We start from the raw sequence: 72,089 nt of genomic DNA, 5'->3' as shown, positions 1-72,089 counted from the left end.
GGTAACCATACATGACTGCCTTCAGTAATTTAGCTAGTTTACTGTAACCCTAGACATCCTTGACTACGCTGGGTGGTAACCATACGTGACTGGCTTCAGTAAGTTAGCTAGTTTACAGTAACACTAGACATCCTTGACTACGCTGGGTGGTAACCATACATGACTGCCTTCAGTAAGTTCGCTAGTTTACTGTAACCCTAGACATTCTTTACTACGCTGGGTGGTAACCATACATGACTGCCTTCAAAAGGTTAGCTAGTTTACTGTAATTTAGACATCCTTCACTACGCTGGGTGGCAACCATACATGACTGCCTTCAAAAAGTTAGCTAGTTTACTGTAACCCTAGACATGTTTTACTACGCTGGGTGGTAACCATACATGACTGCCTTCAATAAGTTACCTAGTTTACTGTAACCCTAGATATTCCTTACCACGCTGGGTGGTAACCATACATGACTGCCTTCAGTAAGTTACCTAGTTTACTGTAATTTAGACATCCTTTACTACGCTGGGTGGTAACCATACATGACTGCCTTCAATAAGTTAGCTAGTTTACTGTAATCCTAGAAATCCTTTACTACGCTGGGTGGTAACCATACATGACTGCCTTCAATAAGTTAGATAGTTTACTGTAATCCTAGACATCCTTCACTACGCTGGGTGGTAACCATACATGACTGCCATCAATAAGTTAGTTTACTGTAACCCTAGACATCCTTGACTACGCTGGGTGGTAACCATACATGACTGCCTTCATTAAGTTAGCTAGTTTACTGTAACCCTAGACATCCTTGCCTACGCTGGGTGGTAACCATACATGACTGCCTTCAGTAAGTTACCTAGTTTACTGTAACCCTACACATCCTTTACTACGCTGGGTGGTAACCATACATGACTGCCTTCAGTAAGTTACCTAGTTTACTGTAACCCTAGACATCCTTTACTACGCTGGGTGGTAACCATACATGACTGCCTTCAAAAAGTTAGCTAGTTTACTGTAACCTTAGACATCATTTACTACGCTGGGTGGTAACCATACATGACTGCCTTCAATAAGATAGCTAGTTTACTGTAACCCTACACATCCTTTACTAAGCTGGGTGGTAACCATACATGGCTGCCTTCAGTAACTTGGCTAGTTTACTGTAACCCTAGACATCCTTTACTACGCTGGGTGGTAACCATACATGACTGCCTTTAATAAGTTAGATAGTTTACTGTAACCCTAGACATCCTTTACTACGCTGGGTGGTAACCATAACTGACTACATTCAATAAGTTAGCTACTTTACTGTAACCCTAGACATCCTTTACTACGCTGGGTGGTAACCATACATGACTGCCTTCAATAAGTTATTTAGTTTACTGTAACCCTAGACATCCTTTACTACGCTGGGTGGTAACCATACATGACTGCCTTCAGTAAGTTAGGTAGTTTACTGTAACCCTAGACATTCTTGACTACGCTAGGTGGCAACCATACATGACTGCCTTCAAAAGGTTAGCTAGTTTACTGTAATTTAGACATCCTTCACTACGCTGGGTGGCAACCATACATGACTGCCTTCAAAAAGTTAGATAGTTTACTGTAACCTTAGACATCCTTTACTACGCTGGGTGGTAACCATACATGACTGCCTTCAATAAGTTAGCTAGTTTACTGTAACCCTAGACATGCTTTACTATGCTGGGTGGTAACCATACATGACTACCTTCAATAAGTTAGCTAGTTTACTGTAACCCTAGACATTCTTTACTACGCTGGGTGGTAACCATACATGACTGCCTTCAAAAAATTAGCTACTTTACTGTACCCTTAGACATCCTTTACTACGCTGGGTGGTAACCATACATGACTGCCTTCAATAAGATAGCTAGTTTACTGTAACCCTAGACATCCTTTACTACGCTAGGTGGTAACCATACATGACTGCTTTCAATAAGTTATTTAGTTTACTGTAACCCTAGACATCCTTTACTACGCTGGGTGGTAACCATACATGACTGCCTTCAATAAGTTAGCTAGTTTACTGTAACCCCAGACATCCTTGACTACGCTGGGTGGTAACCATACACGACTGCCTTCAGTAAGTTCGAAAGTTTACTGTAACCCTAGACATCCTTGCCTACGCTGGGTGGTAACCATACATGACTGCCTTCAAAAGTTAGCTACTTTACTGTACCCTTAGACATCCTTTACTTCGCTGGGTGGTAACCATACATGACTGCCTTCAATAAGATAGCTAGTTTACTGTAACCCTACACATCCTTTACTAAGCTGGGTGGTAACCATACATGGTTGCCTTCAGTAACTTGGCTACTTTACTGTAACCCTAGACATCCTTTACTACGCTAGGTGGCAACCATACATGACTGCCTTCAAAAGGTTAGCTAGTTTAGTGTAATTTAGACATCCTTTACTAAGTTGGGTGGTAACCATACATGGCTGCCTTCAGTAACTTAGCTAGTTTACTGTAACCCTAGACATCCTTTACTATGCTGGGTGGTAACCATACATGACTGCCTTTAATAAGTTAGATAGTTTACTGTAACCCTAGACATCCTTTACTACGCTGGGTGGTAACCATACATGACTGCCTTTAATAAGTTAGATAGTTTACTATAACCCTAGACATCCTTTACTACGCTGGGTGGTAACCATAACTGACTACATTCAATAAGTTAGCTAGTTTACTATAACCCTAGACATTCTTTACTACGCTGGGTGGTAACCATACATGACTGCCTTCAATAAGTTAGCTAGTTTACTGTAACCCTAGACATCCTTGACTACGCTGGGTGGTAACCATACATGGCTAGTTTACTGTAACCCTAGACATCCTTGACTACGCTGGGTGGTAACCATACATGGCTAGTTTACTGTAACCCTAGACATCCTTGACTACGCTGGGTGGTAACCATACATGACTGCCTTCAGTAAGTTAGCTAGTTTACTGTAACCTTAGACATCATTTACTACGCTGGGTGGTAACCATACATGACTGCCTTCAATAAGATAGCTAGTTTACTGTAACCCTACACATCCTTTACTAAGCTGGGTGGTAACCATACATGGCTTCCTTCAGTAACTTGGCTAGTTTACTGTAACTCTAGAAATCCTTTACTACGCTGGGTGGTAACCATACATGACTGCCTTTAATAAGTTAGATAGTTTACTGTAACCCTAGACATCATTTACTACGCTGGGTGGTAACCATAACTGACTACATTCAATAAGTTAGCTACTTTACTGTAACCCTAGACATCCTTTACTACGCTGGGTGGTAACCATACGTGACTGGCTTCAGTAAGTTAGCTAGTTTACTGTAACACTAGACATCCTTGACTACGCTGGGTGGTAACCATACATGACTGCCTTCAGTAAGTTCGCTAGTTTACTATAACCCTAGACATTCTTTACTACGCTGGGTGGCAACCATACATGACTGCCTTCAAAAGGTTAGCTACTTTACTGTAATTTAGACATCCTTCACTACGCTGGGTGGTAACCATACATGATTGCCTTCAAAAAGTTAGCTAGTTTACTGTAATCCTAGACATGTTTTGCTACGGTGGGTGGTAACCATACATGACTGCCTTCAATAAGTTACCTAGTTTACTGTAACCCTAGATATTCCTTACCACGCTGGGTGGTAACCATACATGACTGCCTTCAAAAAGTTAGCTAGTTTACTGTAACCTTAGACATCCTTTACTAGGCTGGGTGGTAACCATACATGACTGCCTTCAGTAAGTTACCTAGTTTACTGTAATTTAAACATCCTTTACTACGCTGGGTGGTAACCATACATGACTGCCTTCAAAAAGTTAGCTAGCTTACTGTAAACTTTGACATCCATTACTACGCTGGGTGGTAACCATACATGACTGCCTTCAATAAGTTAGATAGTTTACTGTAATCCTAGACATCCTTCACTACGCTGGGTGGTAACCATACATGACTGCCTTCAATAAGTTAGATAGTTTACTGTAACCCTAGACATCCTTTACTACGCTGGGTGGTAACCATACATGACTGCCTTCAATAAGTTAGCTAGTTTACTGTAACCCTAGACATTCTTTACTACGCTGCGTGGTAACTATACATGACTGCCTTCAATGTTAGCTACTTTACTGTAACCCTAGACATGTTTTACTACGCTGGGTGGTAACCATACATGACTGCCTTCAATAAGTTACCTAGTTTACTGTAACCCTACACATTCCTTACCACGCTGGGTGGTAACCATACATGACTACCTTCAAAAAGTTAGCTAGTTTACTGTAACCATAGACATCCTTTACTACGCTGGGTGGTAACCATACATGACTGCCTTCAAAAGGTTAGCTAGTTTAGTGTAATTTAGACATCCTTCACTACGCTGGGTGGTAACCATACATGACTGCCTTCAGTAAGTTAGCTAGTTTACTGTAACCCTAGACATCCTTTACTACGCTGGGTGGTAACCATACATGACTGCCTTCAAAAGGTTAGCTAGTTTACTGTAACCCTAGATATCTTTGACCACGCTGGGTGGCAACCATACGTGACTGCCATCAGTAAGTTAGCTAGTTTACTGTAACCTTAGACATCCTTTACTACGCTGGGTGGTAACCATACATGACTGCCTTCAATAAGTTAGCTAGTTTACTGTAACCTTAGACATCCTTTACTACGCTAGGTGGTAACCATACATGACTGACTTCAATAAGTTAGCTAGTTTACTGTAACCTTAGACATCCTTTACTACGCTGGGTGGTAACCATACATGACTGCCTTCAATAAGTTAGCTAGTTTACTGTAACCCTAGACATCCTTTACTACGCTGGGTGGTAACCATACATGACTCCTGGTGGTTAGTGGGTTAGTATACAGCAACTGGCTGGGGCTGCAGGGGTTTACAGCCAAGGCAAGGTTAGTGGGTTAGTATACAGCAACTGGCTGGGGCTGCAGGGGTTTACAGCCAAGGCAAGGTTAGTGGGTTAGGGTATACCAACTGGCTGGGGCTGCAGGGGTTTACAGCCAAGGTAAGGTTAGTGGGTTAGTATACAGCAACTGGATGGGGCTGCAGGGGTTTACAGCCAAGGTAAAGTTTGTGGGTTAGTATACAGCAACTGGCTGGGGCTGCAGGGGTTTACAGCCAAGGCAAGGTTAGTGGGTTAGTATACAGCAACTGGCTGGGGCTGCAGGGGTTTACAGCCAAGGCAAGGTTAGGGGTTATTGTGTTGTCAATGCCACTCAGGGGCCAGTGAGGTGGGTCAGCCTGGCCTTCAATGTCAGCACTGAGTAGACCAGCCCCCGGGCCCTACGTTCCTGATGGGGCAGCACTGCATGATGGACAGATGACAGGGAGCAACAAGGACGCTGGTGTAGGTGAGGAAGTGTAAGAAAGAGTACAGCGGGGAAGGAAGCTGCCCCAGGCCCTGAACACACTGACGAGGAATGCAGTGGTGAATATCAATAATAATAATAATAATAATAATAACAATAATAATAATAATAATAATAATAATAATAATACTGACTACTGTGCTGGCCATTTTAACATATGGCAGTGAAACCTGGACTCTGCTGGAATGACAAGCCAACAGTGTGAGCAGTGGACACGAGTTGTATGTGGAATTACATGTACACACAGGCAGATATTATTATAAGGAAATAAAGGTGTGTGTGTGTGTGTGTGTGTGTGTGTGTGTGTGTGTGTGTGTGTGTGTGTGTGTGTGTGAGCAGTGGACACGAGTTGTATGTGGAATTACATGTACACACAGGCAGATATTATTATAAGGAAATAAAGGTGTGTGTGTGTGTGTGTGTGTGTGTGTGTGTGTGTGTGTGTGTGTGTGTGTGTGTGTGTGTGTGTGAGCAGTGGACACGAGTTGTATGTGGAATTACATGTACACACAGGCAGATATTATTATAAGGAAATAAAGGTGTGTGTGTGTGTGCGTGTGTGTGTGTGTGTGTGTGTGTGTGTGTGTGTGTGTGTGTGTGTGTGTGTGTGTGTGTGTGTGTGTGTGTGTGTGTGTGTGAGCAGTGGACAAGAGTTATATGTGGAATTACATGTACACACAGACAGACATTATTATAAGGAAATAAAGGAGTGTTGCGGTATTGGTGTGTGTGTGTGTGTGTGTGTGTGTGTGTGTGTGTGTGTGTGTGTGTGTGTGTGTGTGTGAAGTATCCTGATATGGTTGGGCTATGTAGAGAGAATGGAAAACGAGAAATGGACTATAAAGGTATGTACAGTATATGAGTGAGGTGGAGGAAGGGGAGGCCAAGAATGAGATGGAGATGAAAGATGAAATAATGACTATGGCAGTGACAGGTATAGAACAGCCTGCCATGCTGAGTACAATATATAGTCAGTGTGCCTTCACCTGACACAGATCCCTAACCTCTTTCACCTCAGTTGATGGTACAATGTGGTCAGATAGGCGGGTGGATTTGACTGGTAACCAAGGAGATTCATACCTACTTCATTACTAAGGTTGACCATGCAACGACATACTGTTCAAGGTGTGGGAGTGACACAATTCCATCAGATGAAAACAAACTAGCCTATAGTAGAAAGAATGGAGTGTGTGTGTGTATATATATATATATATATATAAACGGATATTGAACTGGACTTTCTGTTATTTTGTTTGTACTTTCTCTGGGGGGGGGGGAACTATCTTGCGGGACTCTGGTCTTTGGTTCCTTCTTCCTTGTATTAAAATTCTTCATCATCATCATCATCATTCGGACATCCTTTCCCACCCTAGGGCAGGGTGAGGAGTAGCAACGTGCAGACAGTCCAAGTTTTCCCAGTCCAATGGGCCACGCTTCCATTCACTCGCCATTCAAGCCCCCAGAATCCTGGCTCTATCTGATACGCCAAAAACTTGCACCAAATTCTGTAGCTTCACATAAACTTTTCCTTGTATTAAAACTCTTCCTTGTATTAAAACTTCCTTGTATTAAAACTTCCTTGTATTAAAACTTCCATGTATTAAAACTTCCTTGTATTAAAACTTCCTTGTATTAAAACTTCCTTGTATTAAAACTTCCATGTATTAAAACTTCCTTGTATTAAAACTTCCTTGTATTAAAACTTCCTTGTATTAAAACTTCCTTGTATTAAAACTTCCTTGTATTAAAACTTCCTTGTATTAAAACTTCCATGTATTAAAACTTCCTTGTATTAAAACTTCCTTGTATTAAAACTTCCTTGTATTAAAACTTCCATGTATTAAAACTCTTCCTTGTATTAAACCTCTTCCTTGTATTAAAACTTCCTTGTATTAAAACTTCCATGTATTAAAACTTCCATGTATTAAAACTTCCATGTATTAAAACTTCCTTGTATTAAAACTTCCATGTATTAAAACTTCCATGTATTAAAACTTCCTTGTATTAAAACTTCCATGTATTAAAACTTCCTTGTATTAAAACTTCCTTGTATTAAAACTTCCTTGTATTAAAACTTCCATGTATTAAAGCTCTTCCTTGTATTAAAACTTCCTTGTATTAAAACTTTTCCTTGTATTAAAACTTTTCCTTGTATTAAAGCTCTTCCTTGTATTAAAACTTCCTTGTATTAAAACTTTTCCTTGTATTAAACCTCTTCCTTGTATTAAAACTTCCATGTATTAAAACTTCCTTGTATTAAAACTTCCTTGTATTAAAACTTCCTTGTATTAAAACTTCCTTGTATTAAAACTTCCTTGTATTAAAACTTCCTTGTATTAAAACTCTTCCTTGTATTAAAACTTCCTTGTATTAAACCTCTTCCTTGTATTAAAACTTCCATGTATTAAAACTTCCTTGTATTAAAACTTCCTTGTATTAAAACTTCCATGTATTAAAACTTCCTTGTATTAAAACTTCCATGTATTAAAACTTCCTTGTATTAAACCTCTTCCTTGTATTAAAACTTCCTTGTATTAAAACTTCCTTGTATTAAAACTTCCTTGTATTAAACCTCTTCCTTGTATTAAAACTCTTCCTTGTATTAAAACTTCCTTGTATTAAAACTTCCTTGTATTAAAACTTTTCCTTGTATTAAAACTTCCATGTATTAAAACTTCCTTGTATTAAAACTTCCATGTATTAAAACTTCCTTGTATTAAAACTTCCTTGTATTAAAACTTCCATGTATTAAAACTTCCTTGTATTAAAACTTTTCCTTGTATTAAAACTTCCTTGTATTAAAACTTCCTTGTATTAAAACTTCCATGTATTAAAACTTCCTTGTATTAAAACTTCCATGTATTAAAACTTCCTTGTATTAAAACTTCCTTGTATTAAAACTTCCTTGTATTAAAACTTCCTTGTATTAAAACTTCCTTGTATTAAAACTTCCTTGTATTAAAACTTCCTTGTATTAAAACTTCCATGTATTAAAACTTCCTTGTATTAAAACTTCCATGTATTAAAACTTCCTTGTATTAAAACTTCCTTGTATTAAAACTTCCTTGTATTAAAACTTCCTTGTATTAAAACTTCCTTGTATTAAAACTTCCATGTATTAAAACTTCCTTGTATTAAACCTCTTCCTTGTATTAAAACTTCCTTGTATTAAAACTTCCTTGTATTAAAACTTCCTTGTATTAAAACTTCCTTGTATTAAAACTTCCTTGTATTAAAACACACACACCAAACGGCAAAACAAACTGCTACACTTTTATACTGGTCAAAAATGATACCAATCCGTTTACAATTATTGCTATATCACACAAAGCTATCTATCAGCCTGTCTATCTTTGACAGACGCATTAATCTAGGAAGGGGTGGCCACCAACACAATCACCATGTCACTCTGTCCTCTGCCATCACGCTGCCCTCCCTCTTACTCACACCATCCATATTTATATATCTCCACCCCGTCCCTCCACCTCATCCTTGGACTCATTCTCCCCCTATATCTCATCAACATACTCTCATTTACTCTGTTAATTTATCTTGTCCTAAAACTGTCACCTCTCCATCATGAATGCCCAGCTGTAACGACTGATTACAACCAGATACACAGTCAGTCATCAGTAAGTGCTGTGAAAAGAATGTACAGCCATTAGCACCTAAACATACCCTACCTCCATCTGGAATGCCCAGTTGTAATAATATGGATCCCCACTGGAGTATGATGCTAGTCACGAAGCAGTGCTACGAAAGGGATGTAGAGCCAATGAGCTACGTAAAATAAGCTACAAAAGAACAATCACCTGGGCTAAGTTAAGGTGAAAGAGTCATGAAGCTAGTCACGAAGAAGTGCTATGAGTGACGTACAGCCACAGCATTGTCTTTTTCTGCCAATCAGCTGTGTGAAATAAGCTGTACAACGACGACAATTTGGGCCATGTTAAGGTGAAAGAACTATAGGCCATGTGTTATTCTCTGTATGTACGTATGTATGTATGTGTATATGTATATATGTATGTATGTATATATGTATAGTCAATGTGTTATTCTGTGCACCAGGCCAACCCATCTCAGAGTACTATAACATAACAGCACAGTAATGTGTATATGTGTATGTATATGTATGTGTATATGTATATGTGTATGTATGTATATATATGTATAGTCAATGTGTTATTCTGTGCACCAGGCCAACCCATCTCACAGTACTATAACATAACAGTATTGACGCAGGAGACAAACTGATTGCATTGCTGCTGAATCATGTATGTATATATGTATATGTGTATGTATGTATGTACAGTATGTATGTGTGTGCATGCATGTATATATGTATGTATGTACAGTATGTATGTATGTATGTACCATATATATACACAGTATATATGTGTGTGCATGTATGTATTATGATGTGTGTATGTACGGCATGTATGTATGTACAGTATGTATATGTGTGCATGTATGTATGTATGTATGTATGTATGTATAAATGTACATGTCCACTATAAGCACTACACCATTTCTTCTTAGTATTATGGTAGTCACACACACAGCCACCTGCTACGTGAAATAAGCTGCAAAAGGACAACATTTTGCACCAAGTTAAGGTGCACCAACTACAGTCATCTTTCACAGAGATCATTTGCCTGTCACCTGAGATACTGGTGTGGATGTGGATGTGACAGAAAGCATTAGGAGAAATACACTGAGGTGGTTTGGCCATGTGGAGAGGATGGGGAGAGAGAGACTAACGAGAAGAGTGTGTGTGAGTGAGGTGGAAGGGGAGGTCAAGGATTATATGAAGGGATGGAGTGGAGAGATATTTGAGAGAGGGGGATGTGAGCTGGAAGCAGGGCAGTGAAATGGCGGGGGACAAGGCGAATTGGAGGCGACTTGTTTGTGGCCACATTGTACGGGATTAAGACGTCTGGCAATAGATAGATAATGATCCCTATACCAGTTCTAACCTGACTGTGATCCCTAACCCATTTCAGTTCGGTTGATAGCCAAGTATAGTCAGTTTGGAGGGCTGATTTGACAGGTGGCGGTGGTGGTGGCGGTAATAATCATCCATCCATCCATCCATCATCCAATCCTACGTTGCCCATGAGGAGCGTAGGGGCCCGGGGCTAGGCAGTTGGTCCCGACATTTAAGATGAGAGTGACCAGCCTCACTCATCCCTGAGTGGCATTACATGAGCAATAAACCCCAACCACCCCTGTCATAAAAGACTTTGTATGTTACCTGTAGAGAAGTTTTATATATTTATTAGACTTGTGGACGAGCGGTTGTTATACCTGAGTAGCTTTGTAAGTAGATAATCTTCTTTCCCATTTGTCGTGCAATGACAAAGAAGAGGTAAAGAATAGTATGGGACTATTTTTATTTGTCTTGGAAATATGAACAAGTCTCTCACACAGAGCGAAGTATAAAGCAGAGTCCCTGTCTCCCTGTCTCGCTCTCTCGCTCTCTCTCCCAAGTTGCTAAGCCCTTCTCCCTGCGACCTGTCTGTTCTATGGCTAGCTTCCTTCTCATCATCCGACCTCCTGCTTCTATCTGTCTCTCTATCTACCTATTTATCTATCTATCTATTATGATTTGTAAATATAATATGGAGTCCTAACACCCCTTGGATATAAACCTTCACCGGCTCAATCCGATTGGAGCGCAATAATTACCCACTAAACCACCAGGCGCCAAAATTTGGTTATATGGTTACCACCCAGCGTAGTAAATAGTTTCCTGGTGTACAGGAAACCATTTGGCTTGTCACTCAGTGTAGAGTCACCCACAGGCAGAAGGAAGAGGAAAGAATGAAGGAATGCAAGACAGAAGAGGAAGTGTAAAGTCACCCGTAGGCAGAAGGACAAGGAAAGAATGAAGGAAAGAAAGACAGAAGAGGATGGAAGGAAAGAAGGATGGAGGAGAGGACACGGCAGACACCCGAGAGCAGCACTACATTGAGTGAGTGGATGGTGAGTGCCCCCACCTACCACTCCAGATAATAAAAATTTCCGTTATTGCTGACAAATATACCTTACAATACTAGATATACGAGTCTGGCCAGTGACAACAACACAATCATGATATATAAACACTAACATGCTCAATTTATCTATGAACTAGTTGCCGTGGTAACAACTGGGCCTGCCATCCTCACTTCTCCATCAACCATATCTCTTAACCATACTGCTGTTTCGTCTTCCACTCTCTCTCTCTCTAACTCACGGGCACTCTCTCTCTCTCTCTCTCTCTCTAAATCATATATCTTAATTATACTGCAGTTTTTTCATCTTCTCTCTCTAACTGATGGCCACTAACACTCTCTCTAAATCATACCTCTTAACCATGCTGCAGTTTCTCTCTCTCTAACCCATGGGCAGCCACTTACATCACTGCAACCCACCCAACCATCATGACTTGCAAGTATTATCAAGATCATGAACAAAAGAAAATATATATATGACAAAATGCAAAGGTTTATATATTTTACCGCTAGTACATAGTGATAAAATCTGTCCAGTATATACAGCTTCCAAAAAATAAAATTAAAAATAAAAGTCTATTACAAAGACAATGCTCACGGTAAGCATCAGGTGGTTGCCATGGTAACGAGTCGTCCATCTGGCCTTCTCCACCAGTCACGTATCGCCACTATTCTGCACCAAACTGCTGCACACAACCACCATGCCACCTGGCCACAAATACCAACAGTTAGAATAAGGTGGATCTGAACTGAATACTGGATTCCCTGCGCCTGTCAAAGACTGTATGGCAGTAATTCACAGCCAAGACACATGATAAGCAAAGGTAATATACTGGAGAAGACAGTGAGAGAATAATTACTAAAGGTTGTTGACTACTTAACTGAATTCAATATTGCATTCCCAGCGCCTGTCAAACACCATATGGCAGTAATTCACAGCAGACACATGATAAGCAAAAGAACAAAACACTGGAGAGAAGACAGTAAGGGAGAGAATAATAACTAAAATAGATGTTGACTAATTACTGGAGGGTCTCATTGTCAGGTAAAGGTTTAAAATAAATAATAAATTTTTCCCTGCAAAGGGGAATGTGGTTAAATCAGGGGAAACTTGGCAGTGCTAGTACAGTAGGCCTAGTGGTAGTGGTGATGGTGATGGTGGTGGTAGTAGTAGTAGTCGTAATATTGTTGTATAGCCATGTTCATCTGTTGCTTTTCTAAGTCCACCATTCTCCTTTCGAGGGGCAGGGCAGTAGCTGGGGGTGTTATTTAACCATGCAGTGTAGCCGCCCAGACATATCAGTGCCACCACATGAAGGCGTCCCTCTCCACCACTAAAGCAAAGTGGCAAACCAGCTGTATAGTTACAAATGGAACTGTATTAGGCTTTTTTCTGTAAACTATTGAAAATATAACCCTTTCAATCTAGTGACATTATCTATCAATCCATCTGCATCTATCTATCTACCAATTACCAAGTGACTTAATCCTGTAAGGGGTAGCCACAGACAAACTGCCTCCACGTTGTTCTGTCCTCTGCCACTTGACTCCCCTCCCTCCAACTCACATCCCCTTCTCTCATATATTTCTCCATTCCATTCCTCCATCTCATTCTTGGTGTCCCCTCCACCTCACTCACATACACTCCTAGTCAGTCTCTCATTCTCCATCCTCTCCACATAGCCAAACATGTGCATCAGATTATTCTTGCTGCCTCTATGTGTTTATATTCAGCTTAAGAGAGACTTCAGACTGGTGAGATTACATACAGTATAACCTTCTTTAGTTCCTTTACTATACCCGGGTGCAGTGGTGGGTGATGGCCACTATCATCCACTCACTTAATGTAGTGCTGTCAACTTCTTCCCTTATTCATCATTCCCATTTTGTGTCTGCCCCACTGTCATCCACTCACTTGATGTAGTGCTGCCTACCTCTTCCTTCAGTCATCATTCCCTTTTGGTGTCTGTCTCACTATCACGCACTCACTTGATGTAGTGCTGCCTACCTCTTCCTTCATTCATCATTCCCATTTTGTGTCTGCCCCACTATCATCCACTCACTTAATGTAGTGCTGCCAACTTCTACCTTCATTCATCATTCCCTTTTGGTGTCTGTCCCACTATCATCCACTCACTTGATGTAGTGCTGCCTACCTCTTCCTTCATTCATCATTCCCTTTTGGTGTCTGTCCCACTATCATCCACTCACTTGATGTAGTGCTGCCTACCTCTTCCTTCATTCATCATTCCCTTTTGGTGTCTGTCCCACTATCATCCACTCACTTGATGTAGTGCTGCCTACCTCTTCCTTCATTCATCATTCCCTTTTGGTGTCTGTCCCACTATCATCCACTCACTTGATGTAGTGCTGCCTACCTCTTCCTTCCCTGTCATTCCCTTTTTGTGTCTGGCCTCTTCCTGTTTTTTCCATCCTTCCTGTTACGTATTATTACTCTTCTTTACACAATGGTCTAAAGATGGCAAGAATACCACTGACAATGGCACTGGATTGAGGGGATTAATGTTAACTTACATAGTGGTGTACAGATGGCAAGAATACCACTGACAATGGCACTGGATTCAACAAGTGTACAGCAAAAAAGACGGAAAAAAGGCCAACCTATAACAAGGAATTAGTGTATTCTTCTCGAGGGCTATCCATGTGACTCAACAATAACACATTTGTTCTAACGTGACCAAGATTCCCAACCCCCTTCAGCTTGGTGATGGCCAGGTGTAGTCTTAGAAGGGTGGATGGACTTAAACTGATACAAACATGGAGAGGCATTTTGTTTGACTATTTTATAAGAATAAAAGTGTTTCATGAAAGACATATTTTGCCCCACAGTAGCTTCATGCGGATGTACCACCGACTTTAAAATGCCCAGCTGCAGGGGTGAAAATCCTCTGAAGCTAATGGAAGTAACAAAATGTAAAATATGAAGTGTGAGGTGGTGTGTGGGGTGATGAGAAGACAAAAGGGGGTGCAAGGAACAGCATGGTGGAATGAAGAGGTGAGACAAACTGTGGCGCAAAAGAAGCATACAGTGAGTGGATGGGAAGCAGAGGCATGGAGGAAATTGAAGGACGGATGGGAGAGTTATATGTAGACAGGAAGAGAAAGGTGAAAAGATTATGTCCTGTGCTTGCCATTCTCAACAGGGTTCAGAAAAAACTCAGCTTAACACACCAAGACACAGCACTTAGGGACATAAATTATCGGTCTAAGTTGAATAAAATGACCTGGAGATGGCAAGAATAAACTAAGACATAATCGGAGTGAAGTGGCAAGGAAAGACGCTGACCTGAACTAAGAACATACCACACTCAGACACTTATTTTCATGTAGGTACCCACTGAATAAAATCACTTGGAGCCTGCCAGACTAAATTAAGGTGTCTGCACTAAGAAGGCTAAAAGACTCGCCTTAATTCGAAAGCCACTACACTGGGGCCACTGGTTCTCTGTAACTTAGGCTGCCACGTACCGCTGCCTGACTCTGTATTCATGTTGCCATCTTGCAAGTAACCCAAGTAACGCACTAGTAACAAGTAACATCGTACCTGCAAGTGAAAGGAACAATTAGTTGCAGGTGGGGGGAGAAAGTGACCAATATTACTCTTGTTATTATCAAAGAAAATACACCACATGTTGAGCCTGTACCCCATGAAGAGTCCAAGAGGGGCCAAAATTGTTGTACAAGGCAGTATGTAAACAGAGCTTCACAAGACACTCACCTGCAATATCTGATGTGTTGAGGGGACAGCTCAGTGTAATGGTGTGTGTGGGTGTGGCAATGGCAGTAGGAAATGAATACCCGGTACATGATACATTGGTGTGTGTGTGTGTGTGTGTGTGTGTGTGTGTGTGTGTGTGTGTGTGTGTGTGTGTGTGTAATTCACCGGGTAATTCACCGGGTCGGTCAGGATCACTTGATGGTCGTGATCGTCAGCTTTTACCCTCCAGGAAGAGAGCTGAGAGCTCATATAGTCCGATCTAAGGGCAAGGCTGTGACCTTCACATACGCACACACCCGTCCCCTTGCTCAAGGGGGACAGTAACCACCCACTTCGTCAGTGAAACTTTTCGCAACCTGAGCGAGGCGCGAACTCCCGTCCACCAGTTGGCAACCGAGAACGTTACCACTGCACCAACGAGCGGTGTGTGTGTGTGTGTGTGTGTGTGTGTGTGTGAGTAGGAAATGAATACACAGTCCATGATACACAACTAACACTGACAACACTGAGCCGTCGTTACAACACACAAGAAATAGCCAGGTGGAGTAGCAGAGCAGCGTTATTAATGCACCACACTATCTTCACACAGGCCACACAACTTATTAGAGTACACAGTCACGTTACCCATACTTTGCACTTTCTGCCCCAACCGAGCAGTGCTGAAAGCAATTTGCCTAACTGTAGTGCAAGATTTTTTGTGAATACCGGTAAGTATTATCCAACTTTAAGCCCACAGCCCCCTTTATGACCTATCCATGTTAATCTAAAAGTACATAGATAAAATCGTCAACAGACAGCGGTAGTAAAAGTGTTCCTGTGTCTCCCTGAACCCGGTGGACTGCAGGATGAAGTTACCTCTCTGCAGTGCCACATCCTGTTTTCATGGGAGAGGGATTGAGGAACGTATATATTGATAGTGGTTCTGGCGTGGTTATATCAGTGCCACCACCTGCAAGCATCCCTCCAACACGTCATCGTCTTGAAGGGGTTATTTACGTGGAATCCTCTTCAAAAAATACCCCAAAACCCACATAATAAAAAAATAATAATAACCAAAAATCGACGGAATTACATTACATACGAACATTGTAAAAATGTCGGGGCAGAATGTTTACAAAATTTCGGCAAGGACACGAAAAACACCGACATCCTTTAAATACCTGCAAACAACAATATTCTCCCACCAAACTCACACATATCTCCATTACCTTGCATAACAACAGTAAGCAGAATTAAGTGGGGAAATTAGATGTTAGTAATATTACGATCCATGGGGAGTATTTAACTGTATCTACCCTATGAAGACCCATGGAAAGCAATAAGAAAAGAGAAGGATCATGAACACTATGCAACTAGACAAACTACAGGGTAGATTGATAATGATTTGGTTGATTATTCATTTAATTTAACAAACTAAACATACAATAATTACAACCCTAAACCTAACTAAACCTAAGAAAAAAACAATATAAATACCTAAAGCCATTCACCATCAGAAGATTAATGAACTAATGCAAGGAGAAAACTGATACTCATGGTTTACAGCAAAAGAAGGCGTTGAAGATGGGTTCCCTATAACACAGGCTTCCAGGTAAAGGTCAGGAGTGGTTCACTAAGATATTCCCAGGGCAGAGGATGAGTGTGAACTGAACTTGCGCGGGAAACCAGATAATCAGGCAACCTCGCTTCACACAGAAAAAGGGAGGGAAAGTCAGGTGACATGTTGGGAAACTAGTAGTATCAAATCCAGTCAACAGATGGAGCGCTGGTAGCGTGAGGTGGACGAGTGCTTGACTTCAGTCAAAAGATGGGAGTTCACGAGGGATGAGGCGGAGGAGTAATAATTATAGCCGTAACACCTCCCCCACAAAGACCTACGCAGTGGAAGCACGAAGGAGGTAGATTACTCTGTAGCCTCGATGGGATGTCTCGACAGGGTATCCGCGAGAATGTTGTCAACACCCCTTATATGCTGAACTTGAAGATTAAATGGCTGAACAAGCAGGGCCCATCGTAGAATCCGTTGATTGGAATTCTTCATAGTCTGGAGAAATACAAGAGGATTGTGGTCCGTAAAGACAGTAGTAGGATGAGGATGGTGGCGAAGATAGCACTCGAACTTCTTGATTGCTAGCACGAGAGCTAGAGCCTCTTTCTCAATTGTGGAGTAGCCCCGTTGATGTCCTTTCAGCTTCGACGAATAGTAGGCAATAGGATGGAGAACACCACTCACTGGGTTGGTTTGCAGCAAAACAGCACCAACCCCAACTCCACTAGCATCGATATGAAGATGGAAAGGTTGCGAGTGGTCAGGAGTTCTGAGGACAGGTCTGCTGGCAAGAAAAGTTTTCAGACGTTGAAAGGCAGTCTCGCAGGCAGAGGTCCACTTGAAGGGGGTTCGAAGTGCGGTGAGATCAGTCAGTGGAGCTGCAACACTGGAGAAGTTCTTACAAAAACGACGATAGAAACCGGCCATCCCCAAAACCTCATGACTTCCTTTCTGGTGGTTGGAGTTGGGAACAGCTAGAACTGCTTCCACATTGGCCTCCTTCGGTAGAACTTGCCCCTGTCCCACAACATGTCCAAGATATGTTACTGTAGAGTCTCCAAAAGTAGATTTAGCTAAGTTGATGGTAAATCCTACTTCTTTTAGTTTGTTGAAGAGGGCATGGAGACGTGTCAGGTGTTCGTCCCACTGGTCAGCCATCACCACAAGGTCATCCAGATAAGCTGAAGTCCCAACCAAATCCTGTGTGATGAAGTTGATGATCCTCTGGAATGTGGCCGGAGCATTAGATAACCCAAATGGCATTACAGTGTACTGATATAACCCAAATGGGGTTATGAAAGCAGATATTAGTTTAGCTCTGTCTGTCATACCTATCTGGTAATAGCCTTTTTGGAGATCTATTGTGCTAATAAATTCGGAGTTTCCTATGCAATCTATTAAGTCCTCTATGAGTGGTAGGGGATAAGAGTCAGAGACAGTGACCTTATTGACTTTACGATAGTCTGTACAGAACCTGTGGCTTCCATCGGGTTTTGGAACTAAAAGGCATGGGGAAGCCCAAGGAGAAAAACTTGGTTCTGCAAGGTGATTAGCAGTTAAGAATTCAACTTCCTTTTTCATTACTTTCATTTTTAAAGGATTAAGACGATATGCTGGCTGTTTAATTGGACTAGTAGCATCGCTAACCAACCGTATGTCATGTTTTAAGAGACCACAAAACCCTGGTAAATCAGCAGTAACTTCAGGATAAGACTTCAATAACAATTCAAGGTCATCCTTTTGTATGTTGGTCAAACTTGATAGGTAATCACATAGAGATTCCATGATCATGCTGTTAGGTAGGTTACCGGACGGTTGGGGTAGGTCCAATTCTGGGTTTGTCAAGTCTGAAGTCTCTGGCTCTGGCTCTGGCTCCGTTCCCACAAACAGTACAGGGTTCATCTCATTTCTCTCTGCATAGTGCTCCTCTGGGCATCTAGTAAAATAAGGTTTCATTAAATTCACATGAACAAGTTGAGAGTCTTTACGTCTATCTGGGGTGTGTACTACATAATTCAACTTTGATAGTTTTTTGGCAACTACATATAGGCCAGTGAATTTACTCTTGAGGGGACTACCTGGAATGGGAAGAAAGAGCAAGACCTTGTCTCCTGGGGAGTAACTGTGTGCAACAGACGATGGATGTTGAAGTCTTTCCATTTTACACTGAGCCTTTAATAAGGTATCTTTAGCAATCGTTCTGACTTCTGATAATCTAGATCTTAAATTATCAATATAGTGAGATACAGATGGACTTTCTTGAGTAGTGCTGTTAAACCACTGATCTTTCAGAAGCTTCAAGGGACCCCTTATTTGTCGTCCATATAATACCTCAAATGGAGAATATCCTAAAGACTCCTGAGGACACTCCCTTATAGCAAAAAGAAGAAAGTCTATGCCTTCATCCCATTCCTTGTGGTTTTCCAAGCAATACTTTTTCAACATTGATTTAAAGGTCTGGTGGAACCTTTCTAAACAGCCCTGGGATTGTGGGTGATAAGCCGAGGAAGTGACATGTTTAACCTCTAGTTCCTCCATAACTTTTTTGAAAAGCCTACTGGTAAAATTCGTCCCTTGATCCGATTGGATTTCTTTAGGGATGCCAAATGCAGTGAACAAATGAAGCAGGGATTTCATTATAGTTTTAGAGGTGATATTTCTGAGGGGATAGACTTCAGGGTATCTTGTTGCAGTATCCATGATAGTAAATAAGTACTGGTTACCTTTCTTTGTCCTAGGTAGAGGTCCCACACAATCAATAACTACCTTTTCAAAAGGTGCTGTCACTACAGGAATTGCATGGAGTGGAGCAGACTTAAGCTGTTCATTAGGTTTACCAGCCACTTGACAAACATGACAAGTTTTTATAAAAGTAGAAACATCCTTTCTAAGACCTGACCAATAGTAATGTTGTAGGATTTTTTTGTAAGTTTTTAAGACCCCTAGGTGACCAGCTATCCCGTCATGAGCCAGTTTAAGGATGGATTGTCTGACAGATTTGGGAATCACAACTTGGTGGATTTCTGACCAGGTATCAAGATGTTTTAGTTCTGGTGGTCTATAAGCTCTCATCAAAACGCCATCATGGAAGTAAAAACAAGGCAATGTATTTAGGTCTTTACCTTCGACTGCAGCATGTCTCAGGGTAGCAAGTGATGGATCAGCCTTCTGAGCTTTAATTAGGTTTTCTTTTGAGATAGTCTGATCCAGCAGATATTCCTTGGGAGCAGGTGGTGGTAATGGATTGATTTTGTTCTTTTTAGCCTTCTGTGACCTAGTTACAACACAGGAGGGAAATAAGTGGGGAGCAACAGTATCTAGAATCTCAGTTGGGCTCTCAGTTAAAGGGTTTTCAACCACTGAAACCATAGGCACAATGAGTTCTCCTGCCAAATCATTTCCCAATAGCAGATGAGATCCCTTGACTGGCAAAGGGTCTTCTCTGACAGCTACTTTAACATTTCCAGATAAAAGGTCACACTGGAGATAAACTTCAGCTAAGGGATAGGAGGGATTAGATGAAAGGTCAGACAAAATCACCTTCTCCCCAGTGAAGGCACTAGATACACAAGGAATAGCATTTCTGACCAAAATTGATTGAGATGCTCCAGTATCTCTCAAGATAGTAATGGGATATGACTCATCATCTTTATTCAGTGAGACTGTACCCTGAAACATAAAAGGAAGGAAGGAATTCTGATGAGGCTTATTTGAATCATAAGTCACTACTGGCTTTTCAATTTCATGAGGAGATTTTTCTTTGGGGTTAAACATGTTTTTTGAAGTTTTACAATTAGGGTGTTTGCAGGACTGGATAGAATGACCTGGCTTTTGCAATAACTACAGGATATATTGGAGATATTTTGAGTCCAAGGCATCAAGTGTGAAGAGCTCTGCTTACCACCCACCATACCGGAGCTTACACCAGAGGAGTACTTAACACCTGAGATGGAACCACTCCTGTTATTTAGAGATCCCATCAATAAATCATAGGCGTCAGCCAACTCCGCTGCTTTCATGAGATCCTTCTGTCCTTGCTCCTCCACATGCTTCAGGATGGTGAATGGCAACTTACTCTTCCACTCTTCCAAAACTATGAGATTAACCAGGTCTGAAAATGTTGAGGTGTTAGTTGTTTCAAGCCATTTCTTAAACTGTCTTAATTTATCATTTGCAAACTCCACATAAGTATGAGAAATTGATTTTACATGTTTTCTGAACTTCTGTCGATATCCATCAGGAGAAATTGAATATGCACGAAGAATACTAGTCTTTAAACCATTATAATCATTTTTATCATCAAAACTATTATAAACTCTCTGAGCTTTTCCGATCAGCTTTGGGACCAAGACTGATATCCAGTGTTGTTCAGGCCACTCATTTTTCTTGGCAATGTGCTCAAATGTGTTTAAAAATCCATCCACATCATTCTCATCAAACTGAGGCAATAAAGCAGCTTCCTTGTGTGGTTTAAACGCAGTTAATTTCTCTCTCAATTCAATTTCCTTTTCCCTAAGGTTTGAATTTGCATTTGCTTCAAGCTCTCTTATTTGTAATTCTTTCATTTTTACTCTCTCTTCTTGAGCTAATTGTTCTGTTCTCATTCTCTCTTCTTGAGCTAATTGTTCTGTTCTCATTCTCTCTTCTTGAGCTAATTGTTCTGTTCTCATTCTTTCTTCTTGAGCTAATTGTTCTGTTCTCATTCTTTCTTCTTGAGCTAATTGTTCTGTTCTCATTCTTTCTTCTTGAGCTAATTGTTCTGTTTTCATTCTCTCTTCTTGAGCTAATTGTTCTGTTCTCATTATCTTTTCTTGAGCTAATTGTTCTATCTTAAGCTGATATTCTAATCTTAATCTTTCCATCTCCACTGGGTCACTGTGTCCTTGTTTAGTATGAGTTGAATAAGGATTATCAACCCTAGTAGGAAAGGAATAACTCATAGGAGTCAAAACATCAATAGCCTCTGTCCCCAGGACTTCCCTTTGAACTAAAGACTCTATAATTGTGTTTTTTAAGACCTCTTTTGTCATACGAGATTCAATTTCTATTTGGAAGTAGGTAGCAATGCTTTTCCACTCATCTTTCTTTAAGTCTTTTAATTGCTCATGGCTAGGATTTTCAACAAATTTTTGAAGGTCAAACATGATTAAAATGTATGAGAAAATTATGGTAAGTTATATTTTAGACACAGATTACAGGAAGAAAACTCTTTGAAGTCCTGGAAACTTCCAGAGCCTTGACCAAAATATTAACTTACGAAAGTCGTTGTCTATGATTAAGAGCAGAGGATGACGGCTTTTAGCATGATCCGGATTACCCCTGATTATAGGATAAGACAAAACAACTTTGATTCTTGAATAATCTGGGACTTGGAAGAGTGAGTATCAAACTAGCCACTTGCCCTATCGCAACTAGCAGATGTAGACCTCACTGGAGCGTGGGATACGGCATTATAAACGATCCGGATATATTCCCCACATTTGATAGAACTTATAACGACCCTGTATTTCGTTAAAAATGAAAGATAAGTTCTATGAAGACTCCTGAACCTATAAACCTATGTGCTGACAAGTTCACACAAATACCAAAATGTTTATTGCATCAAGGATTTTAAATCGAATGGAAACAAGTTTCACACTAATACCAAAATGCTAAATACATCAAGGAAAATTTAAAATCTATGGGAACAAGCAACAGCAACCCCTCAAAACACCATTACTGTAAATGTCTCTAGCTGAAATAGGTCCTGTCACGGTCGCCATTTATTACGATCCATGGGGAGTAATTAACTGTATCTACCCTATGAAGACCCATGGAAAGCAATAAGAAAAGAGAAGGATCATGAACACTATGCAACTAGACAAACTACAGGGTAGATTGATAATGATTTGGTTGATTATTCATTTAATTTAACAAACTAAACATACAATAATTACAACCCTAAACCTAACTAAACCTAAGAAAAAAACAATATAAATACCTAAAGCCATTCACCATCAGAAGATTAATGAACTAATGCAAGGAGAAAACTGATACTCATGGTTTACAGCAAAAGAAGGCGTTGAAGATGGGTTCCCTATAACACAGGCTTCCAGGTAAAGGTCAGGAGTGGTTCACTAAGATATTCCCAGGGCAGAGGATGAGTGTGAACTGAACTTGCGCGGGAAACCAGATAATCAGGCAACCTCGCTTCACACAGAAAAAGGGAGGGAAAGTCAGGTGACATGTTGGGAAACTAGTAGTATCAAATCCAGTCAACAGATGGAGCGCTGGTAGCGTGAGGTGGACGAGTGCTTGACTTCAGTCAAAAGATGGGAGTTCACGAGGGATGAGGCGGAGGAGTAATAATTATAGCCGTAACAGTAAAGAAAATCTGGAGGTAGTGCAGGATACTTACTACGCCAGCCATCTTCGACGTCAAATCTTACAAGAATGCCAAATATCATCTCAATACATCCACTTTCCCTCACACGCGTACACCCAAATAATCTCTATTGCTTATCTAACATTAGTGAGTAGAATTATGTAAGTAGATTAGATGGAAGCTGCCGAAAAACGAATCAGAGCAGGATATTATACGATGCTGGCCTTCTTCGGCGTGTTCTTCCATTTACACCACAATTCCACAACCCATCTCAAAACACGAATATTTCCATCACATACTTATACCCTAGTAATCTCTCTTAACTTATTTAATATTAACAAGTAGATTTATCCACGTAAATCAGATGCTAGTGGTAAAATTATAAACTGGACCAGGATACTCACGACGCCAGCCTTCTTGAGCGTCTGCTCGTACTTTGTCGCCCTTTATTATCACGAAACACGAACACTCACTTGAAATATTCACCTCTAAGTTAGCTCTATTGCCTTATCAAATTTTCCCAAACAGAATAATACAAGTCAATTAACTGTAACAGGTTTAAAATGTGGAATCAAGGCAGCGGGATACTCACCACCACACTTCTAAAAACACGTACTCGCAACGCCAACCTCGAAAGGATTCATAAAAGATCTTAAACCAATTTCCGGGATTTGATATTCCTTCACAGCATTTAAAAAGCGTCAGAAACAGTTTTGCTTGGTTGATTTTTTCCGATTTTACACATATGTATGTATTATTTTAGCTTATTTGCGTGAGAACTGAAAAATAAACAAGCAGTTTTATAGACGTGCCCCGGACGCTCAAAACACTTATAATTTTGGAACCTCGGCTTTGTCGCCGATGTGATGCCCGCGAAGTTCAAATTGGTATCATAGTTTTTATAAATTCGCTAGTTTATATGCTAGCATCGCTGCACTTATGATCGAGTTAGCTGTGCGAAAGATTTTTATATGCTGCATTATTTGCATGAATACTATCCTCTTACGGGATATTTTGGGTTTGTGACGATAAGATGAAGCCGAAGTCAATAACTACGAACAAAATTCCCACATCTGGCACTTTCTAGTTTCAAATTCTCCCTAAAATTAGTTTAAACCTCAGCAGTACTAAATGTTACCTTTTTAGAGACTTAGAAAGGAAATCACGGTACAGTTTTCTTTTGCTTCCCTTAGGCGAATATTATGTACTGTGACAGAGATACCACGAAGCAGTAACAAATGGCATGTGTAGTTAGGTAGCGAGATTTTTTAAGAACACACAAATTATACACCCTTTTCAGAACCATACACACCCTTCCCAACATCTTACACACCCTTCCCAGCACCTTACACACTCTTCCCAGCACCACACCCTTCCCAGCACCTTACATACCCATCCCAGCACCTTACATACCCTTCCCAGCACCTTACACACCCTTCCCAGCACCACACCCTACCCAGCACCTTAGACATCCTTCCCAACACCTTACACACCCTCCTCAGCACCTTCCACACCCTTCCTAGCACCCTACACACCCTCCCCGGTACCCTTCCCATATGGACATACACTGTCACTTGTTCCTTCTTATATAAACTTTTCCTGCAAGTGTATGTTTGTATTTTAATCTGTGTAAAGGTACTGGCCAGCCTGTCCTTGGCACTTATAGCCTGCCTGTAGTTTATATCTTGTTTTGGATGTCTGGTTCAGTCAGGCTTCATTACACTGAGTGGCACATAGTCTAAAATATCGTTTGAACTCTTCCTCATCACCTAAAAGTTCTTGGTCTTTCCACATTTGTCTCATGTACCCATTTTTCATTTTAATTTTATCGGAAATGGCTAAACTAAGCAATAACAGCTCTTCTTCTTCCTCCACCTCCTCACAGGACCACTGGCTACTGTCTTCCATGGCTCCAGTGATACAAATGATCGCTACATCCGCAACGTAACTCGCTGACATCGCTTCCCGTGTGTAAAGTCACATCTTAAGCATCACGAACGGACTGGGGTGTATTGGTGTTGTGATGAGGAGGGGTAGACTGAGATGATTTGGCCATGTGAAGAGGATGGATGATGACAACTGGGTGTGGAGAGTGAGAGTTATGAATGAAGAGTTGAGAGGAAGGATGGGACTGGAGTGTATTGGTGTTGTGATGAGGAGGGGTAGATTGAGATAGTTTGGGAGGAAGGATGGGACTGGAGTGTATTGGTGTTGTGATGAGGAGGGGTAGATTGAGATAGTTTGGGAGGTAGGATGGGACTGGAGTGTATTGGTGTTGTGATGAGGAGGGGTAGATTGAGATAGTTTGGGAGGAAGGATGGGACTGGAGTGTATTGGTGTGGTGATGAGGAGGGGTAGATTGAGATGGTTTGGGAGGAAGGATGGGACTGGAGTGTATTGGTGTTGTGATGAGGAGGGGTAGATTGAGATGGTTTGGGAGGAAGGATGGGACTGGAGTGTATTGGTGTTGTGATGAGGAGGGGTAGATTGAGATAGTTTGGGAGGAAGGATGGGACTGGAGTGTATTGGTGTTGTGATGAGGAGGGGTAGATTGAGATGGTTTGGGAGGAAGGATGGGACTGGAGTGTATTGGTGTTGTGATGAGGAGGGGTAGATTGAGATGGTTTGGGAGGAAGGATGGGACTGGAGTGTATTGGTGTTGTGATGAGGAGGGGTAGATTGAGATAGTTTGGGAGGAAGGATGGGACTGGAGTGTATTGGTGTTGTGATGAGGAGGGGTAGATTGAGATGGTTTGGGAGGAAGGATGGGACTGGAGTGTATTGGTGTTGTGATGAGGAGGGGTAGAGTGTACTGGTGTTGTGATGAGAGGAGGTAGATTGAGTTGGTTTGGGAGGAAGGATGGGACTGGAGTGTATTGGTTTGTGTCATGAGAAGGGGTAGACTGAGATGGTTTGGGCATGTGGAGAGGATGGAGGATGCCAACTGGGTGTGGAGAGGTAGACAGGTGGGTGCGGAAAATAGGAAGTGTAAACGTCGGGGGTAGGGATGTGAGAGGCAGACCGAAAAAGACCTGGGACGAGGGGTAAGGGAATGAATAGGGAGGCTGCCAGAGATCAAGCAGCGTGGAGTGCCGTCATTACGAACTGTCCGTCTCCTCCAAGTTGATGTTGTCCCATGCTAAGGTGGGGACATATATTAACGAATAGTTGGGAAATAAATAATTAAGGAACAGGTGTTAGGGAGACTCCTTACCCGTATGTATGTTTCTTAGCACCGCAACCTCCTGAAAATGATAATCTTTGGTCCGCATTCTCGTCGGGCAAGGCAGATCCCAAGCACCTCTTCCTTAATGATTTATTTTCCAAACTACTCATTAATATCCCCTGGCTGGCTTCTTATCTCTTGTCAGTGTCGACATAGATTGCATGAATTACACACAAGAATATAGTAACGGAGCAGAATTAGAAATAAATTGTTAGGACACTCCCTAACGCCTCTTCTTAACGATTTGCTTTTCAAGCTACTGTACTGATTAAGCAAATAGAAATATCATCCGTAATATGCGAGATTTCGTAGTACCTCCTCCTCGGCAATTTATTTTGCATATTACACATTAATGTTATTATTCATGTAATCTGTGACTTTAATATCGGCGTAGATTCCATTTATAACACACTGGAGGATTTTAAGGTGTATGCGCAAAACAATCGCCCAGGAAGAGACCCTACGGAATCTCCACAGCCTAGCCTATGTGGTACAGTGGTAGAGTCTCACACGCTGGTGGACGCGGGTTCGCCTCCCATCAGAGTTGTTAAAAACTTTGGATTGCAAAGGCAATCCCAAAACTTTACTGGACTGGCCTATATGAGAAATTTAGGCTGAACTATTAATGTCGGTACAATTGCAACTCAGAGTAGCATAGAAGAGAATTTTATGGTGCATGGTGCAAAATAAATCGCTGAAGAAGTGTTGCGAAAATCAATCCGTATTATCGCTGGAACGTGGCCCTCACACCCTTTTTTCCTTAGCGATTTATTTGCAAATTAGGCCCCTCTGTTGGGCTGTATGATATTTATACTTTGCTAATACCGCCATAGCTTTCATCAAGAGGATATTAAGGTCAAGAGTGCAAAATAGTTCGCCGAGAAGGAAATGTTACGAAATATTCTACATGAGAGATTACGGCTTAATTAAAATATCGGCACAGTTGCATCAGTATATAGAATATTAAGGTGTAATGTGCACAATAAATTGCTGAGGAAGAGGTCTTACGAAGCCTCCTAAGTCGGGGTTGAAAATTAAGCCGTTATGTCGTTGAAATGGAAGGATTTTTAGTACTTTTTCCTGATCAATTTATTTGGTATATTACACTTTCTTGTCCTCTCTGTCGTTATCGGTATTTTTTAATACAGTCATAGTTCCTATTAACACCATATTAGGGGATATTAAGGTGTAAAAGGCCAACTAAGTCACCGAGGAAGGGATGTTACAAATTCTCCAAGGCCTGTCTCACCAAATGTCAACAAAGATCAGCTGATCGGCGCGCCAGCATGATTTTCTGATAATAATTTCGTCTATTTCTCTTTGGTGGTGTTTGACATCTTTCTGTATAAGCAGGGAGAGTGAAAACATGGAGATGGCGGAAGTTCTACGATTTCGCCAGGCAACACTGAAAATCCACCTTTTACTCTCAGTCAACCAAAACACTCGTGCACGAGGGTTACCTTGTGTCGGGCACTAGCAGTGGTGTTTTCAAGGCAAGCATCATGCCTCCAATGTGTCGGTCACTAGCAGTGGTGTTTTCAAGGCAAGCATCATGCCTCCAATGTGTCGGTCACTAGCAGTGGTGTTTTCAAGGCAAGCATCATGCCTCCAATGTGTCGGTCACTAGCAGTGGTGTTTTCAAGGCAAGCATCATGCCTCCAATGTGTCGGTCACTAGCAGTGGTGTTTTCAAGGCAAGCATCATGCATCCAATGTGTCGGTCACTAGCAGTGGTGTTTTCAAGGCAAGCATCATGCCTCCACTGTCCAAAAAGCTACAGGACTGTACCTGGTATGTTCTTGGCTAGAGATAGTTGTTGAGAGACGGGAAGGGGTCCACCACTGGCACAGACAAAACCCCGGCAGCGATACTCTGTCCAAAACGCCCCAGCAGTGAGGTTCACAAACCGGAAAAGACCCAGTCTGTGCAACACAGGATGCACAAAACTTCATTCATCCATCATACAGCACTTTATATCAATTACAAACCTATACAATTAAGTCTTGACCTTGATGCTTATTTTCTCAGAACATAGTATTTCTAGCTTCTCTTTGCATCTACTGTAATTCATCTCAGATTTGGATCATTTTGGTGTCATTTTTTCCTAATTTCAATACCTTTGCACCCTGAAATGTTAAGTAGCATATATTCTTTTTTATCACCATGCCATTTTCTGTGAGAATATTTTCCGCATTTTATTGCATTAGGTATAAGATAACAACCATTTTGCACAACAGATAAGCCAGTATGCATTTCCAGGAAGTTTAATTATGATTTGACCAATTTGCAGGAAAAGAAAAATCTGAATATATTCAATAGCTGCAAGTCTGCTATGATGTAGCAGAGGAGTAACTGGAAGAAGAAGGGAACCAAACAGCACATCTGTGGGCATCACACCTTTGTTGCCAGGCATGTGTCCAGGTCAGTTCCAAGCTTGTTTTATCAAAAGCTGTGCAGGCTGCCTACCACTCCTTCCATAATTGCTTCATAGTAGCTTAATATTCTACTGCCAGTTACTTGGGAAACAATGACAACAATGATGATGATGATAGTAATAATGATGATGATGGTAATGGTGATGGTTTATCTTACTGTCTTTATGCGTGACAGGTGTAGTTCAATCCAGTGGTGGGATGCACAGGTGATGGAGAGTCAGCCTATACCTCTGGGCCATGTCACCCACACAACCCAAGGTCACACACTGTATGGTTTTCAACTCCCTCAGTGTGATGACCTGTTCTTGTATTTTTTCTTGCCATCTTCAAATGATCTTGTTTGGTATAGGAGAGACTTATTACAGGGGTTAGGTATAGCCTTCATTAATTACTTCACTACTGCATCATCATCATCCGGACCTCCTTTCCCATCCTACCGGTAGGGCAGGGTGAGGAGTAGCAACATTCAGACAGCCCAAGTTTACCCAGTCCAATGGGCCATGCTTCCATTCACTCATCATTCAAGCCCCTGGAATCCTGGCTCTATCTGATACACCGAAAACATTCACCATATTCTGTAGCTTCACATAAACATATCCGATAGAGTTAATACGGATACTGTGACATTAAAAGGGGTGTCAAATCCTTGATCATGTTCTTCTCACAACATTCATCCAGCCAGCTTGGATCTCATGTCAGTTCGCTAGCCTCATAAACCACAGACCTTACTATATTCCTTCTGCCTTAACTTGGCCCAGAGTTTCATACTTTTGTAGCTCAGTGGCAGAAAAAGTCAGTTTGGTTTCTTGACAAGCACTTCTTCGTGACTAGTGCCATATTTGTATTGTTTATGAAGACTCCAACTATCTATCTATCTGTCTGTGTGTGGAAGGGAGAGGAGAGAGAGAGAGACCAAGGATGAGATGAGGGCTGGAGTGGGTATATATGAGAGATGAGGATGTCAGTTGGCGGGATAAGGTGACGTGGAGTCGATTTATTTGTGGCCACCCCTTACAGTATTAAGGTGTCTGGCAATAGATAGATAGATAGATAGTGGAATGTGTGGTATTTGCATTGGTCATCAATGTATTGTGAAGAAATAATGATGAGATGATGATGATGAAGATAACGATGACGAAGATAACGATGATGATGATGATGATGACAAAGACGATGATAATGATGAAAATGATGAAGATAACAATGATGATGATGATGACAATGAAGATAACGATGATGAGAAGATGAAGATAATGGTGATGATGATGATTTACTTTATTATTGTTGCTGTCTCTAATTTTCTCTCTCTCTGGGCAGTGATGGTGTGGTGGAGGCGGAAACACAAGAGCTACTACGACTACCTTCTGTCAACAGTTGGCTGTGGCAAGAGTCGCAAATATTACTGCTGCTGCAACACATGTGAGAGAGAGAGGTGGGAAGGAGAGAGGAATTAAGAGGATGGGAAGGGAAGAGAGAAAATGAATTGGCAGGAATGAGAGAGACAGAGAGGATGGGAAGGGAAGAGAGAAAATGTGAGTTTATGAGACCAAAGTTGAATTGGAAGGAACAAGAGAGAGTATACATGCATTCTACTGTGTAAATATATATACTGTATATAAGATAAGGTCCTCTTAAATGCTGTTGATCCTTATTAAACCGAACTTAGTGAGTGACAGACTAACTAGGAGAGTATGTGAATGAGGTTGAGGGGGGAGGAGAGAGGGAGGGGAAGATTGTGGGTGCAATGAAGGGATGAAGTAGAGAGGTATATGAGAGAGGGGGGTGTAAGTTGGGGGGATGGAGAGTGAGAGACTAACTAGAAAGAGTGTGTGTGAGAGAGTTGGAGGAGGGGAAGAGGGAGGGGGAGACTGGGGATGAGATGAGGGATGGAGTAGAGAGGTATATGAGAGAGAGGGATGTAAGTTGGGAGGAGGGCAGGGAAATGGGACAGGGTGACATGGAGGCATTTTGTTTGTGGCCACCCCTTACGGAATTAAGACGTCTGGCTATAGTTAGGTGATAGACAGACAAAGATAGATAGACAGATAGATAGATAAGTACTCTACCAATTTCTCCCCTCCACAGGTATACAGATCTAGGCCTGCTATCCAAGTTCGGCACAGAGATTGAGATGCTGCGTTATTTTCTGTGCCGCGTCAACCACTGTTACAACCAAGTCCCCTTTCACATCTTCGAACATGCCTTCTGTGTCACTCAGATGGTAAGTGGGTCCTATCTTTGTCGTAGATTTTCATTATTGTTATTATTATTATATAGTGGTAGGTGGGGTCACTCATCATCCACTTACTCGATGCAGTGCTGCTCTCAGGTGACTTCCCTTTCCTCTCTTCCTTCTTTCCTCCCATCCTCTTCTTTCTTTTTTCCTTCGTTCTTTCCTCTTCCTTCTGCCTGTGGGTGACTCTACACTGAGTGACAAACCAAATAGTTTCGTGTACACCAGGAAACCATTTACTATGCTGGGTGGTAACCATATAACCAAATTATGGTGCCTGGTGGTTTAGTGGGTAATTAAGGCTCCCCAGTCGGATTGAGCCTTCGCAGGTTTATATCCAAGGGATGGTTGGGGGTTTGTTGCTCACGTAATGCCACTCAGGGATGAGCGAGGCTTTTCACTCTCATCTTAAATGTCAGGACCAACTTGCCTAGCCCTGGGCTCCTACGCTCTTTGTGGGGCAACACAATATTAGATGATGATGATGATTCTTATTATTGTTGTTTTTTCTCTTTGTCATACCTCATCCTGTCCTAAGATGATGATGATGATAGTGGTGATGAAAATGATGATGATAGTGATAATGATGGTGATGACAATGATGTTGATGATGATGATTTCTTGACAGATGTATGGTATGGTGTGGCGTTGTGGATTGCAGGAAAGACTAGGCGATTTAGATGTGTTAATTCTCCTTACATCCTGCATATGCCACGACCTTGACCATCCTGGATTTAACAACATCTACCAGGTAAGGGAAGCATTGTATTGTTTATTTATATTTGGCCTGCGTTTTAAATTACAGTATAGACAATGCACCTTAAGGGATATATAAAAAGAGGTGTGTAGTAGATAGATTGATATATTGTAGTGTTAAATATAGATAGATAGATATACTGTACTGTTAGAAAAATAGATAGATAGATAGACAGTCAGATGGATAGATAGATGGACAGACAGATAGATAGATAGATACACAGATAGATTCACAGCACCACTTAATAGATTCATTTTGGCCACAGATCAACGCCAAAACAGAATTAGCCCTGCGATACAATGACATATCACCGCTTCAAAACCATCACTGCTCCGTTGCATTCACTGTTTTGGAGCAACACGAATGCAACATATTCAGGTGGGTGTATTGAGAGGACGGAGAATGAGAGACTGACTAGGAGAGAGAGTGAGATGGAGAGGAGGGAGGGAGATGGGGAGGGGGAGACCGAAGATGAGATGGAGGAATGACGTGGGGAAGTATGTGTTTGAAAATATTGGGAGAAATATTTTGAGTTGGTCTGGCCATGTAGACAGGATGGAGAATGAGAGACTGACTAGGAGAGTGTATCTGAGTGAGGTGGAGGGGGAGGGGAGGGAAGGGGAGACCACGGATGAGTATTCTAGTCCAAGTTTTTAGTAATTACAGGTACTACAAACCCTCTTATGGTAAGGACAACTCCCTTACCCCATTCCAGCTCACACAAAACCATTTTAATCCACAGAAACGTGTCGGCCGAGGACTACAAGAAAATTCGTGAAGGGATGATCCGCTGCATCCTGGCGACGGACATGGCGCGGCACAATGAGATTCTGTCCGACTTTAAAGAGATCATTGAGGAGTTTGATTTCAAGAACCGGGCCCATGTTAACCTTGTACGTATAGACTGTAGTTGATTTTGACTTTTTTTGCCCCCTCATGGTAGGTATAACTTGTTGTATCATTTGTCACATCATTTATGAGGTCAACAATGTACTATTGGCCACAGAAGTTTCGTTCCTCTCATTGTGGGCGATTTGATGAATGTGGCAACGTTGCATTCTCCCCCTCTACACCCCCTCCCTCCACCTGTCTCCCCAGATAGCTTCTGAGGTTTATGAACCGCGTTGTGAAGCACCTGAACGTCCGAGTTTACTGCATGTTACTCGATATGATGGGCATGATATATTATGCCTGTTGCTAATGAAAATTTGCGTGTTTCATGACTGTCTTCATTTTTGCAGGAGTTATTAGAATGTATAAATGTGTCATGCCATTTGTACCAAATCACAATAGTACTACCAAATACTAAAGCATCTGGCGTTACTTCCGACATTCTTCAAGTGTTATTAATGACTACACTCTTAGAATCTGCTTAGGCCGACCAGTGCTACGAACAAGTTAAGGAATTTTTTTTTTTTTTTTTTTAATGAATTCATTAATATCGAAAGAGTGAGAGCAACAAATTTAAAATAGAAATTAAGAATACACAAAAGTCTGTCAAAGTGATAAGCACATTAGAAACTGGCAACATCCAAGGGTGAACATACTAGATGAAGTAATATTGTAATAAAAAGTAAAGATTACCCGACAGAACACTGACAACCAGATAATTAGATTGTGTCGATAATATAGGTGATATGGCAGCCCTATCACAATCTAGGGCTCAGCCATAAAATCCCTCGTTACGACAGTAAAATCGGTGTTATCTTTTACCTTTCTTCCATCTTGCGTTTCTCTGTAATACCAGTATCCACTAGAATAAGACCACTGATGAGGAGGGATCCAGTAATGAAGACATTATGTGAACGGATGTGTCACTCAGAACGCATGTATGAAAAATAAAGAAACGGCATCAGAAGTGTGACTGTAAAAAAGCATAATAATACGGCGCCGTCTAACAGGGGTGGAGGATGAAAAGGCTCACATAGGAAATGATGAAAGGCAAATAAAAAGTGAACACTGATGAGTATGAAATACTCTACAGACAAAAGAAGAGACTGAGCGACGACAATAACATGTCGAAGGACAAGGATAGACGTGGAAAGGCAAGGTGAGAAGGCGAAGGATAGGAAGACTGAAACCAAGTATATAAATGATATATGAGTAAATATTTGTCGGTAGTAATAGTCATTCTATTTGTAATATATATTACTGTATGCAGTTTTACAAAAGGAAAGGCAAGGTGAGAAGGCGAAGGATAGGAAGACTGAAACCAAGTATATAAATGATATATGAATAAATATTTGTCGGTAGTAATAGTCATTCTATTTGTAATATATATTACTGTATGCAGTTTTACAAAAGGAAAGGCAAGGTGAGAAGGCGATGGATAGGGAGACAGAAACCAAGTATATAAATGATCTATGAGTAAGTATTTGTCCGTAGTAATAGTCAGTATATTTGTAACATGTATTACTGTATACAGTTTGACAAAAGGAAAGGCAAGGTGAGAAGGCGATGGATAGGAAGAGGGAAACCAGGTATATAAAATAATGATATATTGGGAAGTATCATCAAGTCAGTAAACATCGTTAACTCTGAATTATTTCATCATATTTATATATTTTTCCGTAGTAGTATCATTATATCTATAACATATATTACTGTATACTGTTTAAAAAAATAATACACACCATTAAGCATATATATATAAATAAATAAATAAATAGAGAGAGAGAGAGGGGGGGGGAGGAAGAATTCAAATTGTAAAGTGCGAATTCTCCGAACCATCTGTAAGGAAGGCGTTTATCCACCCTCTTCCTCCCCCTCCCCTCCCTCCAGGATTTACTCCTCAGAATCCGAGGTGTTCTGATATCTCATGGCACGGTTTTGTTCTCATAACCCGTTGCACCACCGCCAGGAAATGACAACCTTAAGCAATGGATCCACCTCAAGACAAGTTAGCAAAGCGAGGCCAAATTATTGGCATGAAGGAAGCAGGCCACACTGTAGCAGAGATAGCAGCACACCTCGGTTTATCTAAGCCAACTGTGCGACGGTGGATTCAAAGATGGGAGGAATCTGCCTGTCTACTAGATCGCCCTAGGTGTGGAGCACCGAGAAAAACCACCCCTCAAGAGGACAGACAAATAAGTAGCGAAGCTGAAAACGATCCTTTCACCAACGCAGTTGCCATCCAGGAAAGGCTGCATATGAATGTGTCTGCAGAAACTGTGAGGAGGCTACTTCACGAAACAGGACATCATCACCGAACTCCTGCAGTGAAAGGGCTACTTGACGATATACATCGTGAGGCCAGGCTTCGCTTTGCTCACCAGCATGTTGACAAAGATTTATCATTCTGGGGCCGAGTTATCTTCTCAGATGAGAAGTCATTTTCTTCGTCAACCCATGGCCGACTTCACTGTTGGAGGGTAAACGGCACTAGGTATAACAGGCGCAACATCTACGAGGTGGCTAGAAGTGGCCATGTGACGGCCAATGTGTGGGGTTGGATACACCTCTATGGAATTGGAGAAATGGCAGAAATAGACGGGAGGTTCAACTCTGAAAAATACATAGAGATCCTGGAAGAGGTAATGCTGCCTAGTGTACGAAGTTTTGCCCTGCCTTATCCTGAGCAGATCATCTATATGCAGGTGTGTGTGTTTGTTGTTTATAGTAAATATATATGCCATATACTATTAGTCACTTTTACAATTAAACACTTTTTCATGATTAAAAATAAGTGCATCGGGGTCCTATTCATATGAACTGTCTCATCGTAATTTCAAGACCAGTTTGACAACCATTTGGGTATTTAATGGCTCTTACTAAATTCATTATACTAAACGATAGATGATTTTTTACTGGAATTAGTCTTAATCATTGCCTACAAGCAGTAGGAATGAACTTTACTGGTCACGTGTGAACACTGTAAGACAATCGTTAACCTGTCCTGTTTTCTCTCCATTCCTAGGATAATTCGCCCATCCACACAGCGAGAATTGTCAGATGCTGGTTTGAGGAGCAACGACATCTAGAGCTTCTGGAATGGCCTAGCAGGGAATGTGACCTCAACCCTATAGAAAATGTATGGGGAAGCATTGTTAATTCATGGGTGCCTGGCCAGGAGAGAACCTCCCGCCAGTTACTGGATCACAGCAGGGCTGAGTGGGAGACATTCAGACGCAATGCACACATCATATATAATGATGTTTCATCTATGCCACAGCGATTGCAAGAGGTAATAGAATGCGATGGAGGGTGGACTAAATATTAGATTTAATTTTGAACAGGTTGAAACTTTTATTGTAACCATGTTTGGTTACCTGACTGTATCAATATCATTTAAGTTTAGTTATTTACCGGGTGGGAGAAGTTAAGGATTGTCCTGTGAATATATGAAATGAAATGCATGACCTTTTACACATGTATGAACGTGCGTAAATAACCAAAGGTATCGGGTCAAAATTGGAAACAATATATATATGTTTTCTTTTAAGGTTCTCCTTGCAGGGAAAATGTCACTTCATGTTGTAATAACTATAAAATAAACACTATGTATTACATATTTTTCCTTATTACATTGACATGTAGCTTAGTGACGATGATTCACTGGTTTTCATGCACGATGCGTGCCATATTATGTTAACTGTAATACATAACTGAATGATCTTCCATAATACAGTAGATTTGGGAAAATAAAATGTTTATCAACATTTGTTTCATAAACATAGTCATTTGTCATGAGCTGCCTCTGACTTGGTTACCGGATAATTTTATAGTTGCTCTCTATCATTGTTTCTCTCGGTAATTTGTTTTTCTTCTTCCACCACCCCCCTTCTCTCTCTCTCTCTCTATCTATCTATCTATATATATATATATATATATATATATATATATATATATATATATATATATATATATATATATATATATATATATATATATATGCATAATGGTTACCTTTTTAAAAAAACACAATACAGTAATGTTATAGATACAATGATACTACTACGGACAAATATGTAAATATGATGAAATAATTCAGAGTAAATGTTTACTAATTTGATTATATTTCCCTATATATTATATATATTTATATACTGTACATATAATTTCAGTCTGCCAATCCTTCCCCTTCTCATTTTCTTTCCTCGTTTATTTTTATCAAACCGTTTACAGTAATATAGGTTATAGGTAGATACGCTTACTACTACTACGGACAAATATACAGATGCGAAGAAATAATGCAGAGTAAATGATGCTTAGATATTTCATTATAGTTTACCCATATATCTTTTTAACTATATACAGTAATATGTTACTAATATTATGACCATTAGTATGGACAATATCCATTTATCTTTTATATACATGGCTTCAGTCTAACTATCCTTCGCCTTCTCACCTTGCCTTTCCTTTTGTCAAACTGTATACAGTAATACATGTTACAAATATACTGACTATTACTACGGACAAATACTTACTCATAGATCATTTATATACTTGGTTTCTGTCTCCCTATCCATCGCCTTCTCACCTTGCCTTTCCTTTTGTAAAACTGCATACAGTAATATATATTACAAATAGAATGACTATTACTACCGACAAATATTTATTCATATATCATTTATATACTTGGTTTCTGTCTCCCTATCCATCGCCTTCTCACCTTGCCTTTCCTTTTGTAAAACTGCATACAGTAATATATATTACAAATAGAATGACTATTACTACCGACAAATATTTATTCATATATCATTTATATACTTGGTTTCAGTCTTCCTATCCTTCGCCTTCTCACCTTGCCTTTCCACGTCTATCCTTGTCCTTCGACATGTTATTGTCGTCGCTCAGTCTCTTCTTTTGTCTGTAGAGTATTTCATACTCATCAGTGTTCACTTTTTATTTGCCTTTCATCATTTCCTATGTGAGCCTTTTCATCCTCCACCCCTGTTAGACGGCGCCGTATTATTATGCTTTTTTACAGTCACACTTCTGATGCCGTTTCTTTATTTTTCATACATGCGTTCTGAGTGACACATCCGTTCACATAATGTCTTCATTACTGGATCCCTCCTCATCAGTGGTCTTATTCTAGTGGATACTGGTATTACAGAGAAACGCAAGATGGAAGAAAGGTAAAAGATAACACCGATTTTACTGTCGTAACGAGGGATTTTATGGCTGAGCCCTAGATTGTGATAGGGCTGCCATATCACCTATATTATCGACACAATCTAATTATCTGGTTGTCAGTGTTCTGTCGGGTAATCTTTACTTTTTATTACAATATTACTTCATCTAGTATGTTCACCCTTGGATGTTGCCAGTTTCTAATGTGCTTATCACTTTGACAGACTTTTGTGTATTCTTAATTTCTATTTTAAATTTGTTGCTCTCACTCTTTCGATATTAATGAATTCATTAAAAAAAAAAAAAAAAAAAAATTCCTTAACTTGTTCGTAGCACTGGTCGGCCTAAGCAGATTCTAAGAGTGTAGTCATTAATAACACTTGAAGAATGTCGGAAGTAACGCCAGATGCTTTAGTATTTGGTAGTACTATTGTGATTTGGTACAAATGGCATGACACATTTATACATTCTAATAACTCCTGCAAAAATGAAGACAGTCATGAAACACGCAAATTTTCATTAGCAACAGGCATAATATATCATGCCCATCATATCGAGTAACATGCAGTAAACTCGGACGTTCAGGTGCTTCACAACGCGGTTCATAAACCTCAGAAGCTATCTGGGGAGACAGGTGGAGGGAGGGGGTGTAGAGGGGGAGAATGCAACGTTGCCACATTCATCAAATCGCCCACAATGAGAGGAACGAAACTTCTGTGGCCAATAGTACTTGTGTGTGTGTAGCCATTCGCCTTGGACGCTGCAACTGTGAGCAGGGCAATAGGCAGGATGCCGGTGGGGAAGGCAGCGGGAGTGGCTGGGTTAACTGCTAAAATGTTGAAAGCCTCAGGAGATATAGGAGTGGGGTTAGTTGCTTTCTTGATAAATACGATTATGTGTGAGTATGTTGTCCTCAGAGTGTAATTGTAAATGTGTACAAGGGGAAGGGTAATGCCCTGGAAGGAGGAAATTATAGAGGCACGAAGCTTTTAGATCAGATAATGAAGGTAATGGAGAAAGTTCTAGAAGGTATGATTAGAGAAAGAGTGAATATTGATGAGATGCAGTTTGTGTTTATGCCAGGCAGGGGGACCACAGATGCCATATTCATTGTTTGACAGCTTCAGGAAAAATGTTTAGGAAAGAAAAGGGATCTGTACTTTGTTTTTGTTGATATGGAGAAGGCCTTTGACAGAGTCCCTTGACAGGTGGTGAAGTGGACAGTGAGAAAGCTTGGGATCGAGGAGTGGCTGGTTAGGGTGGTTATGGCTGTGTATGTCGGTGCTCGCACCCAGGTAAGGGTGAATAGAGAGTTGAGTAATGAGTTTTCCGTGAATATTAGTGTGCATCAGGGGTCAGTTTTGATCCCCTTGTTTATTATGGTACTTGAAGCCCTCTCTCGTTACTTCTGAAAGGGACTCCTGTAGATGTGTGCTAATGATTTGATTTGGTGTTGACTGCAGAAAATGAAAGGGAGACAGAGGAAAGATTTAGGAAGTGGAGAGATGGTATGGAGCACAAGGGATTAAGAGTAAATGCAGATAAAACAAAGGTAATGGTATCTAGGGCTGGTGGCAGTACTGTCAGAGTAGAGGGAGGGTGGCCATGTGCAATTTGCCACAAGGGGGTGGGAAGTATTTCCATCTTGTGCAGTGTTTGTGATAAGTGGGTGCATAAGAGATGTAGTGGTATTAGAGGTAGACTGCGAGATAATGCTGATTTCATGTGTACAGTGTGTTGCAGAGAGCAGGTGGAGATTGTCAGGCATGAAAGGATTGAGCTTGCTGATGAGTCTCTTGAGTGTGTGGAAGAAGTTTTTATTCAGGAGACATGTTATATACTGGAGGTGGGGCTGGAGCTAGCTCTGTGGCTAGAGTGAGAAGTGGTTGGAAGTTCAGAGAGCTGTTGCCTCTCCTGACATTGAAAGGGCTCTCTCTCTGTGCTAAGGGATCTTTGTATGCGGCATGTGTCCATCCATCCATCCATCATCCAATCCTACGTTGCCCTGTGATGGGCATGTGTTAGGAGTGTAATTCTGTACGGCAGTGAGACTTGGGCAGTAAAGGAAGAGGATATTCGCAGGCTCAGACGTACAGAAATGACAATGATTAGGTGGATGTGCAATGTGTTCTTTAGTGCGAGGCTTGGGGGGCCTAGGTTTACGATGGAAGAGTTGAGAGGTAGGATGAGACTGGAGTGTATTGGTGTTGTGATAAGGAGAGGTAGATTGAGATGGTTTGGGCATGTGGAGAGGATGGGGGATGATAACTGGGTGCAGAAAGTGAGAAGTGTTAATGTTAGGGATAGGGTTGCGAGAGGTATACTGAAAAAGACCTTGGATGAGGTCATTGAGTGTGACCTCAGGGATAAGGGACTGAATAGGAAAGATGCCAGAGATCCAGCAGTGTGGAGAGCTGTCATCGGGTGACCGAGGCTGATGCATGCAAGCATGTTGGAACCTTCAAGAACAAAAAGAAAAACGAAACGACCTTGGTCACCTAATGGCAGCAGCTCTCCATGCTGCCTGATCTCTGGCAGCCTCAAGTATTTAATTCCAGCTAGTGCAAAATGGTCTGAGAGTTAGTCATAGGAATAGTGGTAGGTAGGGGCAACTACTATCCACTCACCCAATGTAGTGCTGCCTTAAGGCGACACAGCACTATGTGAAAAGAAAAATGCTTGACTGTAAAGGGGTGATTATCAGATGTCATACAACCAGATGAATCCCTGGTGGTTTAGTGGATTACTGTTCCCCATCCAGATGTGGCCCAATAGGGTTTACGTGCCAGAGGTGAGTCTTCAGAGGCTAAGTAGGTGAATACTGGTACCACAGAGGCTCTTATGGTAAGGTGGTAGATGGATGGCAGTGAGAGAGGGGGATGTAAGCTGGGGGGAGGGCAGTGAAATGGCAAGGGACAGGGCAACATGGAGGCGATTTATTTGTGGCCACCCCTTACTGGATTATGGCATCAGGGTATAGATAGATAGATAGATAGATGGATTGACTGATTGATTATGTATGCTCAGGACAACTCTAGCATTTTATTTTAGCTAATCCCAGATATTTTAATTCTTTAAGAGGGATTATAGAAGCCTGAGAGTGTTAATACTGGTTTTAATATCCTGCCCAGCTGTCCATGGTGCTGATCAAGGTAGCAGACATCAGCAATGAAGTGCGGCCGCTGGACATTGCCCAGCCCTGGCTGGAGTGTCTCATGCAGGTAATGGTTTGTAAGTTAATTCTTTGTCTTTGTAGGTGATGGCTTATGCAGGTAGTGTTCTGTTTATTCCTTTTTTTTTTTTTTTTTTTTTTCCTCCGAGGTGGAAGTGCCTATCATCCATTCACTCAATGTAATGCAGCCCTCAGGTGACTCTGCACTGAGTGACAAGCCAAATTATTTCCTGTTGTCCAAGGAACCTACTGTATCATATCATTTATAAAGGCCCCAACATGCATTCGTCAGCCTTGGTCACCTAATGGCAGCTCTCCATGCTGCTTGATCTCTGGCAGCCTGCCTCAGCGTGCTTACATGCATCGGCCTTGGTCACCTCTTAGTGGCTATCCATGCTGCTCAGTCTCTGGCAGCCTCCCTATTCAGTCTATTATCCCTGAGGTAACACTCCGTGACCTCATTCCATATACTGGTACTAGATACTCTGTACTGTACTATGTTGTGTTGGTAATGAGGACTATATCAACACCTCCATCTCATCCTTGGTCTCCCTCTCTCCCCTGCACCACTCTCACATACACTTTCTTTGTCATTCATTCCTCATTCACACCTCTTGGCCAGACCATCTTAAGATCCTTTTACTAAGTAAGAGACTAACTAGGAGAGTATGTGAGTGAGGTTGAGGGGGGGAAAGGAAGGGGAGACCGAGGATGAGATGGAGGGATGTAGTAGAGGGGTATATGAGAGGGGGCAGTGTAAGTTGGGGGATGGAGACTAAGAGACTAACAAGGAGAGTGTGTGTGTGAAGTGGAGGGGGGAAGAGGAAGGGGGAGACTGAGGATGAGATGGTGGGGTGGAGTAGAGGGGTATATGAGAGGGGGGAGTGTAAGTTTGGGGGAGGGCAATAAAATGGAAGAGGACAGGGCAACATGGAAGCAATTTTTTGTGGCGACCCCTTACAGGATTAAGGCGTCTGGCTATAGATAGATAGATAAACAGAAACTTGTAATAGCTTCTAAAAACACTGATACTTATATTGCCATTCTTTCAACAGGAATTCTTCAACCAAAGTGACCTCGAGAAGTTGGAAGGGCTGCCTGTCTCTCCGTTTATGGATAGGGACAAAGTAACAAAACCATCATCTCAGTGCTCCTTCATTGGTTTTGTGCTCCTGCCTCTCTTTGAAGCACTAGGGAAGGTTCTGCCGGAGCTTGAGGTGAGGTAAATAGATTGATAGATAGATAGAGTGTGAGAGAGAGAGATAGACAGAGAGAGGCCTAAGAGAGAGAGAGAGAGAGAGAATATACAGACATTCATTTCAGTGCTCCTTCATTGGTTTTGTGCTCCTGCCTCTCTTTGAAGCACTAGGGAAGGTTCTGCCGGAGCTTGAGGTGAGGTAGACAGATTGGTAGATAGATAGAGAGAGAAAGGGATAGATAGAAAGACAGAGAGAGATGTAAGAGGGAGTTAAATATGCAAACCTTCATGTCAGTGTGTCTTCTTTGGTGTTGTGCTTCTGCCACTCTTTGAAGCATTTTAGCAAGGCTAGTGAGAGAGAGAGAGAGATTTACTTTCTGTTGTTCTTATGATGTTGATGATGATGATGGTTCTATTCCAGTCTTTTCTGTTTGAATCTATTGTCTTTTATTATTATTATTATTATTATTATTATTATTATTATTATTGTAAGGGGTTGGCAATAGCCAACACCTACTTTCGTCATAAGATGATCCACCGGTATACATGGAGAGTAATGAGGAGGATGGATGGTGAACTTGTTGAACGAAAAGCAATGATAGACTACGTGTGTGTGGATGAGCGAATGAGAAGACAAATGTTGGATGCAAGAGTGTGGAGAGGGTGGGGGAATGGAGTCTCAGACCATCACTTAGTGATGGCCAAGGTAGAGCTGCAAAGAAAGTGGTTGAGGAGACGAAGGGGAAGACAGGAGGAAGCAGCTCCTGTGAGAAGAGTGGAGAAATTGCAAGATAGTGAGAAAATGGCAGAGTATAAGAGCATAGTGGAAGAAAGATTGGGAAGGTATGAGCTAGAGCAGATGGAAGGGGTGGAAGACGTATGTAAGATATTCACGGAAGAGATAGGCGCAGCGTGTGAGGTGGTTTGTGGAGTGAGGAGGAGATGCAAGGGTGTGCAAGGGACAGCATGGTGGAATGATGAGGTGAAACGAGCTGTGGAACAAAAGAAGAAGGCATATGGTGAATGGTTGGCGAGTAGAGGTAGGGAAGAAGATGAGAGAGAGAAGAGAGAGGTATATGTGAGCAGGAGAAGGGAGGTTAAGAGACTGGTGAAGGAGAGTAAGAAGAAAGTGGATGAAGAGTTTGGGAGAAATCTGAGTGTGAAATGGAGGGAGAGTAAGAAATTGTTTTGGAAGGAGGTAAATGTAAGGCAGTGTGAAAGGGGAAATAGTAGGGGAGTGAAAGATAGGAATAATAGATTGTTGGTGGAGAAGAGAGAGAAACTGAGGAGATGGAAGGAGCACTTTGAGGATTTGTTGACTGTAGAGAATGAGAGCAATGCGAGTATAAGTGGTTGGGGAATGGCTGGGAGAAGGAGAGATGAGAGGAGGGAAGAAGAGATCAGTAGGGCGGAAGTAGTGGAAGCAATGAAGAAGATCAAGATGGGAAAGGCCCCAGGGATTGATGAAGTGTGTGGTGAAATGCTTAGGTATGGGGGTGAGATTGTTGTGGAATGGATATGGAAGTTGTGTAGATTGGCTTGGGAAGAGGGAAGGGTTCCAGAGGACTGGAAATCAGGTATAATTGTTCCTTTATACAAAGGAAATGGGAGAGAGAAGTATGTGGTAACCATAGGGGTATTTGCCTTCTTAGTGTGACTGGTAAAATATATGGTAGAATACTCATTGATAGGGTTAGGCATATGACAGAGGAGCTAGTTGGAGAAGAACAAGGGGGATTTAGGAAGGGAAAAGGGTGTGTAGATCAGATATTTGTTCTAAGATGTTTAGTGGAGAAGTATCTAGAGAAGGGAAAGAAAGTGTATGCTGCCTTCATGGACTTGGAGATAGCTTATGACAGAATAGATAGGCAAGGTATGTGGAAGGTATTAAGAATATATGGGGTGGAGAGGAAATTGTTGAATCCTGTGAAGAGTATGTACGAAGGAGGTAGGGCTACGGTGCGAGTGGATGGTGAGCTGAGTGAGTTCTTTGATCTCAATGTGGGACTGAAACAGGGTTGTGTGATGTCTCCATGGCTGTTTAATATATACATGGATGGCGTTGTGAAGGAGGTGCAAGGTAGGGCAGTGGATGTGGGGGTGGCTCTAATGAATGAGGGTGAGATTTGGAAGATTCCGGTGTTGCTGTTTCCTGATGATACAGTATTGTTGAGTGAAGATGAATGGGAGTTGCAAGGTTTGGTGAATGAATTTGGGACAGTGTGTAGGAGGAGGACGCTGAAAGTTAATGTAAACAAAAGTAAAGTTATGGTGTTTGAGAGGAATGAAGTCACAGAATGTACAGTGAGGTTGGTTGGTGAGGATATGGAGAGTGTGAGTGCATTCAAGTACTTGGGTAGTGTGATGAGTAAGGATGGAACTTTGGGGGATGAAGTGCATGAAAGGGTAGAGCAGGGAAGGAAGGTTGTTGGTTCACTGAAAGCAGTGATGAGAAATAGGGAGGTGAGTATGGAAGTTAAGAAGTCACTGCATGATAGTATTGTGATCCCTACCCTGACGTATGGAAGCGAGGCGTGGACCTTGCAAGAGGGGAACAAGTCAGGAGTGAGAGCAGTGGAAATGAGTTACTTGAGAGGAGCATGTGGAGTGACATGGAGGGACAGGTTGACGAATGAAGAAGTGGAGGAACGTTGTTGGGTGGATGTGGATGTGGTTGAGAAGATTAGGAGAAATACACTGAGGTGGTTTGGACATGTGGAGAGAATGGAGAATGAAAGAATGACTAAGAGGGTGTATTTTTAGACTTTAGACAGTTTATTGAGACAAACAGTTATACATACATATACGTATACAGGTATATCTATATATTACATTATCACCTCAAAAGGATGAGGACGCTGAGCTACTCTTCACCCTACTCCGAGATATTACATACTAACATAAGAACATAATGTACTTTTCACCCTGCTCTGAGATATTACATAAGAGCATAATGTACTCTTCACCCTACTCAGATATTTTGTTCAGTTCCTCTTACATCACAATATAGCAATGTCTACTTAAGTATGTGTTTGATGTTTTGACAATTCAGTATACTTCCTATTTTATCGTTATTAAACATCCAAACGACTTGTTCGGTCACTGAGTCTACAGCAGGATTTCTAAACTGCGCTAATTTTGAGCAGTGAAGTACATAGTGTTGCAGGGTGTGGGCTCTGGGTTCATTACACAGTCTGCAGCACGTTTTATGATCTGGCGTATCCACTCCAAGCTGCCACAGATATTTATAGCCTAACCTCAGTCTAGTGCATACAGAATCTTTCCACTTATTTCTATATTTTCCATATGTGAAGTGGGTTCTCAGAGCAACGTTAGTATAGTGATACATAATTTCACTACTAGAATGTTGCTGCTCCATTCTCTGATTTTCCTCTTGACCTTGTTTTGTTCTTATTATAGTTTTAATCTGTTTCAAGGTTAGTTGGCATACTACATCTATGTCTTCTTTTTCTGCTGCACTCTTGGCTAGTTCATCAGCTCTTTCGTTCCCTGGTATTCCAACATGGGATGGTATCCATGTGAATGATATGAATCTACCCGATTGCTTGAGCTGATGCAGGACAGCTCTACACTGGAAGACTACGTCTGCCAGTGCAGGTGCTGTGCTCTTAAGGGACTCCAGTGCTCCTCGGCTGTCTACGAAGAAGCACACGTCTCCTTCACCTCCTGTGATCTCCCTGAGGCCGTATAATATTGCATATAGCTCTGCCTGAGTGGAAGACACGTTGTTGCTTATTCTAAAATTTATTTCGCTCTGTACACATGCACTGTCTGCTTTATCTAATATTACGATCCCACACCCTGCTCTGCCATCCTCTCTGACCGAACCATCGCAGTAGACGTGAGCAGTGTTTTCATTGTAGAGTTTATTTATTTGGTTTTGTGCATGTGTCCTTATCATACCTACAGCATAACATTCTTTCTTTTTCTGTAGTGGAGATATGCTCACCTTTACCTCTTCCTCTTCCCAGGGTGGAGGCCTAGGTGCCTGCGGTATCTCCTCACAGAAGTTTTGTACCTCGTATTTGAGTACGTTCCTCGCAAGGTCTTTCACATAGCCATTCTTGCCTTGCCTCCAGAAGGTTCTGGTTCCGTTAACAACATCTTTGATGCTGTTACGGAGTCCCAGTCCGCTTTCTGACCGCATGTGTCTTATTGCAGCCGCCACATTGTCTTCCTGAATTCTATTTTTTACACTCTGCAAATTTAGCTCAAGTCTCATGACATCTATCGTGGTGTTCCTTGGGCAGCTAAGTATGATTCTCATTGCGGCATTCTGGATTTTTTCAAGTTTTTCCAGCCTTCCTTCACCAAGGCAAGAGAGGACTGGGCTTGCGTACTCTAATACCGATCTGACAGTAGTGAGGTACATCATTTTTAGTACTGGTACACCCACCCCTGCACCACTATAGGCCATTGATCTCAAGGGCTGCAATCGTGCCTTGCATTGCGTTATTATGTGGGTCATCTCGGCATCTTTACAGTCTGCTGTGTAGCCGACATACATACCTAGGTACTTGTAAATTCTCACCCTCTCGATGTTTTTGCCATTAATTACTAAATGTTTTTCCTCTAACGCACGGCACTGGAACTTTGTCTTACTCTCGTTAATTACAAGACCCAGACTTTTGATCAGGTTGCCGAACCTGTTCAGTGCAGTTTGCATAACATCAAAAGTTTTGGACTGTATCATGATGTCGTCGGCATAGATTACTGCACTGACCTCGAAACCCAGGTTTTCACGTGCCACTTTGTTCATTAAAAGATTGAAAAGTAATGGGCTTAGGACTCCTCCCTGTGGTGTACCAAGCTCTAGATCAGTGGTTCCCAAACTGGGGGCCATAACCTGAACCGAAGGAGTTTAGCGAGTAGGTAGTCAGTGGAGAGAACTTACACAGGTTACACAGAAACAAAACCAAGAATCAAGAAGCTTGTTGATAATCTGCAACAACACCCTTCACACTGAGTGGAATGGGGATTCAAATGAAGGAAAAATGAACCTGGCATGAATGTTCAGAAGCAAATGGTCTGGGAGGAGGTGGGTGTGTGGCAATTGAAGGCCATGGTTGTGGCAGATAATTATGACTCACTATGATAGCATATCACTTCAGAATTATAAAGTTATCATTGTAAGATTCAAAGATCAGATCAAGTGCGATTAATACACTTTTTCAATCCAGTGATTTTTTTTTTATTGCTGAATCAGTTTTTCGCAATAATGCAATTTTTAATTACTCTAAGTATGGATTTTTAAAATGTGCATTTTATTATTCCTTTAGTACCATTTCAGTAATTATATAAGATTCAGCTAAGACAAAATACACATTTCTTTATTAATACTTAACAAAAGAGAAAATAACAAATGAAATCAATAAAATTACAAGATTTGCTAGAGTGATTTTTATATGGACATGATGAGTGTAGGACTGTAGTGTAGACAGTCACTGTAGTCATGGGTTATGGTTGGGGAAGGGGGGCCATGGACAAGGATCATGTATGAAAAGTGGGTAACGACCAGAAAAAGTTTGGGAACCACTGCTCTAGATGCTTTTCCCGGGAGAGTGTCCCTTGGGTCCACACCTGGGCCCGCCGCCCAAAGAGATAATCCCCCACCCAGTGCAGCAATCTTCCCCTTACCCCCAAGCTAGCTAATTCATATAAAATTACTTCTCCATTGGCCTTATCGAATGCACCCTTGAGGTCAATGAATACCCTGCAGTAGTCAGTATCGCTAGAAAGGCACTTAATGACGGCGTCTTTTGTCCCTTTACCTTTCATAAAGCCATACAGATTCACACTAAGCATGTCACCTATGAGGAATATTATTCTCTCTAACATGATTCTTTCCATCATTTTTGAAAAGCATGATGTTAGTGAGACTGGTCTGTTTCCTCCAGTCGCTTTGGGGACAGGGATGATATTTGCTTTTTTTCCATGCTCTCGGTATTCTGCCCTCCCTGAGACTCATATTATACAAGTCTAACAGCGGGCCGTCCTCCATGCTGGCCAGGCAGTTAATTATCTCATACCTAATTCCATCCTCACCAGGAGCTGTAGACCTTCCATTTTTAACTGCACGCAGTAGCTCATCCCTGGTTATGTCTGTGCCTGTCATGTCTTCGGTGTTTAACGCAGTAACAATGAAGCTCCTCCTATTGTCCTGCCATGCCTCTAATGCCTCCCTCACGTCGTGTGGCAGGCATTCACTGCTCGCCGCAGATGCCCACAACTTCATTAAGTCTTCAGCTAATTTTTCTGGGTGTGGGTGTGCTACGTTTATCACCTTTCTCCCTCTTACTTTGTTAACTTCTTTCCAAATTTCGGTTATGCTCTTACTGTTGCCTATCCTGTTAGTGAAGCGTTCCCAATACTCCCCCCTTACTTCCCTTTTGGCCTGACTACAAATCTGGGCCAGTTCCTTCATTGCGGCTTTGCTTGCGTCACCCCTACCCATTTGCACCCATTTTCTGTGAGCCAGTCTCATCGTGTGTGTGTGTGTTGATATTCGCCCGGCACATGTAGGGGCACGGGCAAACAGAGAGCCCATCAGGGAAAAGGCGGAATCAAGCTCTCGATTCAGAGCAAAGCGGGAACAGTAGGCTGAAGGACGAGGGGAAGGCGGCAGGGGCAGGGGAAGGTGCGATGGTCGGTGGTGAAAAACGGCTGCCCGATGATCGACGAGCACGACGGGGCAGCAGGCGGAAGGAAGCAGAAGAGCTGCTGGGCAAAAAAAGCACCTCAAGTCTGCCCATCAGAGTCCGAGATGTCGGTGTACTCGGAGTCGCGATCTATATCCTCGTACAACTCTAGCTCCCCCGAGTCCCTAAGGCGAGGTGGAACGCCTAATGGGGAGTCTTGAAGGACCCGGCTAAGAGCTAGAGTTATGCCGCATTCGAGCCTGGCTGCGAGGAGCTCACGAGTACACGCAGCATCGTCGGACTCAGCAGAGGATGGCAGAACAAGGGCAGGTGAGGGGCTTGCAGGCGGCGGATCGGTGGCGGAAGTTGTGAGATCCACTCCCTCAGCAGCAGGTGGAGAAACGGGGGGGGAAGGGCCCTCGACGTCGCGGTGGTCGGCCGAAACGGGGACGGCAGCCCTTTCCCCCTCAGCTGCAGACGGCAAGGAGTGGATCTCAGCAACGGTGGTGATGGTGTCAAGCTTCATGGCCGTGATCGGTGCCGGGTCGGTAGGGGGAGAGACAGACGAGCCAGTCGCCCTGTTGAGGGGTCCGTCCAGGCACAGCCGTTTGCGCGGTGTACAGCGGGGCCGAGGTGGAGGTGGCCGGGACTTGGGCTGCGCAGGAGGCCGCCGGGGACGACGATCTGGACGAGGGGCTGAATATGCGTCTCCGACAAAGCTCTGGGGGATGACAAGTCTTGGTAGCCCGTTCTCCTCAAAGATCTGAGGGAGGAGAACGTGCAACAGAGCCTTGTCACCCCCACGGAAAGCCTGTGCCGTAGCGACGCACATCGAGACCAGGAGATTAGTCTCCCCAGAACACCCAGGATCACGAGACTGGCGTCTCTGGGCCGTGGGGCGCCGCCGTGCATGGGCAGAGCCCTGCACAGCAGCACCTCCCGGCCCAGTGACATCCGTAGCCTCGGGACCCTTGGGTGACTGACGAAGCCGAAACTCCACAGCCTCACCCTCGCCAAGAGAGCGCCGAAAGTGTCGGGGGTTAGGTGCAACGATCCCGGGTCTGTGCACGAAAACATCAGCACCGGTGTCCCGGCGCTTGATGAAGCCGTACCCAGACTTCACGTTGAACCACACCACCGCACCTGTGATCTTCGTGACTCCCGGCGGCCTAGAACTACTGCTGGATGCCCCCCTCAACGGGTCGTAGACGGTGGCAGTAGATCGCTGGTCGGGCATAGCTGGGAAAGTCTAGGGGCTCCGCTAGCCAAGTTTCACTTAGACGGCAGTGATCCTCCTACGGCTGCTAGACCGGAACTGCAGTCTCATCATTTGCGACAGTTGTTTTAATTCTTTATTGTTATAGTATTTGTCTGTATGGTAGGAGCAATTTTTCTTCACGCGCCTTTTATGATTGAGTAATTCGTTAATAACCTTAACTAGGTCTTCGTAAAACTGGTCTGCACTGCTCGGATGATAGCCACTATACCATTCCCGCACACCATCAATAAAGAAATCAGCTTTATCTTTGGGTAGTGTTAATCGTTTTCTGCTATGTGTGATTTTTCGTTTTCCCAGTGGTATAGTGATAACAAGGGAGAAGTGATCACTTAGCAAGTCTGGTGCAATTTCACATTTTCCCTCTAGACCCTGACCATTTAGAATCACAGCGTAGTCTAATCTCCCTCCCTTGATATGTGTCGCCTCCTGTGTCCCCAGTACTTTGGATTCAGGGTAATCTAATATAAACTGTCTAAATCTCACGCCATTAGTATTGGTCTTTCCCTCTGTCTCCAAATCTTTGTGACGAGCATTAAGGTCCCCAGCTACTAAGGTCACTTCACTAAAAACAGTGTCAGGCAGAGAGCTAACGGCAAAGCAATTTTTAGAAACATACAGGTTAATTACGTTCAGCACACCCTCACTCAGATAAATTTTGACGGAAACTGACTCCACACCTTCACTCCTGTGGGGACACTCTAACAGCTCCGATGGAATGGAATTTCTTACGTATGTAGATACACCCCGTATACCATCACCCGCCATAAGTTGATACTTTGTATATCCACCGAGTTTAAACAGATTGCCATCCCTATCCCCCGTCTCCTGAAGGAGTATCACATCTATACAGTGATTTAAAATATAATAGTGAAGGTCTGTAATTCTATTTTTCAATCCATTCACGTTCCAAGATATTACCCTAAGTTCGCAGGGACCCATAATCCATAGGTGTCTCTAATACCATATTTGATATTTCCTCTAATTCCTTGGAGAACTTGTCCATATGTTTATGCAGTTCCAGCCAACCTTTAAACACCTTACACTTTTTCTCATCATCCTGGAACGTTTCCAAAACCCTTCCTATACCTGCAACACCACTGGTCAGAACCTTGTGAGTTTTGAGCGTTTTCTGTTTTCCCCTTATTACAATTTTACGCTCTGGAGACTTTTTGGCGTGTTCACTCTCACTGTTGCTGTTTACTATGTTGTCTGTGCTCTCACTATTGTATTCAGCATTTTCTGTCGGGTTCATAAGTTTATTAACTTTCTTTTCTAGTGCTTCTAGTTTTCTGCCCAGTTCTTTTATGTATATGATTAACTCACCATTTCCATCCGTTGATTCTCTCCCTCCCCTTGTCCTCTGCCCTGCTGTCCTTTCTTCCTGCCCCTCGGACTCTCGCGCCAGATAATTTGGTCTTTTTGGACACAGAGGAGACCTTGCATTGTGGTTTCCACCACAGTTACAGCACCGAGGTTCGACACGTGTCCCCATCTTGATTTTTTCTCCGCATTCGCTGGACTCGTGCTTCTTAGCGCAGAATCTGCAGCGTGTGTCCTCTTGGCAGCGCCAGGCCCTGTGTCCCCACCTGCTGCAGCGAAGGCAAAATGCTGGTTCCTCAGTATAGGGCCGTAAGCTTCTGTATCCAGCACCCGGAATAAAAACTTGCCTTGGGATGTCCCCTTTCATTAGGGCAATCACTTGGTTGTTCTCCTGTCCCTTGTTCATGTGTCGCTTGGCCCAGATAAACTTAGGGTCGTTCAGGAGGAATTCTGGGTCTAGAACATAAGAACATAAGAAGAGAGGACAACTGCAGTAGGCCGGTTAGCCCATGCTAGGCAGCTCCTAGAAGAGTAACTGAACTACTAGAATGAGATAAGGATAGCAAAGAAGAAGGCTCTCCCCCACCCTCCAAACCCTCCAGCCGAAGCCGGCAGGAAAAAGTCAGAAAGAACACTACGCCGTATAGAAAAACTGGCGTGGACATTTTACAGGAAAGTGTGAAAGGAGAATAGAGACTATCACAGTGTAACCTGAAAAGGAAAAATTATGAATTAGTATTGGTTATAAGATTTTCTTTTTTCTATATCCACCCCTTATTAGTCATATGCTTATCTAGCCTATGCTTGAAACTCTCAATGGAAGAGGCAGCAACTACTTTACTAGGTAGCTTATTCCATTCGTCTACTACTCTATTACCAAACCAATTTCTACCTATTTCCTTATTGAAACGGAATTTTTCTAGTTTGAAACCATTATTTCTAGTTCTATCCTGTATGCTCACTTTAAGTACCTTGCTAATATCTCCCTTATTTATACCCTTCATCCACATTACAGACCTCAAGTCTCCCCTTACTCTACGCCTCGCTAGCGAATGCAGACTTAGTCTTTTCAGTCTGTCTTCATATGACAGGTTCCGGACGTCATGTATCATTTTTGTCATTCTTCTCTGTACATTTTCTAACGAATTAATATCCATTCTATAGTAAGGACACCAAAATTGTACTGCGTAGTCTAAATGTGGCCTTACTAATGCTAGATAAAGTTTCATTATTACTTTAGATGATCTATTGCTCACGCAATAGTATTATGGGATATCTAAACACGATAACCTTGGTGCATCTCTCCCTCTCCTCCGGAACCTGCACTGTCACACCCTCAAAACCAGTCGTGGTCAGCATCTCCACTGCCTCCTGACTTCCTACTGTGACGTAAGGTCTCTGCCTACCTTCCTTAAACAGGACCTCGAACCGTCGATATGCAAGTCCAAGCTTCACCGTCCAGAGTAGTTTTTGGTGATAATTTAGGTCAGTGTTGGTGGGGAAGAGAAGCCTCACTCTATTCCTTGGGGTGGCCTCGTCACGGTCCTGGCTAGGCATTGCTCCTGACCCACGTGGTGTAGTCGGCTGCACTCCAGCTGCCTTCCCCGTATCACATGGTATAGTAACACCTCCATCTACCCCACACGACTTATTCTTTACCTTTTTGTTGTCTCTGTCCTCTTCTTCATCACTCGCTTCCCTCTCGCTGCCGCGTATCATCCTCTTTCTCTTCTCTCTTGTACTGATGACCTCCGTAAACCCGGTATCCATATCTATTTCTTCCTCGTTGTCACTCAAGGGGGCCTCCCTTCCCTCGTTCATGGCCATGGCACTAGCCATTTCAGGGCACGTTGGTTTTGTAGTGCATCCGATCAGTTTCAACTCAGTTGTTAAATTACTGTGTGATGAAGCGCTCTGGGAAGCACGTCTGCCTGCCACGGAGGTCAAGGACAGAATGAAGAGGGTGTATGTAGGTGAAGTGGAGGGAGGGAGAGGGAGGGGTAGACCGAGGATGAGGTGGAAGGATGGAGTTGAGAGGTATATGAGGGGGTGAGTTGGGGGTGGGTAGGCAAATGGTGGGTGACAGAGCGACTTGGAGGCGTTTTGTCTGCGGCCACTCTTTGCGGGATTAGGGCGTCGGGCTATAGATAGATAGATAGATCTATCGGTGGATAAATCAATAATTATATGGTGTCACGGTAGGGTCAGGCTCCATATTACCTCACCCTTACCAGCTTACTTCGGCATTTGTCAGGTTAATATACATAATACATTCACTGTTATGTCCATCCATCTCTCTCATTCTCCTCATCTCACCCTGTTTACTCCCCTCACATCATCATCATCATCATCATCATCATCATATTTCCCAGTTCTGTATTATATAACCATCTTTTTTTTTTTTTTACATACTACATAAATGTAAGATGTGTTGTACTTCATGAATATAGGATATGGCTGTATGATAGGCCAGCCAGTTGCAAGTAATGGTGTGTGTGTGTGTGTGTGTGTGTGTGTGTGTGTGTGTGTGTGTGCGCGTGTGTGTGTGTGTGTGTGTGTGTAATTCACCGGGTCGGTCAGGATCACTTGATGGTCGTGATCGTCAGCTTTTACCCTCCCGGAAGGGAGCTGAGAGCTCATATAGTCCGATCTAAGGGCAAGGCTGTGACCACACACGCACACACCAGTCCCCTTGCTCAAGGGGGACAGTAACCACCCACTTCGTCAGTGAAACTTTTCGCAACGTGTGTGTGTGTGTGTGTGTGTGTGTGTGTGTGTGTGTGTGTGTGTGTGTGTGTGTAAACTTAACCCATTAGCTGTGGTGGCTTCTCTTCAGTTAACATAAAATCGCTTACTGTATGCTGAAGTATATATACATATATATTTATTTTCCGGTCACAGCGTTCATCTAGCACGTCATATACTGTTCAGTTCTGCCGAGTTGCTCTTAGCTGAACGTATCGATGTAACGTTAGCCAAAACAAAATACCGTCTTTGTAACTAATTCGCATCTTACAGTTTCGATATCTAATCTCATTGTTCGTACATCACGATACTTTAGGCAGACAAGAAAAATAATCTACCGAAATAGAAAACGCTAGTTACATGGATAACTGATATATTTTTCGTTCCTGGACTAGGCACATTTTACCCCTCTCCTATTCTGTCCTACTTTAGCCTAAACCAACCCATCCTAACCTACTTTTCTCCACCCTACACTACCCTACCCCAGCCTACCCTACCCTAGCGTTCCCTACCCTATCCTACCGCTGAGGTGTCCTGTAGGGATACTCGTTCTTCGGTTTTTGCCAGGCTTAGGGAGGTGGAGGAGATTAAGGTGTTGGACATCCGTTCTGGGGGCGGAGAGACTTACAACATCCCTTTGTCTTGTTGTAAACTTTGGTCTACCCTTTCCCTGTCATGACACTTCTCCGGAGTCGATAATATTCCCCATGCAGTGCTGAGGTACCTGGATGATGAAGCAGTGTCCTTCCTCCTGAGTCTTATAAATAGAATTTGGAGAGATTCGTCCACTCCTGCTTCTTGGCGGGGGGGCTGTTGTCCTACCGTTTCACAAGCCAGGTATTGCAGGTCACCATCTTGGTTTGCGTGGTAGGTTGCCTTCACTGATTATGGAATTTTTCCGTATTGGTGCCACCTTGTTTCCCTCATATCCTCAAGAGGAAGGAGTGCCTCAAACTAGTGTCCTTAGTGTCACCGTCTTTGCTAAAGTTCAGGAAGATTTTGTTGGCTCTGTTCCGGAGGGAGTGTCTGCCTCGCCGTATCCTCGCTATCCACATCCGTTTGGGTACAGGGTGCAGGCTGCCATGGGGGATGTGGATGTTCCAACCTTTCTTGTTTGTCCTGTGCGTGTACCAAGGATGGCTCCCTGGCTCCTCTCAGGGGTGCAACCGTGTGTTTACTTTCCTGAGAGAGGGGCCTTTCTTTCCTCACAGGCGGCTCTTTGCTATTTTTTTAGAACATGCTTCCTCTCACAGTGTCTCGATTTTCGTATGTACTGATGGATTGAAATCCCGTGAGGGGACAGGCTTGGGTGTTATATTTCCCGATTTCATTCGTGGTAGGAGTCTTCCCCCCATCGTATCTACTTTTATCGCAGAACTTACTGCTATTTTACTCGCAGTCAAATTGATATTTAGCTTCCCTCCTGTTTGTTATACAGTTTTTAGCGACTCTGCCGATCTCCATTTTGTGTTTTCCCGTCCAATCCTCTTTTGTTGTCTACAGTGTTTTAGAATGGCTGTGCTTGCTAGGGACTGCTTTGTGGTTTTGTACCATTGTGGGCAATGAGCATGCTGACGCTCTGGCAAAGGCTGCTGCCTCTCGCCCATCCTCACCTCTCCCCTGCCTCGCTCAGTGATATTCACCTAACCACTCACTGTTTGCTCCCACTGGCAGAGTAGGTGGGATGCGGTGGGGGCCAACAAAATGTGTGATATTTGTGGGTAAACGGGCCCCTTCATTTGCCGAGGTCTGAATGCAGGTGGGAGACGGCTTTATGCTGGCTCCGAATGGGCCATTCCTGGTTCTCTCATTGATTTTTAATGGAGGACTCTCCCCCTACTTTCTGTGTGGAATGCTTCGTCCCCCTGACTCTTCGGCTTTTGCTGATGGTGTCCACTGTTGGGGATTTGCGCCATCGTTACCTCTCTGAGCACCGGGCAGGAGAGGGATTGTAGTCTTCTGTTGGTACTTGGAGAGGATGCTTGTTGTGGTGGAGGGGGAAACCTTTGCTTGGTGTAGGCAGCTGCACTACCGTGTAAAATTTAGTATACAGTGGTTTTAGTGTTCTTAGTGTTTTAGTGTTTTTCTTGTTTTAATTATGAATTGTATTGTGTGTGTGTGTGTGTGTGTGTGTGTGTGTGTGTGTGTGTGTGTGTGTGTGTTTCATCTTTTCGAGTGCTTTTATTCTCGTTGTCGTCCGGCGGCATATGACCCTGGTTGTTGTATCGCCAGATTTTATTGTATATACTTATTCAGTTCAGTTTACCCTACCCTACTCTTCTCAACCCTACACTAGCCTACCTCAGCCTACCCTACCCTACCCTGCCATTGCCAACCCAACTCTACCCTACTTTAACCTACCCTCCCCTGTACAGCCCTTTCACCACTACATTACTTTTCCTGTTTTCTTCTCTCTACCTTCGGATGATTTTCTTCACCTCTACAATAGAGAGAAATTTCGAACTGGAAGGGTTAAATACTGCCATCATCAACCCCATCTCTATCAGGGGATCTCCTAAGTTGAATAAAATCATGCGGTCAGCTAGGACAAGGTAAATAAGTTGTTCTCGGCTTGAAAGATTAAATGATTCTGTCCCGTCATCCTAAGAGGGTTTTCTGAAGCTGTAGGATATCGTCAGAAGCTAGCAAAGAGTAAAAGTGACATCCGCAAACCGAGAGCTCTGCGTCCAGCGCTCCGCGGTTCAAGTCCCAGAGGTGGACAGATGTTTTGACATGTAGACGTTACCAGGGCGTAGCTTGGTGGCCTACCCTTTAATATTCTGGACTAATGGTGGTCTAGCCTCGTGCCCCTGCGCTCCACCTCATAAAAAAAAAAAAAAAAGGAAAGCCAAGGGTCATGAATGAACTAAAGGACTGAACTAAGCGGAGAAGAACAAATAGGCGTTGGATATGACGGAACTAAACGGCAGTTATACCCACCTCTCTTCTGTACCCTACACTACCCTGATTCAGCCTACCCTACCCTACCCAGCCCTACACTACCCTACCCAGCCCTACCCTACCCAGTCCACCACCACCCAGCCCTATCTTACCCTGCCATAACCTATCCTACCCTCCCCAACTCAACTCGACCCATCCCTACCCCATACTGCCAAAACCAACCCAACCTTACCCCACCCTGTCAAGACCGACACAATCCTACCCCACCCTGCCAAAACCAACCCAGTCCTACTCCACCCTGCCAAACCCGACCAATCCTTTCCCACCCTGCCAAAAGCCGACCCAATCTTACCCCACCCTGCCAAAACCGACCCCATCCTACTTCACCTGGCCAAAACCGACCCAATCCTAACCTACCCTGCCATAACCGACCCATCCCTACCCTACTCTGCCAAAACCAACCCAATTCTACCCCACCTTGCCAAATGCGACCCAATCCTTGCCCACTCTGCCAAAACCGACCCACACCTACCCTACCCTGTCCAAACTGACCCAATCCTACCTCACCCTTCCAAAACCGACCCAATCCTACCTCACCCTTCCAAAACCGACCCAATCCTACCCCACCCTGCCAAAACCGATCCAATCCTACCCCACTCTACCAAAACCGAGCAAACCTTACCCCACCCTACCAAAACCAACTCAATTCTACTCCACTCTGCCAAAACTGACCTAATCATACCCCCACCCTGCCAAAACCGACCCAATCTTGCCCCACCCTGCCAAAACCAACCGAAACCTAACCAATACTCTGCCAAAACCGACCCAACCCTTCCCCACCCTGACAGAACCGACCCATACCTATCCCACCCAGCCAAAACTGAGCCATTCCTATCCCACCCTGCCAACTCTGACCCAATCCTACCCCACCCTGCCAAAACCGACCCATCTCTACCCCACCCTGCCAAGAATGACCCATCCCTACCCCACCCTGCCAAAACCGACCCAATCCTACCCCACCCTGCCAAAACCGACCCGATCTTACCCCACCCTGCCATATCCGACCCAATCCTACCCCATCCTGCCAAAACCGACCCGATCTTACCCCACCCTACCAAGACCGACCCATTCCTACCCCACCCTGCCAAGACCGACCCGTCCCTACCCCACCCTGCCAAGACCGACCCGTCCCTTCCCCACCCTGCCAAGACCGACCCATCCCTACCCCACCCTGCCATAACCGACCCAATCCTACCCCACCCTGCAAAAACCATCCAAGTCCAACCCCACCCTGCCAAAACTATCCCAGTCCTACCTCACCCTGCCAAAACCGACCCAACCCTACCCCACCCTGGCATAACCGACCCAACCCTACCCTGCCCTAACCAAACCAATCTTATCTAACTCATTTTTCACTCTAACACTTTCTTCAGTTTTCTTCATTCTTTCTCCAGACGATTTTCTTCAGCTCTGGAGAGGAATTTTGAATTTGAGGGGTTAGATACAGCCAGCATCAACCCCTTCTCTGTCAGGGGATCTCCTAAGTTGAATAAAATCGTGCGGTCAGCTAGGACAAAGTCTGAAGTCTGAAGGGTTAAATGATTCTGTCCTGTCATCCTAAGAGGGTTTTCTGAAGCTGTAGGATATCGTCAGAAGCTAACAAAGTGTAAAAGTGACATCCGCAGACCGGGAGCTCTGCGTCCAGCGCTCCGCAGTTCAAGTCCCAGAGGTGGACAGATGTTTTGACGTGTAGACGTTACCAGGGCGCAGTTTGGTGGCCTACCCTTTAATATTCTGGACTTATGGTGGTCTAGCCTCGTGCACCTGCGCTCCACCACATAAAAAAAGATAAAAATAAAAAGGAAAGCCAAGGGTCATGAATGAACTAAAGGACTGAACTAAGCGGAGAAGAACAAAAATCGTAGAGAAGATCGCCCCAAATTTGATGAGACAGTGTAGTATAACTGAGTGAAATAGGCGTTGGATATGACGGAACTATTATGATTTGTAATTATAATATGGAGTCCTAACACCCTGTCCAAACCGACACAATCCTACCTCACCCTGACAAAACTGACCCAGTCCTACCCCACGCTGCCAAAACCGATCCAACCCTACCCCACCCTGCTAAAACCGATCCAACCCTACCCCACCCTGCCAAAACCGATCCAACCCTACCCCACCCTGCCAAAACCGACCCAATCCTACCCCACTCTGCCAAAACCGACCAAATCCTAACCCACGCTGCCAAAACCAACCAAGACCTATCCTATACTCTGTCATACCCGACACAATCCTACCTCACCCTGACAAAACTGACCCAGTCCTACCTCACCCTGCAAAAACCGACCCAATCCTACCCCACCCTGCCAAAACCGACCCAATCAAACCCCACTCTGCCAAAACCGACCAAATCCTAACCCACGCTGCCAAAACCAACCAAAACCTATCCTATACTCTGTCATAACCGACACAATCCTACCTCACCCTGACAAAACTGACCCAGTCCTACCCCACGCTGCCAAAACCGATCCAACCCTACCCAACCCTGCCAAAACCGATCCAACCCTACCCCACCCTGCCAAAACCGATCCAACCCTACCCCACCCTGCCAAAACCGACCCAACCCTACCCCACCCTGCCAAAACCGACCCAACCCTACCCCACCATGCCAAAACCGATCCAACCCTACCCCACCCTGCCAAAACCGACCCAACCCTACCCCACCCTGCCAAAACCGATCCAACCCTACCCCACCATGCCAAAACCGATCCAACCCTACCCCACCATGCCAAAACCGACCCAATCCTACCCCACCCTGCCAAAAAAGACTCAATCCTGCTGTCACGAATCAATTCGCGACATTTCCTTTTTGTGAGAAGCCACGAACTAATAGTGGAAAACTCACTGTGTATCGCTCAGTTAACCGTTTCTCTCTCCATTTCGGGGTATACTTTTCAAATAATTCGTCACCGTTTTCAAAAAGTGACCGATTTAATGCACGTCACTAAGTGCGCTACTGAGCGATACAATTATTTCTTTATCGTTTGCCTCTGCTTCATTCAACCGTTAGCCACGCCTTCTTCCGGTGGCCTGTGCGTCCTGCTTAGGCATTATTTGAATTCAGTCTAGTGGCGGCTTTGACGGAGAGAGGTACTGTGCTCAGAAGTGAAGAGAGGTCAGCTAGCATCCCAAGCTCCACAGAGTATCAGTTTCTTCAAACTCCCACCTTAGTGGTGATACATAGTATTCATCGACTGGTATTTCTTTTGTGTATTTTGTAGTTTTAAGAGCTTAGTTAAGGTGTTTTTCCTAGGCGTAAGTATTTAGCTTCTGTGTGAGTGAGCGAGTGCGTCTCATTGATTTGATTTGAAATGTAATGTTAAATTTATTTTTGTAATTAATAAATTTAACAGTTCTATTTCTTGAGCTTAATGTAGAGTAAATCTTGTTTCATTTCTCCATAATTAAGCTTATTTTCCATATAGCTCCTAGCTTGCATAAACGTTTTACTATTCATAACTGGTACTTAGACCAGTCTTGTATTAACTTAAAATCCGTTGTGCCAGGAGTTAATGCATCAGCAAGAACCTGATGTTATTATTATTAGTATTAGTTATTTATTGTCAGGGGTGATGTAACTTTCTCCAGAGGCTAACAGTACAGTAATTCAGCAATTGTGAGTACGGTAATTAGTCTCTGCTGTGTACTGTTGAGGAAGTTTATAAATTCTCGTTCTCAGAGAATCGTGCTAAGCCAACGTAAAGTAATCGTTGCTTGATGTAGCAAGACAACCATTGTCTTTGCTCTTCAATATTATTGAATATTATCAATTTAAATAATATTTAACCATTTATTTCAAAATTACCGTGATATTTTAAAAACCCCGTGACACCCCCTCACCTCTTCCTTCTACCCCCCTCATCTCTTCCCTACCCCCTCATTTCTTCCCTACCCCCTCATTTCTTCCCTACCCCCTCATCTCTTCCCTACCCCCTCATCTCTTCCCTACCCCCTCATTTCTTCCCTACCCCCTCACCTCGTCCCTACCCCCTTCCCTCTTCCCTACCCCCTCATCTCTTCCCTACCCCCTCATCTCTTCCTTACCCCCTCATTTCTTCCCTACCCCCTCACCTCGTCCCTACCCCCTTCCCTCTTCCCTACCCCCTCCCCTCATCCCTACCCCCTCGCCTCTTCCCTACCCCCTCACCTCTTCCCTACCCCCTCCCCTCTTCCCCCTACCCCCTCCCCTCATCCCTACCCCCTCCCCTCTTACCTACCCCCTCCCCTCTTCCCCCTACCCCCTCATCTCTTCCCTACCCCCTCACTTTTTCCCTCTACCCCCTCACCTCTTCCCTCTACCCCCTCACCTCTTCCCTACCCCTCACTCCTCTTCCCTCCTACCCCCTCACCTCTTCCCTCTACCCCCTCACCTCTTCCCTCTACCCCCCTCCCCTCTTCTCCCTCTACCCCCTCACCCTTTCTTCCCTACACCCTTCACCTCTTCCCCCCTACCCCCTCACCTCTTCCCTCTACCCCCTCACCTCTTTCCTCTACCTCCCTCACCTCTTCCCTCTACCCCCTCTCACCTCTTCCCTCTACCCCCCTCCCCTCTTCCCTACCCCCTCACCTCTTCCCTCTACCCCCCTCACCTCTTCCCTCTGCCTCTACCCTAATCCTACCTCTATGCCTCTACCCCTCACCTCTTCCTTACCCCCTCATCTCTTCCCTCAACCCCACTCCCCTCTGTTCCCCTACCCTCACCTCTTCCCTACCCCACTTCACCTCTTCCTTCTACCCCCTCCCATCTTCCCTGCCACCAATGATCAAACTCCCTCCCCCTACTTTCTCGACACCTCTTCTCTCCACCTCTCAAGTTGAATTATTCCATTGACACGAAGAAAGGAAGAGGATTTTCGCATCTGACCAAGTTATAGGCAGAGGATATTTACACGGCCAGGCAAGCAAAGGATATTTACACCGACACGACAGACGACAGGAGTGTAGGAAATAATTAGCTTTCTTCACAAGTAAAAGGTATTTGAACCATTTTTAAACTTTTTGAAATTTGAAATATTTTTTTCTGAGCTTTTCTCACATCGTACACATAGTCATGCATTTTGTTTATTGTTAAAAGAGTTATTTTCACACACACACACACACACACACGCACACACACACACGCACACACACACGCACACGCACACGCACACGCACACACACGCACACACACACACGCACACGCACACACGCACACGCACACACGCACACGCACACACACACACACACACGCACGAAACACGCACACGCACACACACACACGCACGAAACACGCACACACACACACGCACGAAACACGCACACGCACCACACACGCACACGCACAAATCTCTCTCTCTCTCTCTCTCTCTCTCTCTCTGACAAATTTTGCACGAGAGCACTGATAGCTGTGTTGTGAAGGTGGTGATGTCAACGGTGTTGGTGGTGGTGGTGTGTGGTTGTGGTGGTGGTGGTGGTAGTGTGGGTGTGGTGATGGTACAGTATGGCTGTGAAGAACTTAAAGGAAGGATGTGTGGAATGGGAAGGAATTGGATGACAAGTTGGGGTTAGAAGACATTGACGTAAGTTTGCAATATAATGTTGGTGTTATGGAAAATAAATCTCTCAGGGAAATGCGCTACGAAGCCTGCTATGCCACCCAGAATACGGGACATAGGCTCAGCAGTAGCATATAGTGCGTACTTTGGCCTAATTGATATTTGCTCCACAGAAAACGATGGAAACGCCGGAGGACGAGATGTCAACCCTGGCCAGCGAGATGGCAACTGCAGGCGAGGGGGAAGGCGAAGCTGCAGCCCCAGAAGACGAGATGGCAACCTCAGAAGACGAGATGGCAACCTCAGAAGACGAGATGGCCACCTCAGAAGACGAGATGGCAACCTCAGAAGACGAGATGGCCACCTCAGAAGACATGGCAACCTCAGAAGAAGGGGTGGCAACTACGGAAGAAATAGCAGCTGTAGACGACGAGATGGCCGCTCGAGAACATGGCAAGCCCTGCAGAGGAACTGGTGCAGCGTGTGTTGTAGCTTGTACTGATAGGTGATGTGGTAGGGAGGGTAGCAGCAGCTGTGGCGGCACCTGTATAGCGTTACTCTGGTAGGCATTGCATTCCTTAGGCACCTTTGATGTTCCTGTATTTCCCCAGGCGATACAGAGACGGCTGCGAGGGAGAGACGAGACGGCCGAGAGACCAGGGGAGACCGGAGAGCCTGCAGGGAGATCGGAGCGCCGGACAGGACAGGTGACAGGTTGTATTTTTCTTTGTATTTTCCTTTAGGGTGTGATTGTGTGTGTGTGTGTGTGTTTGTGTGTGTTTGTGTGTGTGTGTGTGTGTGTGTGTGTGTTTAGTTCCCAGCATACTAGGCAGGGTGTGGCAGGTAGGTGGGTCTGGGGAGGGAGGTGGGGTGGGGGGAGGCGGGAAAGGGGGACTTCCTTCCACTTCCATCTTCCTCTCCGGCTGTCCTGTCTGCCTGTCCTCAGCGCAGCCGAACGTGCTGGGATGGTGTGTCTGTCTGTTAGTGTCTGTCTGCTTTAGTGCTTCTTTCTCTTCCCCACCTTTACTTTTTTATGCGCTTTTTCTTTTTCTGTCGTTCTAGAGTGAGCGTGATGGAGAGAGGGTAGAGGGGCGAGTAGGAGCGAGGGAGCGAGTTGGAGATAGACATAGGACCTACTACATAATATTAATTGCTAAAGGTATCTTGGCCGTATTTAACTGATATACTTTGATAATACTTGAAACATTTCCTCTAGTCCAATACTTTTGTGATATACTTTGAGATACTTTAATATATAAAATCTTCTGCCAGAGTAACCTAACAGCTGCTGCCATTGCTACTTGTATACTTTGTAAATGTATTGTAATTGTAAACTCTTGTAAAACACTAAAGATAATAAAAGAATCAGCTGTATATCAACTTTACTTTGCCCTTTATGGTATTACAAATGACTAAAATACAATATCACAGAAAAAGTTAAGTATGCAAAGAAAGCCTACAATGCTATACTCTAGTTCCCAAAGACATGGAACAGAGTACACAGTAGACTCTAGCACAAGTTAAATGATTCTGTCCCGTCATCCTAAGAGGGTTTTCTGAAGCTGTAGGATATAGTCAGAAGCTAGCAAAGAGTAAAAGTGACATCCGCAAACCGAGAGCTCTGCGTCCAGCGCTCCGCGGTTCAAGTCCCAGAGGTGGACAGATGTTTTGACGTGTAGACGTTAACAGGGCGTAACTTGGTGGCCTACCCTTTAATATTCTGGACTAATGGTGGTCTAGCCTCGTGCCCCTGCGCTCCACCTCATAAAAAAAAAAAAGGAAAGCCAAGGGTCATGAATGAACTAAAGGACTGAACTAAGCGGAGAAGAACAAAAATCGTAGAGAAGATCGCCCCAAATTTGATGAGACAGTGTAGTATAACTGAGTGAAATAGGCGTTGTATATGACGGAACTAAACGGCAGTTATACCCACCTCTCTTCTGTACCCTACACTACCCTGATTCAGCCTACCCTACCCTACCCAGCCCTACACTACCCTACCCAGCCCTACACTACCCTACCCAGCCCTACACTACCCTACCCAGCCCTACACTACCCTACCCAGCCCTACACTACCCTACCCAGCCCTACACTACCCTACCCAGCCCTACACTACCCTACCCAGTCCACCACCACCCAGCCCTATCTTACCCTGCCATAACCTATCCTACCCTCCCAAACGCAACTCGACCCATCCCTACCCCATACTGCCAAACCAACCCAGTCCTACTCCACCCTGCCAAACCCGACCAATCCTTTCCCACCCTGCCAAAAACCGACCCAATCTTACCCCACCCTGCCAAAAACCGACCCCATCCTACTTCACCCGGCCAAAACCGACCCAATCCTACCCTACCCTGCCATAACCGACCCATCCCTACCCTACTCTGCCAAAACCAACCCAATTCTACCCCACCTTGCCAAATGCGACCCAATCCTTGCCCACCCTGCCAAAACCGACCCACACCTACCCTACCCTGTCCAAACCGACCCAATCCTACCTCACCCTTCCAAAACCGACCCAATCATACCCCACCCTGCCAAAACCGATCCAATCCTACCCCACTCTACCAAAACCGAGCAAACCCTACCCCACCCTACCAAAACCAACTCAGTTCTACTCCACTCTGCCAAAACTGCCCTAATCATACCCCACCCTGCCAAAACCGACCCAATCCTGCCCCACCCTGCCAAAACCAACCGAAGCCTAACCTATACTCTGCCAAAACCGACCCAACCCTTCCCCACCCTGACAAAACTGACCCAGTCCTACCCCACCCGGCCAAAACCGACCCAACGCTACCCCACCCTGCCAAAACCGAACCATTCCTACCACACCCTGCCAAAACCGACCCAACGCTACCCCACCCTGCCAAAACCGAACCATTCCTACCACACCCTGCCAAAACCGACCAAGTCCTACCCCACCCTGCCAAAACCGGCCCAATCCTACTCCGCCCTGCCAAAACTAACCCAACCTTACCCCACCCGGCCATAACCGACCCAACGCTACCCCACCCTGCCACAACCGTCCCATCCCTACCCTACCTTAACCAAACCAGTCTTATCTAACTCATTGTCCACATTAACACTTTTTTCCATTTTCATCTTTCTTCCTCCAGACGATTTTCTTCAACTCTGGAGAGAAATTTCGTACTGGAGGGGTTAGATACAGTCAACATCAACCCCTTCACTACGAGGGGATCTCCTAAGCTGAATAATATCGTCCGGTTACCTAGAACAAAGTAACTAAGTCATTCTCTGTCTGAAGGGGTTATTGTGTCTGTCCCATCATCCCGAGAGGGTTTCTTTAAGCTCCAGGAAATCGTCTAAAGGTAGCAAAGTGTAAACATGACGTCAGCACTTGTTCTAGGCGCCACAGATCGAGTCCCGGAGGTGAACAAAGGTTTTTATATCATATAGACGTTTTATATTTTATATTTTGCAACTTTCAGAGGCATTTACTCAGCTTTAGGAGTCTTATGGATAGGCTTAATCAAACGTATCGAACCTCCCATGTTAGAAAAAATAGCTTACAGCTATGCGTCCTCGTACTGAAGGGGCGGAATGGACAGATCGAGTGACTAAGATATTGAATTATGTATATGACTGGTTTTGTTGTTACTTCTATTATTATTATTATTATTATTTCAGGCAAATGTCCCAGGCTTCTAGACTGGCTGACTAGCGAATATTATTGAGTCTCCCGTGGCTCCGTGCTCCTTCCACTCAAGAGCCTGCACTTCACGCATTCCACGCACAAGATGGCCCCACCGCTGCATTCCTGCGAAGACGAGAGGTCAAGAGGACAACACTTGCTTTTTGTTTGTTTGTTTACTGTAATTGTTTAAAGTTGTGATCCCTCCAACTTGAATGCTCAGTTGTAACTATAGATAACTAGAATACGATGCTAGTCACGAAGAAGGGCTATGAAAAGATACAGAGCTCGTAGTATTGGCTGGATGAATCACTCTTGCGTGATAATCAAAGACGGTGAATAAAACCCACACTTGTAGACGAAGAATATAATTACCAAACAGTTTCGGTGGACACTGCCACCATCTTCAGTGGTCAAGATAGTGAGAGGGAGTGACATACTGATTATACAAGGGTTCCTTTTTATGCCTGTGTGTGTGTGAAAGGGTGGGGTAAGGTGGTGGGGTGGGGTGGAGATGAAAGCGGGTATAAACCCACGGGGGATTTTGGGGGGACATTACCGGACAGGTCAGGTGTAATTCCTATCTGACCTTACCTGTGTCGTAGCAGGAAGAGACATGTCCCTTCCTGCTACGACACAGGTAAGGTCAGATAGGAATTACACCTGACCAGTCCGGTAATGTCACCCCCAAAATCCCCCTTGGGTTAATCCCCGCTTACAATCTACTCCACCCCACCTCACCTTTACCCCACCCTTCCACACACACACAGGCATAAAAAGGAACCCTTGTATGGTCATTATGTCACTCCCTCTCACTATCTTGACCACTGAAGATGGTGGCAGTGTCCACCGAAACTGTTTGGTAATTATATTCTTCGTCTACAAGTGTTGGTTTTATTCACCGGCTCGTAGTATTTTTTTCTTTTAACTAAGATACATGAAATAAGCTGCAAAAATACGGAAATACGAGCTTACTTAATGTAAATGAATTATAGTACGTTCAAGATGGAGGGAAGGCATTTTGTATTTTGTTTGTGATGTTATAGTGTCTCTCAGGATCCTAGGATCCTCTCTCGGCTGAACCAAATTGTCTGGCGTCAGCTGGAACATGATGCTAGAGTTATGTCGGTCGTGAGGGGGTTAATGGTGACGGTATTGACACTGTCAGGCTCCTATGACTCACTCAGTCGAATAAAATCGTCTGAGTCAGCTGAAATGGGGTACTAGAGTTGTCCCGAGCATCACTCAGGGGGTTAAGATTCTTAACCCTCTGGTGCTTGGGACAACTCTAGTATTCCATTCCAGCTGACAGACGATTTTGTTCGGCTGAGTGAGTCATAGGAGCCTGACAGTTACTACACTGTCACCATTAACCCCCACATGACCTGCATAACTCTGGTATATCATGTTCCAGCTGACGCCAGACAATTTGGTTCAGCCGAGTGGGTCTGGGGCCTGGGGGGCACTAAATGAAAATATCCAAAAAATATTAAAGGGGGGGCTATATCAATTTTGCCACAGGAGGTATACCAAAATTGGACTTTTTAATAAAACCCCCTCCTCTCTCACTCCCTGTGTTTTGTATATGTCCCTCTCTGTCTGCCTGTGGTGTGTCTGTCCCACCCTCTGTGTGTGTGTGTGTGTGGTGTGTCTACTGTGTGAAGGTGGCTGTGGCAATGTACGTGTCGTGTGTGTGTGTGTGTGTCTTGATGTGTGTATGTATGTAGTAGTGTGTGTGTGTATGTATGTAGTAGTGTGTGTGTGTGTGTATGTATGTAGTAGTGTGTGTGTATGTATGTAGTAGTGTGTGTGTGTGTGTGTATGTATGTAGTAGTGTGTGTGTGTGTGTATGTATGTAGTAGTGTGTGTGTGTGTGTATGTATGTAGTAGTGTGTGTGTATGTATGTAGTAGTGTGTGTGTGTGTATGTAGTAGTGTGTGTGTGTGTGTGTGTATGTATGTAGTAGTGTGTGTATGTATGTAGTAGTGTGTGTAAGTGTCTTGGTGTGTGTGTGTGAGCTGAAGTGTAAGTATGGGGCCTTGTGGTTTTAAGGAAAGCCTGCTACGCAAACTTCCCTCAGCCACATTTTAAAGAAACCTCTATCACACCGAGATTTGAACCCGGGTCCTCCTGATCAGCAGGCCAGCACCATGCTGACCATGCCACCGCACCCCCATGAGAATATCGGCTAAAACTTCTACTGTATTTTATTTCTTTACATGTTACAAAAAATGGGAAATTGAACTATCATGCACAGACTAAACTAAATTGTCATGTACCTATTAATGTCGCTTTAGGAGGAGATATTTCGAAATTTCCTGAGCTACTTGGAATACCTAAGCCTGCAGTTCAATGCTAATCATGAACAAGTGCTATGGAAAGAATATAGAGCAGTTGCTACTTATATAAAGGGAGAAAGTAAAAACTGCAACTTAGACTGCTATCCAACGGCAGGACTTAAACGATTAACCATATATTACATAAACTTAACACACTGAGTGACACAGAAACTAAACATATGATACAAATTCTTTAATGAAACTTATAATGAGAGTACAAATGACAAAATATACACTGCACAGGAAGACAGTACAGTACTCAGTGGTCATACTCTGAGAATGAAAGCCTATCTGTTGTACCGATTTATAAACGGAAGAGATGAATCGCTAAATTTGATCCACAGTAAAAAATAATAATAATAATAATAATGAATACATAAAACAATAAAGACAAACCATATAGACTACATGTCCACCCTAAACTGACAAAAACCTGGCATCTCTCCACCTTGAATGCTGAGCTGTTTCTAGAGATAAAGACTAGATTATCATGCAAATCACAATGAAGATCTATGGGGAGGATGCAAAACCATAATACCGTCTTATTCTGCCACTTAGATACAGGAACTAAGCAGCAGAAGGACTAAAATTTGTCAAGGTGAGCCAACTACAATGACACAGATGAAGTCTGAGATTATATAATGTGTAATCATGAACTGATTGCATCATTCAGTAAAGATTACAAAAGGAAAAGCTATCAAATCTGAAAGTGTAAGTACTATACAAGATATGATTAACCTTGTACATCCATATTCTGAGATATGCTTCCTATATCATAGCCTACACACAAATTCATCCCCAACAGTAATGGTATATTCCTGCTGTCTCCTGACTTCCAATCAACTTATGAAACCTCTCTCCTAATTACAGTACAGTAATATGTTAATGAAGGCTGCTAGTAATTACCTTCAGTATGATAATTCTTATTTAAAGGTAGCAGCAATGGTTAATGAAGGATGTAAGGTATGCAGTCCTTCCAGTTCAATATACTATATCTCCAATCAGGCTTTATCCAGTGTCTCTCCTACACATGTTAAAGAATGTCATATGGGACTCTAAGTTTGAAAAGTCTCTCCTATGCTGATTAACATAGTTTAAAGGTAACAAGAATGGCTTAATGAAGCCTGTCCCTAACCCCTTCAGTCCAAAAGCTCTCCTATCAACCTTTAATTACTTTCCTACTGAACAGGTTCCTGAAAGGTTGTAATGTGACCCTTCCAGTTTGAAAAAGTCTTACCCAAGCTGAATAACGGTCTTAAATTAGCAAGAATAAAAGGTTAATCATTGGAGCAGTTTGTGCCCTGTAATCCAAAAGATGTAGTTATATTCTCATTTTACTATCTATTTCTACCACCAGACCATCATATCTAACTTGAGACAGACATATAGTACTGTATTAAAGGGATGAATGGAGGAAGAACAGGACTGAAGAGTATTGTATCGGTGCTGTAATAAGAAGGGGTAGATTGAATGACGGGGCATGTTGAAAGGATGGAGGATGGCAACTGGACACAGAAAATGGCTTGGAACAAGGTCATAGAGTGTGACATCAGGGATAGGAGGCTGATCACAGAGGTTGCCAGAGGACTAATCCCAACCAGCTAGGACCAATGGACCACATAGCTCTGAAGGGCAAGGAGAGACCTCGTATACGCTACGCTACCCTGGTGAGGGCTCGAACTGTCAACTTTATGGTTGTGAAGAGCAAGCGCTACTACTGAGCTACTGCAATCGAGCAGCATGGAAAGTCGCCATTAGGTGACCAAAGCCAATGCATGCAAGCATGTTGGAACCTTCATAAATGATACGATATAACCCCTCCAGTTCAAAGTCTCTCCCATGCTGAATATCATCTGAAGGAAGCATGAATAAAATCAGTTCATCTTTCAAGTGTGTGGTTAAAACTGAAATCCATCCACCCATCCATCATCCAATCCTACGTTGCCCCATGAGGCGCGTAGGAGCCCGGGGCTAGGCAGTTGGTCCTGACATTTAAGATGAGAGAGACCAAACTCACTCATCCCTGAGAGGCATTACATGAGCAATAAACCCCAACCATCCCTTGGATATGAACCTTCACTGGCTTATGGTTTCCTGGTGTACAGGAAACCACTTGGCTTGTCACTCAGTGTAAAGTCACCCACAGGCAGAAGGAAGAGGAAAGAATGAAGGAATGCAAGACAGAATTGGGAGTGTAAAGTCACCCGTAGGCAGAAAGACGAGGAAAGAATGAAGGGGAAAAAACTGAAATCAAATACTTAATCCATGGGTCTTTGCATCTGGTATTGTATTTTAATCCTGTTAACCTACTATGCCTGCCCATGTACAGGATCACATTCGACCTTAAAACCTAAACAGATGGTGTGAATATCGGGGGATTTAAGTAGCACTGCTTACTCCAGTTTAAAGGGACATCTTGGTCACCTGGAGATACACACCGCCGTATATCATCCTTATAGCTAATAATTACAACTTACATCAGCCGACTACACCTCTCGATAATGACAGCAAACACTGATAAACACATGGGCATAAGAATTACCATAATATTATAGAAGTAGACCAACACCGTAAAGAATAAAATCTTCACTCACCTCCAGCATCTCTCAACGTTGCTCCCATAATGCACCAGTGACGTCACACTTCAAATTAAACATTTACTTATTATATTTTAAGAAGAAAATTTCGTGAATATATTATCAGGCTTTTAAACATTAATTTTCGTGCAAACTGAATAGAGAGGTAAGTAAAGTGTTTCTTGTTAAATTAAAGATAACCCCATGAATCAGTGGCATCATCATCTCTCTCTCTCTCAAATTCCATACAGAGTACCAGAGTAGGATCACTATTTACTGTCCTGCCGATATATCTCTACAGTTTTACAAGGGGATTTAAAAATAAACGGCCTGGTGGTGGTGGCAGGGGATAAAATTTTGCGATACCAGTCTCTAATCTGCTGCCATTCCCTACAGAACCTGAGCATAATAGACGAGAAATTAGCCCAGGTTGATGCAGCAATTCTTAACTCAAAAATTGCCCCAAGAACAACTTTCTGAAGTTTGTCAAACATTTCATGCAACACCCTGTATGGGAAATTTGGATAAAATATTGGTGATATAATTCCCTAACTGTGTGCCATTCCCAACAGAATCTGAGCAGTCTAATGAGTCCACGCTTTGAAGGTTGGGTTGAAACAGGGATGTGTCATGTCTCCATGGTTGTTCAATCTGTACATGGATGGGGTAATAAAAGAGGTACAAGGTAGGGTAGTGGATGTTGGAGTGGCCCTGGTGAGAGAGGGTAGTGTTTGGAAACTCCCTGTACTGTTGTTTGCAAATGATACTGTGTTGTTGAGTGAAGACGAAGGAGAGCTACAAGGATTGGTGGATGAGTTTGGGAGAGTGTGTAAGAAACGGAATCTAATGGTGAATGTAGGGAAGAGTAAAGT

General features: G+C 43.3%; 1 protein-coding gene across 1 annotated transcript; it reads left to right on the top strand.

Annotated features, from left to right (window-relative positions):
• The first annotated feature begins 29,660 nt into the window (after positions 1–29,660).
• Positions 29,661–66,341, top strand: LOC145389996 (high affinity cGMP-specific 3',5'-cyclic phosphodiesterase 9A-like). Its single transcript, XM_080265090.1, has 9 exons — positions 29,661–29,680; positions 30,020–30,121; positions 30,788–30,923; positions 31,564–31,686; positions 31,958–32,070; positions 32,435–32,585; positions 40,905–40,994; positions 42,001–42,162; positions 66,299–66,341. The coding sequence occupies exons 1-9, from the start codon at positions 29,661–29,663 to the stop codon at positions 66,317–66,319; spliced, it is 918 nt and encodes a 305-aa protein (XP_080121216.1). The 3' UTR covers positions 66,320–66,341.
• The last annotated feature ends 5,748 nt before the right edge of the window (positions 66,342–72,089 follow it).

Source organism: Coenobita brevimanus, unplaced genomic scaffold, assembly GCF_032717465.1.
Source record: "Coenobita brevimanus isolate Jiangsu-jjx unplaced genomic scaffold, ASM3271746v2 jjx.HiC_scaffold_2691, whole genome shotgun sequence".
NCBI lineage: Eukaryota > Metazoa > Arthropoda > Malacostraca > Decapoda > Coenobitidae > Coenobita > Coenobita brevimanus.
Note: the sequence above shows the minus strand (reverse complement) of the source record. Positions and strands in the feature narration are given on the sequence as shown.

Excerpts from the sequence above, each read along its gene's own strand:
- LOC145389996 (XM_080265090.1), top strand. The coding sequence starts at position 29,661 with ATGTCAGTTGGCGGGATAAG. Across the intron at positions 32,071-32,434 it reads CACGAATGCAACATATTCAG|AAACGTGTCGGCCGAGGACT; the intron begins GTGGGTGTATTG and ends TTTAATCCACAG. Across the intron at positions 40,995-42,000 it reads GGCTGGAGTGTCTCATGCAG|GAATTCTTCAACCAAAGTGA; the intron begins GTAATGGTTTGT and ends TTCTTTCAACAG.